This window comes from Pyrgilauda ruficollis, unplaced genomic scaffold (assembly GCF_017590135.1).
Source record: "Pyrgilauda ruficollis isolate IOZ18807 unplaced genomic scaffold, ASM1759013v1 scaffold188, whole genome shotgun sequence".
In the NCBI taxonomy this organism is placed as follows: domain Eukaryota; kingdom Metazoa; phylum Chordata; class Aves; order Passeriformes; family Passeridae; genus Pyrgilauda; species Pyrgilauda ruficollis.
In genome coordinates, this window is record NW_024517873.1 from 1 (window position 1) to 68407 (window position 68407).

The window sequence follows — 68407 nt, forward strand, 5'->3', positions numbered from 1 at the left end:
GACGGGCATGCCCGAGAACGTGGACCGGGCGCGCGAGGAGATCGAGGCGCACATCACCATGAGGACAGGCTCCTTCATCGACGTCAACGCCGACAACGACTTCCACTCCAACGGCACCGACGTCTGCCTCGACCTGCAGGGCGGCGCGGCCGCCCCGTGGGCCAAGGCCCCGCACCCCGCCCAGCGCCCCTCGGCCGCGCTGCGCAACGACAGCCTCAGCTCCCTGGGCAGCGGCTCCACCGAGTCCTTCTACAGCGGGCGCGTGGCGGCCGCCAGCCCCACCAGCCCCTACAGCACCTTCAGCGAGCCCCCGGCCCCGCTGGGCTCCGACGAGTGCGACTTCGGCTTCGACTTCCTGGCCCTTGACCTCACCACGCCCACCACCACCATCTGGTCGCCCTTCGAGCGCTCGGGCAACCCCCTGCAGGCCTTCAGCAGCTGCTCCTCCATCAACAGCTCGCAGAGACGCAACAGCGGCCCGGCCACGCCGCGCCACTCGCCCACGCTGCCCGAGAGCGGGGTGGCGGCGCTGGAGCACCCCTCGGCGCGGCGCATCCCCAGCGACCCCGCCGGCGCCCTGGCCTGGCTGCCCGCCCAGGGCTCGCTCTCCTCCTTCTCCAACAGCACCGGCTACTCCTCCTCCTCCTCGCTGCCCGGCAGCATCTCGGCCGCCTCGGGCTCGCCCACCGACTCCAGCAGCTCGGACGGGCACCGCAAGAGCTCCCGGGAGTGCATGGTGTGCCTGGAGAGCGAGGTGATGGCCGCGCTGGTGCCCTGCGGCCACAACCTGTTCTGCATGGAGTGCGCCCTGCGCATCTGCGGCCGGGCGCAGCCGCAGTGCCCCGCGTGCCACGTGCCCGCCACCCAAGCCATCCACATCTTCTCCTAGCGCGGGGGCTCGCCCGGCGGCCTCCCCTCCACCCCGACACCACGGCGTTTTAAGGACTTTCTACTGTTGAAATCGAGCTTTTTATTTAATACCAGATGCGATGGGCGCAGGGGCGGGAGGGGGGAGAGGCGGCGGCAGGAGCGGAGAGGCGCGGAGGGCACGGCGGGGGCGGGGGGACTGAAAAATAGAAAAGCTCTGCACCAAACTGCTCTGGGAAGCTGCAGGCTGGGGCTGTGTGGGTGCTGTGTCCTGCCAGGTGGAACAGCACTGTGATGGTTTCTGGAGGAGAACAGGGATGCTGTTCCCGAGGAGCTAGTGGGGCTGCTGTGAGCCAGGTGAGATCCCAGCCAGGTGAGCTCTCATCCAGGTGAGATCCCAGCCAGGTGAGACCCCCTGGGCCGGCAAAGCTGGCTGGGCTGTGGGAGTCTGGGAGGGACTGACGGGGCAGGAGGAAGATCCCTGTGTGCAGCCCCAGGCAGAGTTGGCCTTGGTCAGGGTACCCTGAGAGCAGAGTCCTTGAATGTCCTGGGTGGGAAGGGACCAATGGCATCGAGTCCAGCCCCTGTCCCTGCACAGCCACCCCAACAAGCCCACCCTGAGGGCTCCTGGAGAGAGCTCCCAGCCTTGGGGCCGGGACCATTCCCTGGGCAGCCTGGGCAGTGCCAGCACCCTCGGGGGCAAGAACCTTTCCCTGAGCTCCGTGCCAAGCCCTGGCACAGCTCCAGCCACCTGTGTGTGTGTCAGGAGCTGGGGGTGCTCCCCACTGCATTCCCCTTTCTTTGGCTTCCCCATTTCAGGATCCACCTTGGCCACGTCCCTGCTCAGAGCCCTGAAGGTTCTTGCTGTTTCCATGTCTGTAACAATGCTGTTTCTCCCTCCATGCACCTGGCAGATGGTAAGGAGCACCTGGGAAGGTTCTGGAGCTCAGCTGGGAAGGTGCACAGGGCTCTTCCTGGGGCAGGGAGCAGGTGGGGCACAGCTGGATGTAGCACACCTGGGCTGTGTCTCTGGGTGGGTGGGCTGTGGGGCTGTGGTCTTGGCGGTGGCTCTGCAGGGACTGCCTGGCTCCCACAGCTCTCTCTGGGCACTGTGCCCTCCTCACCGAGCTCTTCCTGCAGGACAGGGATGTCCCCATGTCCCTGCAGTCCTGCAGGCCCAGTGGGGTCAGGCTGCTCTGGCCACAAGTCCCTGCCCAGGAGAAGTGCTTCTCCACCAGGAGCTCTGTGTGCCCTGGGGACCTCCTTGAGCCCCTGGGGGGTCCTGCTGGCCCTCAGCCCCCCCTGCCTTGTCCCCTGCAGTTCAAAGCCTCCCTGGGCTGGCTGATGGAGGAGCTGGGCAGCACCACCCCCTACAGCCATGGCATCAGCCCCACAGTGGGGCAGAGCCCTTTGTGTGAGAGCCTGGCTGCAGGGATGGGGATGGGGAACTGCTGGGGCTCTGCAGTCCCTCCACTCCCTGTCTCTCTTGCCCTGCCCAGTTTGGGGTGTGCCAAGCTGGCCAGGACCTGCTCTGGATCAGCCCCTCTGTGCCCCAGGTTTGACTCCAGGCAAGTGGTGGAGCAGCTCCAAGGCTGCAGGGTCCTGGAGACCATCCAGACCAGCACCTCAGGACACCCTCCAGCTGTCCCCTACCCCAGAGCACCCTGGCTGCTTCCCCCTCTGCAGCTGTGACACCTCTGCCCCCACTCTGCCCCCACAGATGGGCGTACCAGGAGTTCTTGGAGAGTACAGGCCTGTGGTGAGCAGGGAGGAGCTGAAGGGCACCAGCAGGAATCTCCAGCACTGCCCGTGGGAGACTGCTTCAAGTGAAGGTCCTGCTTTGGGGATGCAGCTGTAGAACCAGAGCATCCCTTGCAGGTGCTTTCCCTGTGTGCTGCTGCCCAGTGAGGCACAGAACTGGGTGAGCTGGAGATAAACTCTACCTCTAGGGAGGCTGGATGGGAAGGATCCCTCCTGGAGGAGCCTGGGGGGCTCTGTCCTGGCACTGACTCTCCCTTGCTGCAGGACCCCAGCAAGTACAGGTGTGGGAAGCCCAAGGTGTTTTTGTGGGCTGGCCAGGTGTCCTAAGGTAGAAGATGTGGCTGGGGGTGAATGGGAAGGATCCCTCCTGGAGGAGCCTGGGGGGCTCTGTCCTGGCACTGACTCTCCCTTGCTGCAGGACCCCAGCAAGTACAGGTGTGGGAAGCCCAAGGTGTTTTTGTGGGCTGGCCAGGTGTCCTAAGGTAGAAGATGTGGCTGGGGGTGTGTGTTCTGTTCTCATCTGTCAGAGCTGGGGCAGTTCTCTTCTGTTCATGGGGCAGTTTTTTCTTTATCTCTCCCACAGCCAACCCTCCCTCCAGGAGATCTCTGCTGTCCATGGCCACTGAGTGTCCCTGCATGGCTGATCAAATTCCAGCATCCCATGGGGAGATGCTCTGCCCAGGGCAGGAGCCAAGCATTCCTACCTGGATACAATCTGAGCCTGGAACACCCCAGCAGCCTTTGCCACTGCATTCCCAGAGGAGCAGCTTTCTCCTGCCCTGCATTCCCAGAGGAAGAGCAGGCCCATCTCCAGCAGCCCTGGAGCTCCAGAGGAAAACTCCAGCCTTGTGCAGGATCCCTGCTCCAGCAGAACCACAGCTGGCACTGCAGGAGGGCTGAGCCACCGTGGGATGGGGCTGTGCCACCACCCTGACACACAGAGGGCAGGGCCTGTTCTGACTCTGGCAGGGTTGGTTTTGTACTATTACATATTTTTAATTTTCCTAATAGAGAACTGTTATTCCTATTCCCATATCTTTTCCTGAGAGCTCCTTAATTTCAAAATTATAATGATTCGGAGGGATGTGGTTTAAGGGGTTTACATTTTCTATTTCAAGAAAGGCTCCTGCGTTCCTTAGCAGACACCTGTCTTCTCAAACCAAAACAACTTACTGTAGACTAACAAAGAAACGAACATAATGTTCAAGACATGATGTGAAAATGACCACAAATACTTCTGGTGAGATCGTGGAAGTAGCAGAGGGTGTCTTGATTGTGGAGAGAAAAATCCAAGGAGTTTGTAAGGGTAACTCCTGCTTCCCTGCTAAACGATGAAAATCCAATACTAGTCTTGATTTTCTAGGGGCCTCTGCATATGTGTGTGGTTTAATTTCAAGAGCCTGGATTTTCACAAAATAGATACCAAAATTGATTCTGCCTCCTTCAGGTTGAACATGGGGAAATGCTGACTGACAGAATCACCTGAGGGTAATAAATCTGCCAAGTGTTTTGTTAAACAGCCATTCAGCCTGAAATGCACCCTGGCATTCTGGAATAACAATGGGCTACTGTAACGTGTGGTGCATTAATTATAGAGTTGACAAGAAAATTACCCTTCAAGCCAAGATTACTGAAAACTTTACTAGGCTTTTTTCCCCTCTGCTGTTAAATACAGTATTCAGTGTAGCCCTCCCAGAGGTTCTGCCCACCTCCCCCTGCAGAGTTAACCAACATGGCAATAAAGGTCCAAGAGATCTGCACTAATATGTCACTGAGAACATTGTTTGCTTCCCCAAATTTCATTGTAGCTGCTAAATTATAAATATCAGCATTAAAAATGGCCTTGGCTTTCCTCAGTGTTTTTCTGATAAAATAAAGCAGAATAAAATGTTGCTTCAATGTGTGACTGGATTTACATCCTTCAACAGGAATCCTTGTGGATCCCTGGCAATCTGTCTGTGAAAAAAACCCACCCTGGCTTTCAAACACTCAAGTACTGGTGAGAAAGAAGGAGCTCCAGTTTTGGAGGCAATGCAAAATTACCAATACATCAGTATAAGGACACAGCAGAAATTTAAATGGTATGAACAGAACACAGTTTGTGTCTTCTCCAGGCAAAATCTAATTCCAGCTCCAGCCCATGCAGTCCCATCCTTCTTGTTTTTCTCTCTTCAGCCCACATTGTTTGTGCTCTTGGGCCTGAGATTTGGATCCTTTGTCCTTGGTGCCCAGCTGGAGCAGGAATTGTTTTGTCTCCCTGCTCTGTGCAGAGAGCTCACCATGCCCTGATATGAACCCAGACCCACACACTAAAGCAGCACAGAATCTGAAAAATAGAAAAGCTCTGCACCAAACTGCTCTGGGAAGCTGCAGGCTGGGGCTGTGTGGGTGCTGTGTCCTGCCAGGTGGAACAGCACTGTGATGGTTTCTGGAGGAGAACAGGGATGCTGTTCCCGAGGAGCTAGTGGGGCTGCTGTGAGCCAGGTGAGATCCCAGCCAGGTGAGCTCTCATCCAGGTGAGATCCCAGCCAGGTGAGACCCCCTGGGCCGGCAAAGCTGGCTGGGCTGTGGGAGTCTGGGAGGGACTGACGGGGCAGGAGGAAGATCCCTGTGTGCAGCCCCAGGCAGAGTTGGCCTTGGTCAGGGTACCCTGAGAGCAGAGTCCTTGAATGTCCTGGGTGGGAAGGGACCAATGGCATCGAGTCCAGCCCCTGTCCCTGCACAGCCACCCCAACAAGCCCACCCTGAGGGCTCCTGGAGAGAGCTCCCAGCCTTGGGGCCGGGACCATTCCCTGGGCAGCCTGGGCAGTGCCAGCACCCTCGGGGGCAGGAACCTTTCCCTGAACTCCATGCCAAGCCCTGGCACAGCTCCAGCCACCTGTGTGTGTGTCAGGAGCTGGGGGTGCTCCCCACTGCATTCCCCTTTCTTTGGCTTCCCCATTTCAGGATCCACCTTGGCCACGTCCCTGCTCAGAGCCCTGAAGGTTCTTGCTGTTTCCATGTCTGTAACAGTGCTGTTTCTCCCTCCATGCACCTGGCAGATGGTAAGGAGCACCTGGGAAGGTTCTGGAGCTCAGCTGGGAAGGTGCACAGGGCTCTTCCTGGGGCAGGGAGCAGGTGGGGCACAGCTGGATGTAGCACACCTGGGCTGTGTCTCTGGGTGGGTGGGCTGTGGGGCTGTGGTCTTGGTGGTGGCTCTGCAGGGACTGCCTGGCTCCCACAGCTCTCTCTGGGCACTGTGCCCTCCTCACCGAGCTCTTCCTGCAGGACAGGGATGTCCCCATGTCCCTGCAGTCCTGCAGGCCCAGTGGGGTCAGGCTGCTCTGGCCACAAGTCCCTGCCCAGGAGAAGTGCTTCTCCACCAGGAGCTCTGTGTGCCCTGGGGACCTCCTTGAGCCCCTGGGGGGTCCTGCTGGCCCTCAGCCCCCCCTGCCTTGTCCCCTGCAGTTCAAAGCCTCCCTGGGCTGGCTGATGGAGGAGCTGGGCAGCACCACCTCCTACAGCCATGGCATCAGCCCCACAGTGGGGCAGAGCCCTTTGTGTGAGAGCCTGGCTGCAGGGATGGGGATGGGGAACTGCTGGGGCTCTGCAGTCCCTCCACTCCCTGTCTCTCTTGCCCTGCCCAGTTTGGGGTGTGCCAAGCTGGCCAGGACCTGCTCTGGATCAGCCCCTCTGTGCCCCAGGTTTGACTCCAGGCAAGTGGTGGAGCAGCTCCAAGGCTGCAGGGTCCTGGAGACCATCCAGACCAGCACCTCAGGACACCCTCCAGCTGTCCCCTACCCCAGAGCACCCTGGCTGCTTCCCCCTCTGCAGCTGTGACACCTCTGCCCCCACTCTGCCCCCACAGATGGGCGTACCAGGAGTTCTTGGAGAGTACAGGCCTGTGGTGAGCAGGGAGGAGCTGAAGGGCACCAGCAGGAATCTCCAGCACTGCCCGTGGGAGACTGCTTCAAGTGAAGGTCCTGCTTTGGGGATGCAGCTGTAGAACCAGAGCATCCCTTGCAGGTGCTTTCCCTGTGTGCTGCTGCCCAGTGAGGCACAGAACTGGGTGAGCTGGAGATAAACTCTACCTCTAGGGAGGCTGGATGGGAAGGATCCCTCCTGGAGGAGCCTGGGGGGCTCTGTCCTGGCACTGACTCTCCCTTGCTGCAGGACCCCAGCAAGTACAGGTGTGGGAAGCCCAAGGTGTTTTTGTGGGCTGGCCAGGTGTCCTAAGGTAGAAGATGTGGCTGGGGGTGTGTGTTCTGTTCTCATCTGTCAGAGCTGGGGCAGTTCTCTTCTGTTCATGGGGCAGTTTTTTCTTTATCTCTCCCACAGCCAACCCTCCCTCCAGGAGATCTCTGCTGTCCATGGCCACTGAGTGTCCCTGCATGGCTGATCAAATTCCAGCATCCCATGGGGAGATGCTCCGCCCAGGGCAGGAGCCAAGCATTCCTACCTGGATACAATCTGAGCCTGGAACAGCACAGCAGCCTTTGCCCACTGCATTCCCAGAGGAGCAGCTTTCTCCTGCCCTGCATTCCCAGAAGGAGAGCAGGCCCATCTCCAGCAGCCCTGGAGCTTCAGAGGAAAACTCCAGCCTTGTGCAGGATCCCTGCTCCAGCAGAACCACAGCTGGCACTGCAGGAGGGCTGAGCCCCCATGGGATGGGACTGTGCCACCACCCTGACCCACAGGGGGCAGGGCCTGTTCTGACTCTGGCAGGGTTGGTTTTGTACTATTACATATTTTTAATTTTCCTAATAGAGAACTGTTATTCCTATTCCCATATCTTTGCTTGAGAGCCCCTTAATTTCAAATTTATAATAATTCAGAGGGAGGGGTGTACATTCTCCATTCCAGGGGAGGCTCCTGCCCTCCTTAGCAGACACCAGCCTTTTCCAAGCCGGACAGCAGTGGCTGTGCTGGAGGAGCAGTGGCACCGCGGGGCTCCGGGCCGTGCTGTGCCTGCAGGGGAGCAGGGACAGGCCTGGGGACAGATGGCAGTGCTGCCAGCTCTGGGCACGGGTGGCCCGTGGGACGGGGAGCAGGCTGTGCCCAGGGCTTTGTGCTCCCTCTGCCCAGGGAGACACCCCTTGCCCTGCTCTCTGCCCTTTCTTCCAGCCCCTGCTGTCCCTTCCCTGGGCTCTGCCGCCCCTTGCTCGGTTCTGCTCCCCCTCCGGGCTCTGCCACTCCTGCCCAGCTCCCTGCTCCTCCTCTTGGCTCCGTGCAGCTTTCTGAGGGTGCTGCAGAAGACCCTGGGGATGGTCCTGGCCCGGAGCCTGTCCCTGCCCCGTGCCAGGCCAGCGCCACCATCCCGGCCTTTCCCGGGGCCGTCAGCCCGAGGTGGGAGCCCAGCAGGGCTGGGGGTGCCAGGGTCCCCTCTGGGGGTGCCAGAGGTGTCTCTGCCCCCGCAGATGGGGTGGCAGCACAAGGCTGTGGTGATCCAGGCCCCTCTCTTGGTCCAGCACTGCACAAGGGCACGGAGATGAAGGTGATCCAGGTGCAGGGGCTTCGTGCTGGCCGCCTCTCACCTGGGCTGTCCCAGCTCTCCTGGGCCTGGGGCAGGAGCTGCTTGCCTGGTGTGGGTGCCCAGGAGAAGCTGAGCCTCTGGGCTTTGCTCTGGATCTCTGTGCTCCTTTGTGGCATTGGGATGGGTGGGGCACCCTCCTGGGTGCAGCCTTGCAGCGCTGCCATGTGCCAGGGACAGGTTCCTGAGTGTCCCTGTGTGCCAGGGACAGCTCCTGTGTGTCCCTGTGTGCCAGGAACATGTTCCTGTGCGTCCCTGTGTGCCAGAGACAGCTCCTGTGCGTCCCTGTGTGCCAGGGACAGCTCTGCTGTGACACTGCCCCTCTGCTGCTGTGCTGGCAGTGTCCCTTTTCACCATCTGGGTTTCTCTGCGCTGTCACTGCCCCAGTTCTGGGGGTGTCTCTGGGGGTTGAGGGAGGTGGTGTGATCCTGTCTGGGACTTGCAGAAAACGGGGCAGGGTAATCCTGCTGTGGGGATCAGCCTGGAGGTGGGGAAGGGACCTTCACAGGAGCTTTAGAGCCCGTGGGGTGACAGGGCAGAGCTGCTCTCCCAGGCCTGAGCTCTCTGTGGGGCAATCCCAAGGCTCAGATCTCCGAAGAGATTTTGGGAAATGGGCTCTCATTACAGAGGGGCAGCCTCTGAGTGGCAGCTCTCAGTGATGTGACACATGGGGATGTGTCCCTGCCCCTGTTCCCAGCCCTGCCTGATGCTCTGTTGCCTTTTTCCCAACCTGGAAATGAAACTCAAGATCATTTTAGTAAGGAGGTAATATAAAAGCAGATCTTTATTTTCTCTATTCCATCATAAAGGCCTTTCAGAGTCAGTTCTGAAAAGTTGTCCACAAAAGCCCAACCCCACAGGAATGAGTACATATTTATAGGTTTTAGGAAATTAGCATAATTGATAAAAAGCACCAATTAGGAAGACAAGTGGTTATTCAATTTCCCCCCAGGTCAACCCCCTCCTCTGGAGCCCCCTGCCTTGGTACTAGCTGTGCTTTGTCCATGAAAATGTATCTCAAAGAGCTGTTCTCGGCCTTGCTTCCCAGGAAGAACCAAGATAGCACAGGGGGGCTTGGAACTCTGGAGTTTGTCTTTCTGCTTAGGGAAAGGCCATGGAAAAGTACTGGGAAAATGAGTTAGTAATACAATAGGCTACAGAGTTACAGATGTATGTGTGACAATACCGATAACAGAAAAGGGAAAAAGAGGCAAAACCAAAGGGCACCAGCTCTGCCCCTCTCCTCAGGCCCAGGAGAAGCAGCAGCTGCAGGAGCAGCTCTTGGGGCCGAGGAGCTGCAGGGCCCGTGGGATGAGATGCAGCAACTGCAGGAGGACACGGCCCGTGATGCCCAGGTCCAGCAGCTGGCACAGCTGGAGAGGCACAGCTGCCTGGGCCAGGAGGTCAAGGAGCTTGGGCAGGATGCTGGGGGATGCTCCTGCTCTTCTGGAGCTCCACAGAGCTCTCCTGGGCACATGTGGTGGTCCCTGGGGGGAGCCCACTGGGCAGGGCTCAGGCTGTGCCTCCCTTCTGCCTCCCCACAGCTCTTGGTGGGGATGGAGGCTGTGAGATGGATGCAGCTGGGGAAGGAGAGCCCTGATCCAGCACACCTTGGAGCAGTCCCGGGGTCTGGAAGGTAAAAGGGGTGCTCTGCCCCTGGGTGTGGGCAGGCTCGATGTGTCTCTGCCATCCCCTCTCCGAGGGGTCACGGCATGGCTGTCCCCACAGAGCTGTGGCTGTCCCCACGTGTGCTGTGGCTGTCCCTACGTGTGCTGTGGCTGTCCCCACAGAGCTGTGGCTGTCCCCACAGAGCTGCTCCTGCAGCAGAGACAGAGGATGCTTCTGGAGCCTGGTGCAGAAATATCCCCACCTGGAGCAAGACCAGGAGAACCTGCAGGGTGAGGTGGCCTTCCACAGGGTGAGGGTCTGGCAGGGAAACTGGAGCCTCCAGGCAGCCCCTTCCTTGGTGCCCTGGGCTGGCACGCTGTACCCAGACACGGCAGGATGTGCCAGCCCGTCCCTGTCCCTGTCCCTGTCCCACTCTCCCTCCAGGCTGTGGAGATGCCCCGGGCATACACCCCGGCCTTGGGGCTGGAGCAGCACATCCTCAGCAGTGAGTGGCACCGGGGGGTGCCCTGCACGGACGCCCCCAGCCTGGAGCAGTCCCCATCTGACCATTGCCCCTCAAGGCGGCTGCAGGACCCCACGGGGAGGGACCTGAGGAGCTCCTGGGGGACACCAGCCACATCTTCCCTGATGCCCCTCGCCGCCCCCACCCTGCACCTGGGCAGCTCCACATCCCTGAGAGCCTCAGCCTGGCCTTCCCTGGCTGCCTCTGAGCCTGCACTGCTGCCAGTGTCCCATTTCGAGGTGTCTGAACCCTCTGAAGTTTGGGAAGGCTGGGAGGGTGGGGGTTCAGCACCTTTTGAGTTTTCTCTGGATTGTTTGGCCACCTTTTAACTCTTTGAAGCTAATAGAAGTCTTTGCATGTAACTCTGGCCTTGAGGCTGTTTGCAGGGTGCTGGGAGGGAGTTCAAGGGGGGAGGGAGGTCTGAGTGAGCTCTTTAGCCCCTAGGGAAGGGGTGGTCAGCAGGCTTGCGACAGACTTACCTGCTTCCTGTCAAGACAGAATGACCTGGCTTAGCTGATGACATGCAGACTTCAACTCCTCAGCCTGTTAGGGTTGGGAGTGTTGGCAGGAGTAATGTCACCAGCTGGAACAGGAGCATCTCTAGAAAGGTTTGGTGCAGTTAATCACAGTTGGGCTTCTCTTGAGCAGGAGTAAAGAATTGTACACTCCTCCCTGAACCACATGTGCAGTTCCAGTTAGACACTGTGCCACAGCATCCTCTCTCAAGGCATTCCTCTGAGGAATTGCAGTATCTCCTGGAGCCAAGCCTCCCCCTTTCCTCATAAACAGGATTTATTTCAGGAGCAGATGAAATAATCCCATGAAAATGCTGTGTCCTGGTCTTGAGTTCTAATGGCTTTGGGAGCCTTAGGACCGAGAGCTACATGAAGATGGTAGGATGAAGTGTCATGAGAGTCAGGGCTCAGAGGGACTTGAATTTAAATTCAAGAACCCAGCTATTTTCCACTCTGTGACTGAGGTGAGATTTGATGGTGGGAAGATGGACCAGTAATAGCCAATCCTGCCCTCTGGGAAGCCATTTCACCTTGTCCTGTCCCGGCAGGCCCTGGTCCAAAGTCACTGTCCAGCTCTCCTGAGCCCCTATAGGCACTGAGAGGGGCTCTGAGCTCTCCCTGGAGCCTTTCTCCTCCAGGCCTAAAGGAGTTTGGTTACACCAGGTCCTGGTGGCTGGGAGAGATTCCATTTTCCCACTTGAGGTGGGTTTGGGTTTTCCAGTGCCCAGCATTGCATCCCAGAGCTCACAGACCAAGAGGCCACCAGGCTCACTCAGAGCTTCGCCGGGACTTACTGAGCAGGGTTTGAGGGCAGCTCTCTCATGGACTGTATTTATTGTCCTGCTTACAGTGGGCAGCTGGTGCATAAATTATGATACTGTTTAAATTGCTGTTAATCCACTCCTCTGAGTATCATGGGAAATAAATCATAAAACATCTTCCCCCCACCTCTCCCTTCTCCACAGGCTCAACTTCTGTCCCAAATTCTCCACCTCCTCCCCCACAGCTGTGCAGGGGGATGGGCAATGGGGGCTGTGCTCAGTCCATCACCCCTTGTCTCTGCTGCTCCTTCCTCCTTCTCCTCCTCCTCTTCCCCTGCTCTAGCCTGGGGTTCCTCCCATGGCCCAGCCTCCAGGCACCTCCAGCATGGATGGATCCCTGAGGTTCTGCCGGAGCTGCTGCACCCCAGGGCCTGCCCTAGCACAGCCTCTGCACAGGCTCAGAGCTCCCTCAGGGCACATCCCCTGCTCTGCTCAGGCTCCTCCAGGGGCTGCAGGTCCATCTCTGCTCCCCAGGCACCTCCCTGGCTACAGGGGCACAGCCTGTGTTACCATGGCCTCCCAGGGAGCCTCTGCTCTCTTTTCACGTAGGCACAGGAGCCTCATGGGGAACTGTGGTGATTAAAGGTAATTAATATAGAAAACCTTAAGAAAGGGTGTATCCATCAAGGATCACTGGAAAAAAAGACAAGAGCTCAAGAACAAGGATAGGGTTGGACTTGAGCTTTAAAGTCCTATTCGGCCTAAGCCATTCCATGATTCTAGCAAAGCCTGGTGCTGCCCCACAATTCTCAAGGGTGAAGCAGGACTCTGCCAGAGCCCAGGAACAGCCCCAGCTCTCTCTGTAGGTCATCGGGGCCCTGCATTCATCAGATCCACATCAATCCAATTTACTGGGGAAAGTGTTTTGATTGACTGTGTCAAAATCCTCACAGAAGTCCGGGCAGGTGCCATCCACAGCTCACCCTTCATCTGCTGATGGAGTCACCCCATCAGGGATGGCCACGAGACCAGCGAGGGATGGCCTTGCCCTCCATGAGGCTGTGCTGGCTCTCCCTGATCACTCCTATGCCTGGGAATTATCAGCATTGTACAACCTCCCAGGACACATCTGTCCCAGCTGTGCAGCTCCTCCCCAGGGGAGGCAGAGGGGCAGGGGCTGAGCTCTGCTCTGGGACAGGGACAGGAGGCCAGGAAGGGCTGGAGCTGTGCCAGGGCTTGGCATGGAGCTCAGGGAAAGGTTCTTGCCCCCGAGGGTGCTGGCACTGCCCAGGCTGCCCAGGGAATGGTCCCGGCCCCAAGGCTGCCAGAGCTCCAGGAGCTGCCAGGGATGCTCAGGGTGGGCTTGTTGGGGTGGCTGGGCAGGGACAGGCTGGGCTGAGGGTCTCTTCCAGCTCAGGATATTCCAGGATTCTGTGTTCCCGAGATTCCATTTAACACCTATCCTTGGTTTTGTAAAGGTGACCTCAGGGAGGCTGAGTGGCAACAGGGATCATCCCTGGGCTACTGGTCCTTGGAGCTGCTTATCCTTGGAGCTGGTTATCCTCAAGGCTGGATATCCCTGGTTTTCCCTTTAAAGGTGGAAGTGCTGCACTGAGGTGGGAATGCCCCCAGATGCCCATCCCCTCCCAACTCCCCACAGGAGCCACAGTGAAGGGTGTGCTTTTTAATGTCAGTTATAATAAAATATTTTTACAGAGCCCAAAAAATTCAAAATAGTGCAAAACATCTCACTGTCATGCATCCATGGGAGCCGCCACGGCGGGCGGGACAGACACACAGGCATCGGTGACACTGTGCTACAGGAGCAGAATTGGTCAGTTCAATCACATGCCAAACAGGACGCTCTGGGGAGGGGCACAGGGCCAGGGCACCACGGTCGGGCTGCAGGGCCGAGCCGCAGCCGGGCCGTGCGGGAGCAGCCGGTAGAAAAGGGTGTAAACATTGAACAGAAACGAGAGAGCAAAGTGAAACCCTCTGGTCCCAGGCAAACCCTCTAGACAAAGGAGCGTGGGGGCCATTTGGGGTACCCTGTTTTGGGATGGGAGGGGACTGAGAGAGCTGTATTGATTTGTGGGGTCATGAGGCCTCTGTCTGCCCCAGACTTGGGGCGAACTGGCCAGCTGGGGTGGCCACCCCAACACCACACACCCAGGCCTCCCAGGCACTCGCACGAGACATGCACACCACTTAGCACACAGAAATGGTGCTCACTGGGGAACTGGGGGGCACAGAACTGGTGCTTACTGGGGGACTGGAGAGAGGGCTTCTCTGGGCTGGGGTGGGAAGGGTTTTCTTGCGCCAAGGAGATCCCATGGGCTGCATTGCTCAGGGATGCTGGTCCCCACCGGCCAGAGCAAAGAGGAACAAGTCCCTCTATTCAGGCGCCCTCAGCCCTGGCACCTTGTGGGGGGCAGTGGGGTAGCCCACGGTGGCAGCAAGGCAGGGAAGACAGGATATGGGCCGGGGGCTGCTCCCTGCTGCTCCCGACCCTGGTGATGCTGCTGCCAACCAGGGAGGGGACCCTGTGCAGGGGGGCTGCACCCACCCACCCAACAGCCCCAATAGCCCTTCCGGGTACAGGACACAGCCTGTCCAGCTGCCCTGTATGTACAGGTATTTACATATGTACACATATGTGCTCAGGGCTGGCAGCTGCCCTGCCCTCAGGACACACCACCACGCTCAGGGATGGGGACAAGGGGCCATCACGCTGTGCCAGCCACTCACCAACACAGCACATGGCACCAGACACACACACACCCCGCAGCCCTTTCCTTGTGTCACTCGGTGAGGTGTGGGGCTGGGTGGGACAGTGGAGGCTCAGAGATGAACCACTGGGGTTCCTCCATCTCAGACAGGCTGGGGAAGGGCCGATTGCTCCCCTCAGCCAGGCTCAGCTCCAGCCCCTCCCTGCAACCCCCCCAACACCAGCACCTTCCTGCGGGGTGTGAGGGGGGCCTGGCTGTGCTCGGCACCGCTGTCAGCCAGCCATCGTGGCCGGGGAGGGAGGCGAGGGTCTGTCACTGCAGCCACAGCACCCCCTCCCCAGTGCCGGGGCAGCGACTCCTCTGTGGCCACTCCTATGGCTTATACACGGCTGGAGGATTCTGTCAGGGGCCGGGAGCGGGGGGCGAGGGCTGGGGGGCCAAAGGACTTTAACTGCTGCCCTCCTCGGCCGAGCGCGTGTCCGACTTGAGCTTGACGAACTCCTTGGCCACCTCGTCGTTGTTGCGCTGCGAGAGGATGCGGAGCACGGTGAGCCCGGTGTCGTCCATGTGGATGCGGCGGCCCAGGGGCAGCCAGCAGGCGCAGCCGGGGCGCTGCAGGATGTCCCGCAGCTGCAGCACGGCGATGCCCACGGTGCGGTCCTCCCGGGCGAAGCAGTAATCCTTCACACACACCTGCAGCTCGTAGCACTCCGGGCCTGTCTCCGTCCCCAGCGTGCTGAGGGGGGGCAAGGGACGGGCGGTGTTGGCAAAAGGGGTCACACTTCACCGCTAGCCCGGCCACTAACAGCCCCTACGTGGCTGCTGTCCCCGCCCCCACCCCTAGGAAAGCCTTTTCCTTTTTACTCCTGCTCCTCTCTCCCTGCTTTTACCAATGAGAAAATACCTAAAACACCCCATCGGGGATGAACAAACTCCCTGCAGACCCCTGGAGGTCCCCACGTGCTGGGGACACTTCCCCCAGCCTGTCCCTACATCCCCAGCCCGTGGTGCCACTCACAACTGGAAGCTCTCGTTGTACTTGGGGGCCCAGCTGTTGTTCTTGGATTTGGTGGCGAATTTCCTCTTCTTGTCACTGAGGTGGGGCCCGATGATGTTGACCTCGATGAAGGGCCGGAAGATACCCGAGGTTTGCCACTTGAGGTCATTGGCAGCCACCACTGCAAGGAGGGGACAGGTGAGGCTCACGGAGCACTGTCACCTGCAGCTGTGACCCCAGCACCCCGGGCAGCAGGACCCACCTTTGACGGTGACTTTGTGCTCACCACTGCTGGGATGGGTCAGCAGCTCCACATGGATGGACACCTCCCCAACGGGGTCATCCACACCAGACCCTGTGACAGACAGAGGGACGAGATGAAGTGCCTGTTTTGCCAATGTTCCTGACATGCCCTGCCCAATACTAACCCCACTGAGGAGGCAGGTCACCCACCATGGGGTGGAAAGGGGTGGGCATTAGGGTGTGTCCCAAAGGGTTGTAGGCACAGCAGCGTGGGTGCAGCAGCTGTGATGGACATGAAAGGACACCCCCAGCAGCACGCTGCCTCTGCCATCCCACCCCTGTGGACCCCCCCTTGCTAAAGCAGGGCTGAGAGGCCTGTCCAGGATGGGGCAGAGGACAGTGGCCCAGCTCCCCATGCTCTGGCCACAGAGGGGTGACAGTGTCATGGTCCCTCCCTGGGTAGGAGGGACACAGCCAGGGCAGCCACAGCCCTACCAGTGTCTCGAGGCAGACCCGCCCCCTCGTACCCCTCCATCCCAGGGATCACACCAAGCCCAGGGGTCCCCGAGCCTGGGGACCAACAGGTCAGCCCACCCCCCACCACCCCAGAGTTGTGCATGCACCCGTGGGTGAAGGACGGGGTGCAAGGCAGAGGGACAGGCTCTGTGGCTCTGATGGGGTGACAGAGATCCAACAGGGCTCAGTGGGCAGCTCTCAGGGTGGGAAGAGCAGTGGAAGGAGGGCATGTCCCCACGTGTCACTGAGGGTGCCAGGCCAGGCCAGGGCTGGCAATGGCACATCCCCCTCCACCCCCGGCCCCCGCCCCCGCATGCTGAGCCGGGATGGAGGCGATGGCGGGTGGGGAGGGGGTCTGGGCATGGAAGGCCAAGCGGGGGTGCAGCCCCCGCCCCAGCAGGGTGTGATGGAGGCCAAGCAGGGCCCGCGGGGGGCTCATTCCCTGCGCCCCAGGACAGGCAGACGGAGCGCGCCGGAGCAGGGCTAGTAATGGTCCTTAGGGCAGCAGGATGGGCAGGAAGGGCACAGGATGTGGCATGGCCTCCCCTAGAGCCAATGTCTCAGGGGGAGGTCACGGTGTGTGCAGCAGTGCTGGGGACAATGTGGGGTGCCCAGAGCGTGTGGGAAGACACCCCTATTCCCACAGGGACAGCCCCCGACCCGCTCTGGGGGTGGTCAATATGGCTGAGCACAGTTCCTTCAAACTCCCCCCAGAGCAGCCCTGGGAGTGGCAGTTTGCCCATCCTGGGGGTCCCCAAGGCCGGCGATGCTGGGGGTCCCCAGACCACCCCAGCCCGCGGTGCTGGGACTGTTACTAGCCCAGGCCGGCGGCAGGCAGGTGCAGGGGCGGGCGAGTAGCACACGTACCCTTCTCAGGATAAACCTCTTCACTAAGGGTAAACCTAATCCCTTTCCCACCATGAACTAGTGGGAAGGAGAGAGAAAGAGACAGAGACACGGCACAGAGTACACAAAGAGAGGAGGAAGGAGATGAAGGAGGAAGGAGATGACAACGAAGAGAGGAGGGAGGAGATGCAAAAGAAGGGAGGAGGAAAGAGATGAAGAAGAGAGAAGGAGATGAGAAAGAGAGAAGGAAGGAGATGACGTGCATGGGGAACGGGAACAGTGAGGGAGGGGGGGGAAACAAAGAGAAAGAGAAATCAGATCTCGCAGACAGACTGACGGCCAAGTACCCGGACAACACTGCAGTGACACAGGAGTGCCAGGCACCCCCAGCTCCGAGCGTGGGCTCCTGGGGACAGGGTACACCCAGGGGTGCTGGCACCCACCAGACCCAACCCCACGCCCCCGACATGGCTGGCACAGGAGGCACAGACAGGACAGACGTCCCTTGAAGGAGACTCACGGACAGCAAACGCACGTCCCACTCCCCGAGGACACAGACAAGCCTGGCTGGGGCACCCTGCGGTGGCCCGTGACCACCACCGAGCAGCTCAGGGCCCTCCTCCGGCAGCCAAGGGACAGAATAAAGGGCAGCATTTAGAGCTGAGGGCTGATCCTGCCCTGGAAGGTGCCCAGCATCCTGCACTTCACCTCAGCACACCAGAGCCCAGATCAGGGGCTTGGGCATCCAGCATGCCCAGGACATGCCCTGGCACAGCATCCGGATCCCATGGACCCTGTCAGTGCTGGGTGCCTGGGGCCATCCAGAGGGGACAAACACTGCGACACCTGGCCAGAGGGTGACCTTCCCCCCACCCACAGGCCCCATTTCCATGCCAGTCCAGCAATGCCCTGGCACTGTTCTTGTTGGTGGGGAACTGGGGAGTGCCAGGCTGCTGCTGCTGGGCACCACGGCCCCTCTTCACCAGCAAGGCATGGGAGGAAAAAGCCCTTTCCTTCCCCACCCTTCTCTTCCCCACCATGAGCCTGGCTGGGACCCCCAGCCCACTGGGACAGAGCCAAGGTGGGTCCTGGCCATGGGGCAGCGTGGGGAGGACGAGGGCACAGCGGGGCCCAGGGCAGCGTGTCCTACCCTGCGACGACTGGGTCTGCACGAAGGTTTTGATGAGGAGATCTGTGGCCTGGGTGTAGAGGGACAGGGCGTAGCGCAGCGACTGCAGGTCAGGGCTCTTCTCCAGGAACGTTTTCTTCAGCCCCACGCCGCCAGCATGGAAGTATTGCTGGAAGGGGAAAGGCCTCAGGATGCTCAGCAGTTCTGAGAGGGTCCCCCTAGTGCTTCCTGTGCCTGGGCCTCAGGGTCAGAGCCCTGGGGGCACCCCAAATGCCCCAAAGTGCCCTCACCTTGATGGTGTCCAGTGCCAGCTCCACCACGGCACACTGCTTCGGGGTCAGGCTCTTGGCTTCCTCACGCACCATGTGGTCCTGGGGGACACAGATCCTGCTCTCAGCACAGCACCAGGACCCTGCTGCCCCCAGCCCAGCCCAGCCAGCAAGGGGGCAGTGGTGGGGTCCTGGCAGCAGTGGCACTGGCACTCACCCTGGAACAGAGAGCAACGCAACCCCCCAGCCCTCACCTTCAGCTCGGTGACCCCCAGCCCAGACCCCCAGCCCTCACCTTCAGCTTGGAAAGCTGCCCCAGCTCCTTGGCCGCGTTGAAAATCATCTGTGTGCCCTGCAGAGAGCAAAGAAACAGGGACAGCCCTGGTGAGCAGCCAGGCTGGGGGTGGCATGGCCAGGCTGGGCACATCATGCCAGAAGCTTGCTGCAGTTCCAGGGGCTCCTCCAGGCTCCAGGGGACAGCAGCCAGGAAGGTGACACAGGTACAAGGCTGGCAGCCCCAAGTTCTCAGCACAGCTGTGAGGCTGCAGGCTTGGGGACCCCAGGGCAGGACGCCACCCTGGCGTCATCCTTGGCTCTGCTCAGCACAAGCAGCTCGGCCCAAGAGTCCCATCCTCCTTCCTGTGCTCCAAGCACCTGCTCCTGCATCCAGCAGGGCCTGGCACAGCAGGGCACAGACCACTCGGACATCGGACACGGCGGGAGCAGAGAGCGAGAGCGAGGGACAGCGGGCACGGGAGGATGGCCTGTACCCCACAGCCACCAAACAGCCCCCAGCCACACGGAGCCCTGCCCAGCCCCAGCAGTCCCAGGGAGGTTCCCAGCCCCTTCCCCCACGTGGGAGACCCGGGCTGCCTCGGCCTGACCCCACCATGGCAGGGGCCATGGGGCCATTCTGTAGGGCCCATGGGCATAGCAGCCCCCTGGATGGGCAGATCCTGCTCACTGCCCTGGGCTGGCACCTCTGACTGGGCTGAGCACAAGCTCTCCTCCTCAGCTCCTCCAGTGTGCAAGTGCAACTGGATAAACTGGGGCCCAGAGACTCCACTACCTTCCCTCTCCCAGCACCAGCAGTTCCAGTCCCTCCCAACACAGGAACCTCAGCATCTCTCCCATTAACCAGTACCTTCTACAGGGGTCTGTCCACCCCGTGCCCACATTTGGTATGGCCCCATTAACCCTTTGTGCCCACCCCTCTGCCCACCCAGTTCTGTCCCATTAATTCCACTCTCACTGTTCCCATCTCCCCCAGTCAGTGGACAGGCTGGGAGCTGGGGACACTGGTGTCCCCAAAACAGAGCACAGCAGGACACTGTACTGAGCTGGGAGTCCCCAACCCAGAGCACAAGGGACAAGGGACAGCGGGGAGGGAAGGGGAGAGAGCAGTGCCAAGTGGGGAGCAGAAGAGCCATGTCCTTACTTCAGTGTGACTGGGCAGCTTCACCCTGCTCTGGAAGAGAACAGCAAGGGACAGTTACTGGTGGCCCCAGCAGCATTCAGCCGCGGCTCCAGGCCCCCCACATCCCCTGGCCATGAGGGCTCTGGCCTGTACTCTCCTCTGGCTCTGCCCAGCTCTCTGCTGGTGCTGCTGGTTGGGCACCAGTTCACAGCTGCAAAGACTCAGCCCCATGGCCACGCTGGTGAAGCCGAGATGAGTGTGCCAGGTCTCTCCTGAGGACGGGCAGGTTTGCTCCCCACCCCATCTGGGGCTGGGAGACCAGAGGGAATCAGCTCACCCAGCACACTCAGCAAACTGGGCAGGAGCCAGTGTCCCCCAGGAGAGGAGGGGGAGCTGCAGGCATTGCCCAGATGGATGCTGGCATGGCTCTTCCCAAGAACCAGGATTTGGGGAGCAGGCTGGGGTCACTGCTGGGCCTCCACCCTGTGGCAGGAGCACCCAGACAGGGCAAGAGCATGTGCTGGAGAAAGCCCTTGGAGCAGGACTGGGGCTCAGCAAGGAAGGGGGAGCAGGCTCAGAGATCCACGGGATCCCAGCAGCCCCGGGGCCCTCACTGTGCCCAGCAAGGCCCAGGACAGGGGGTCCCCTCTTCCTGAGCCCCCCCACAGTGGGATGGGGTTGTATGGAGGGTCTCCCATGCAGAGGGTCTCACCCCCCTACTGTCCCAGCAGGCAGCTGGTGCTGAGGGCTGTGGGGCAGTGTTCCCCACGGGGATAGGTGACACCCCACATCTGCCCCAAGGGGACTGATCACCACAGAGACCCCTCTCCCTACCCCGGGGACACACAGAACTGGGGCTGTCCCCAGCACACAGCACAGCACACCTCACCACAACACCACGCAGGCAACAGCACATCCAGACAGCACGACAGAGGAAGCACGGACAAGCCTGGACCTCCACAGCAGGCGGGTGTGAGACCACAAGTGTGGCCCCGGGGCAGTGACACACATGGAGCCCACAGCTATTTACCTTCTCTGTCCCCTTGCCATGTTTTCTCAAGAGCGTGCCCTGTAGAAGCAATGTCAGAGGTTGAGTGTGGGGTGGGGGGACAGCATGGGACAGGACACAGGGGCACAGGTGGCAGAGACATCACGAGCTCCTGAAGGACAGCCAGTGGGGGACTGGTCCCCACCGGGATACTCAGTGAGGGCCTGGTATCATCAGGGTGCTGGATCCCCACTGGAAAGCAGGATGTTGCACTGCTGGAGAACTTGTCCTCACACTGGGAAACTGCTGGGATGCTGAATCCATGAGGGATGATCCTTGCTGGAATACAGGATCCAGCTGTGTGTGGGCAGGCTCTGGTGCCCCCACACATCCTGCTTCAGCTCTGGCAGGTGCTCCCAGCACTGGGGAGGGAGCAGGGAGGGAGTAGCTGGGATTTGGCTTTGGCACGCAGAGCTCTGGTTTGTGCACGGCTGGGCCCAGTGCCAGCCCCACACTGGCCCAGGCAAGAGGAACTGTGTGAAATGAGCCACAGTGCCATGGCGGGGATGAACTCGGCTCTGAGCACGGACTGTTGGAGTCAGGAGAGGGGAGCACGGAGTCAGCTGGCTGGGAAGCCTCAGAAGGAACAAGCAGCACAGGTATGGCCAAATAGGGCTGCCAGGAGGGGTTCTGGCCCTGGCACAGCGTGATGGGTGAACAAGAGGAGCTTGTACCACACAGAGCTGACACTGCTCTGTCCCCCAGAGCCTCAGCAAAGCTGGGACATGGGGCTCCCACGAGGTCCCCATGAGGTCCTCATGAGATCTGAGAGGACACTCAGCCCCGGGCTGCGCCCAAGGCTTCCCCAAATGCTACTGTTGGACAGAAAAAGTGTTGGGGGACAGCAGAGGGGTGTTTGTCCCTGCAGGGGCTGGCACCAGCACCCAGCAGCTGGCTCCCACTGCTCTTCCTGCATAGGTGCCTGGGTCACAACAAGGGGTGGGGACAGGAATGGGGGGGGCGGAATTGCTCTTCCCTTGCCCCCAGGGGCATAAACCCACAGCCACAGACTGGTCAGAAGAGGACAGAAGGAAACTGCTCAGTCAAAGCCATGCAAGGACCCAGCAGCAATGCCGAGAAGGAAACCAGCAGTCCAGGTTCCCAGGGCCATATCCCGACCCGGGAAGAGCCTCACAACTTGTGCCAGCAGCCTGCCCCAACACCGAGCACCTGGGCCAGGGACCGCCGCGTCCCCGAGAGACTCCTCCTCCTGGCAGGGAAAACCTCTGCCCCCATCACAGCCAGACCCCAGCCAGGGCCTCGAGGGGAAACTGAGGCACGAAGAAAGGACGAGCAGCCCTGATTGCAGGCAGGCACTGCTCCCTGCTCGTGCCTCCCGCGGTATTCCTCCCCTCAGAACGGAGCCCAGGTTTGGCAGTCCCTGATGACATGGCACTGCCATCACCGTCCCCTACCACCCCATCACTCCCCCTTGTCCCTCCCCATATCCCGGCACTGCCAATCTGTCCAAGACCTCTCCACCCACCACATCCCGGAGGGACTGGCATGTGCCGGCCAGGAGCCAGTGCCAGGCAGGGGCGGGGACCAGGAGCTGGACCAGGTCAGGAGCCGAAGGAGGGTGTGGGCAGGGCACGGGCAGCCACACAAGACAAGAACCGGCGAGGCCAGGACCGACACAGAGCGGACAGACAGACAGACAGACAGGGAGCTGCCGTACTTACAATCATCTGCCATTGTGAGGCGAGAGGAGCAATTGGAGAGAACAACCGTGACGTGAGTGTCGGCCCCCGCCTCCTCCATCCTCCCCAGCGCCAGCCCTGGCTGCCCCCCACCCCCAGCAGAGCCATGGCTGTCCCCCAGCCACAGCACTCAGTGTCACTGCCCTGCCACTGCGCCGCAGGCCTCCACAGCTCCCGAGGAGCCCCATCCTCACCTGCCCAGTCCCTCCTGACTGTGGGGGGGGGGAGGGTTTTGCCCCAGGGGGGCTCAGTTCCAGGGACCCCAGCCAACTCTTGGCTCTGACACGCACCCCCAAACCACCAGCCTGTCCGGCCACCCTGTGGGCTGGCACCCAGGGACACCTGGGCAGGACGTCCCCTGCCCGAGGGACCAGTCCCAGCACAGCTTTCTCCAGGGACTCTCTGCCCTCAGGAAAATCACCCAACAGAGCCACATGTCCATGCCCCGTCCTGTGCCCTAGCACAGACCCCACTGTCTCCACAGCCCGGCTGGAAAGAGACTGGGAAGGGGACTGGGATGGGGACTGGGACTCAGTGGCACCAGCATCCCTATGAGATTTGGCCACCCTTGGCCAAGCCCAGTCAGAAGCAATGTGGGGCTGACCTGAGCCAGACTCAGGGCTGTGACACACTGACAGTGAGGTGGCACCACTGAGGACTGACATGTCACCACTGTGCTGTCCCTCACAGACACAGCACAGGAGCTCCACAGTCCCAGAAAGGTGACATGAAGGCTGACAGCTCCAGGAACTCCAAGGAAGAGCCTGAGCCCAGCTTTGTAATGGTGACAAAAGCCACAAAAGAGTGATATGTGTGTAGCTGCTTGAGAGCACTCAGTGTCACCCTTTCCTGCGTGCCTTTGAAGGAACCACCTCAGGAAGCTTCAGGTGCAGGGGGGACAGACAAATAGCGATGTGATATGGAGCCTCAGAGGGACCATTCCCTGGGTTTGCTCTGCTTTCCTAAATCCCCCAGGAGCAAGGAACAGCTCAGCCCTCCTGGGGAACATGTTCCCCCATCCTCATGAAAACCCCAGCCCCTTAGCAAGGCAAACAGGCAGCATCTCCCCACACTCCAGGAGCCCCTGGATTCACCTCCTGCCACAGGGAGCATGCCCACAGCCAGTGTGGATCAGTGTGGCATGGGATGTTGTCTCAGCTCTGAGGGAAGGACAGATAAGAAAGGGCCAGTGTTCCCTCTTTGTGCCACAATGGAGGTGGCAGGAAGGTCCTTTGCCAAAGCCAACCAAGAAGGTTCTGGAGGAAGGATGACCTATCTCTTCCATCCTTTCCCTGGTCAGGAGCTGGACACGGGTTTGGAGATGTCAGTGAAGTCCCCACCCTCTCACATGTCACTGAGGGCACCTGGCCAGCCATGTCCCACACTGGCCCCAGTCAGCCACCTGTGTCTCAGGGTCCCTGGTCCCCCTGCCCATCACTCACCGTCTGGTCTGTGAGTGGGGGTAGGACAATGGTCTTCTCCATGGTGTTCATCACCAGCTTCCAGAGCTCCTTCAGCACCCGCTTCAGCACCGTCTTCTCGCAGATCTTGGCAAAGAGCGTCAGGCTGCGAAAGGAGATCCCACGTGTCACCCCTCCCGTGTCACCCTGACTCTGCAGGTCCCCCGCACTGTCTGACGAGGCCAGGAGAGGCAGGATGGGGGTTCCAGCTGCCCCCACACTCACTTGCTGTCCAGTAGGTCCATGATGGGCTGCAGGACGTTGTCAGCGTCCTGCGCGACGCTGCTGCAGGTGCTGGCGGGGACGTTGCCGGTGCCCTTCACCTGGCTCAGGATGTCACCCATCTGCTTCACACACTCCTCGATGTGTGGCTGGAAACTGAGGACCACAACACGCAGGCAGCTCAGCATATCCCCCCAGAGCCCCTGAACCCCCAGAGCTCTCCTTTGCCCACTGCCCCTGCCCTCTCACCCAGCTGTACCTGGTGGCAAAGACTCGGCTCAGATCATCCAGGACGTTGTTAAGTTTCACCTGCAGTTCCTTGAGGATATCACTGGCTTCTGTATCCAGCTGCAGGAGGAAGAGGTTTTTGAAGCTGACAGGGTTCCTAAACCAGCCCTCAGGGAAGTTTCTGCATCCCAAATGCATCCCTGGGCAGGGTGAAGCCCTTCCCAGTCCAATACAGTGGGAGAGCAGAGTGCCATGGGGCAGCACAGTGTGACCCCACACAGGAGTGAGGAAGGGGTCTGCTCCCAGCACTGGGGAACTGGGCATGGGGCTACCTCAGGGGGGAAGGGAATGATCCAACCCCTCACAGGACTCCCTCCTGGAACCCCCCCATACTCACATCCTTCCCACCCATGGCTTCAAACATCTTCTCAAGCTGGACACGGAGCTGCTGGATGTTGTTCATCAGGATGCAGGGCTGGAGGGGTGGGATGGAGAGGGGGGTCAGCACCAATAAATATGCCTGGGGTAGCTGCTCACAGTCCCAGGACCCTCCCACCTTGCACTAGGGGACATGAGGACAGGGATGGCAGGGAAGCCACCCTGGCAGTGTGTCAGGAACTGCCATCAGGAAGGGACTGACCCACCCTGGGGCTGAGGTGACATATGGAGACAGCAAAAGGGAGATACATCACCACTTTCTCCTTCTCCTTGGAGCAGTAGGAGGCAAAATCCTTGGAGATGATCTCAGCGTACTGGAGCAGCACATTGCTGATGGTCTGCAGCCAAACAGGGCACCAAGGAAGACACCCAGACAGCAGCAAGAAAGGGTAAGGAGGGAGAGAAGGAAACCATGAGTCCAACAGCAGTGAAACAACCTCATATCTGGATACATACGGGGAGCCCCAGACCCTCTGACCTCATGGATCACAGAATCATGGAATCATTAAGGTTGGAAAAGCCCTATAAATTCAAGTCCAACCATCACCTCAGCACCACCACCATGTTCACCACTAAACCATATCCTCAAGTGCCAGATCCATATGTTTTTTAACCACTTCCAGGGATGGTGACTTCACCGCTGCCTTGGGCAGCCTGTGCCAGGGCTGGACAAACCTTTCAGTGAATAAATTTTACCAACATCCAACCCAAATCTCCCCTGGCACAACTTAAGGCCATTTCCTCTCATCCTGTCCCTGTTCCCTGGGAGCAGAGCTCAGCTTCCTCCCCCAGCTGCCCCGTCCTGTCAGGGAGTTCTGCAGAGCCAGAAGGGCCCCCCTGAACCTCTTTTTCGGGCCCCCCTGAACCTCTTTTTCTCCAGGCTGGCCTCCCCAGGTCCTTCAGCTGCTCCTGGTGCTCCAGACCCTTCCCCAGCTCTGTTCCCTTCTCTGGACACGCTCTTGCCCTTCAATGTCCTTCTTGTAATGAGGGACCCCAAACTGACCCCAGGATTTCAGGTGAGACCTCAGCAGTGCCCAGCACAGGGGGGCAGTCACTGCCCTGGTCCTACTGGCCACACCATTGCTAGTACAGACTAGGTGCCATTGGCCTCCTTGCCCACTTGGGCACAGCTGGCTCAAGTTCATGCACCAGGAGCCACATGGGCTCAGCCACTGGAAGCCAGATCCAGCACAACTGGTCTCCATGGGCTGCTCCAGCACAGCTGTGAAGGCAACAGCCACCAAGCCAGCATTTAACTTCCTCCTATATTGCAGCAAGCCAGTTTGAATTAATCTATATTAATTAAGCAAATAACTCATCAATTATCTCATAATTAATTAATTAATATCCTGTGCTAGCAGAGCTGGGAGTGTCCCAGGGTGTGTCAGTAGCACACTGGCTGCCCACAGCTGGATGGAGGGGCACAGGGAGCCCAGGAGCCCAGCCAGGGCTGGCACTGTGGTCCCAGGGGTGGTGCTGACCCCTGCCCTGGCAGGTGCCCACCTTGGCAAACCGTCGCATGTAGTGCCCCACGATCTGGGGGTCGGGGCACTCCAGCTTCTTGATGATCTCAAAGCTCTGGTTGAGCTGGGAGAAGACATCCACCACGGAGCAGGAGAAGAGCGCGTGCTCTGAGGTCTGCTGGAACTGTAGGAGTGAGATGAGGTGTCAGCAGGATATGTGGGGGAGATTTTGGCCCATCAGGACATATTTGGACATCACAGTCAGGGCATCAAGGGACAAGCCCCTCTCCTCCGAGACTGCATCCCTAGTCCTGTTCATACCCCATCCTTCTTGTCCCGCTCCAGTGCTCCGTGCAGGAAATCCCGTGACACCTCTTCATTCTCATCCAGCCACTGGATGACAAAGGGCTCGAACCAGCTGGAAGAGAGACCCACCGTGGTGAGGCCAGCAGCCCTCGTGGTGGCAGTCCCCTGCCCGGCCCCAGGGCTGCACTCACGCGGGGTACTCAGGCACGCGGCTCTTGAAGGAGGGCAGCTCGGTGACGTACTCGTTGTACAGCCACTTCACCTTGAAGTGCAGGTTCATGTAGTCTGCGCTCTTGCACAGGCGGTGCTTCTCGTGCTCTGCATGAGCAAAGGGCCTGGGGCTCACTCTGAGTCCCAAATCTGGGGCGTGGCTCCCCAGGGGCAGCTCCAGGGAAAAAAGATGGAAGTGCTTCTGGAGGGAGTGTTGATGAGGAGATGAAATGGGTTTGCCCATGGAACAGGGAAGGTGTGAGCTGAGGACAGCTCCTGCCTGGTTCACCCCTCTCTGGCTCAGGGTGGCAGGTGGGACTCACCCTCCATCGCGTACTTCATGTCCTGAGCAAAGAGATTCCACATCACCTCAGCACTGATCTTCCCCACGTTCAGTTCCTGGGGGAACCTGGGGTGAGGGGAGAGTGTGAATTGCAGAATCATTTAGGGTGAAAAAGACCTCCAAGGTCATTGAGTCCAGCCTGTGAATGATCGCCCCCTTGCCACCCAGCCCAAAGCACTGAGTGCCAGATCCAGGCCTTCTTTGGACACTTCCAGGGGTAGGGACTCCAAACTTCCCTGGGCAGCCCCATCCAATGCCTGGCCACCCCTTCCATGAATTCTTCCTGATGTTCAACCTGAACCTCCCCTGGCACAGCTCAAGGCTATGAACACAGGGTGAATCCCTCCATGTGGACAGACATCCCTCACACACCTCCCAGCAACCTCAGCTTTCCCATCTGTAGAATGGATGTTAAAACCACTTCCAAAGGCCTCAAGATCCTACTGCCTCCACGTGGGCACCCTCTGTGGGCACAGCAGTGTCCCCTTCCCTACTCCACCTACTCACTGGTTCAGGCAGGGCGTGTAGGAGTTCTTGTCTTCCTCAATAATGGAGACAATCAGGGTGATGAGCTTCGACCAGAAATCCAGGTTTTTGATGCTGGGGCCCTGCTCCTCCGGGGGCACCTCACCTTTCTTTGTCTGGAGGGGCAGGGACACAGTGGAAAATTTGGTCACGCCAGTGCAGGGCTCAACTTTGTGTCAGGGCTAACAAGGGAGCAGGAGGGAATACCCTGGGGGTCCCATGCAATCCCCTCTTGTCTGTCCTGATCTCAACCCCACAGCTCAAACTCCAAGGCCTGGGGATCATTCTGCACAGGACTAAGCACTCTGGAGAGGGAGCAAGAGCATGAGGAAAAGGAGGAGAGAATGGGATGGGGAGGTCAGTGCCCAGCACCCCCCCTGCCACACACCGGGTCTGTCTGGTACTCGCGGCTGTAGAGCTCATGGCAGTTGTTGAAGATGTACTCGTAGGTGGAGTTGAGACAGGCCTTCACACAGTCCTTCACCACCTGGCTGGCTCGTGGGGGGCTCTGCAGCTCCTGGACCTAGTGTGCAGGGAGGGCATGGTGTTTGGAGCACCCCCAGACACCCACCCAGGAGCACCACAGGCCAGCACAACCCCAACCCACAGAGAACCAAGGCCAAAGGGAGTCAGATCCCCTGATCTGATCCCTGAGGGACAGGGTGAGTGGGGCCCCAGCAGTACCTTCATCCGAAAGAAGGTGATGCTGGTCAGCAAATCCACTGTGGACTTCAGGTCCTGCAGCCGTTCGGGGCTGCTAGCAGGGAAGTTGTTCTGGAAAGGAAAGAGGGGAGTAGCCCGCAAAATTCACAAGGGCAAGTGAGAGTGAGGGAGCAGCCACGTGCTGCTTCAGGTGGGGACACTGAGGCAGGGCAGGCACCTTACCCGGTACATGGAGAGGTCGATGCGCAGGGAGTTGTGCAGCTGGTCCAGGAGCTTGACAAAGCGATCTTTCTGTGGAGAAACGCCCCGGGGGCAGGTGAACAGGGCAAAGGCGGCAGGACCGACCCCCCCGCCCCTGTCTCACTTTGCTCTCAGCCCATCCCTTTCCTTCCTTCCTTCCTTCCTTCCTTCCTTCCTTCCTTCCTTCCTTCCTTCCTTCCTGCATGCCTGCCTGCCTTTTTTTCTGAGCCCTGAATGGGCAGGACATGCCTGCAGAGAAGCGCATCTCCTTGTTGGTGGCTGGGGCTCACTCGAAGCCCTCAGCAGCTCCTGGGGCACATGTGGCCATGCCAGCTGCTGTTCAGGATGGAGAGGTGACACCACGTGTCCCTTGTGTGTCAGCTGGGAGGGTGACAAGCTGCTCTGTCTGCCCTGCCCACTGGAACACCTCTGAGCCTGGGCTCAGGACAAGAGTTGGGAGAGGGGCTGCAGGATTAGTAGCCCCACCACTGGGGCTTTCCAAGAGCTCAAGAAAAAGGGCAGGGAAAGGATGTGCAGTGGTTGCTCATCTTGAGGTTGGCCCCAGGAGTTGGACATTTCCATGACTCCTCACTCACCCCACTGGACTGCATCAAGGGACATGGGCAGAGAACACCCCATGTGGGGGGTCTCCAGTGGGGCTGAGGGGCTGTAGTTCAGCTCAGCCCAGCTCCCACCCAGGGAGCACAGGGCAGAAGGATGCAAATCCTATCTTGGGTTGTGGATTGGATCAGGCATCAGAGCTGATGGAAAAGCAACTCATCATAGAATTCCAGACTGGTTTGGGTTGGAAGGTACCTTAAGGACCACGTTATTCCACTCCCTGCCATGGGCAAGGACACCTTCCACTATCCCAGGTTGCTCCAAGCCCTGTCCAATCTAGTCTTGAACACTTCCAGGGATGAGACAGCCACAGCTGTTCTCAGGTCAACCTAAGTCCTCACTCCCTCACAGGGAAGAATTTCTTCCCAATATTGACCCCAAAATGTTGCTGGGGAGCATTTCCCTGTGTTCCTGCTGATGGAGAGGCTTTGGACAGCCATGTGGGCCTGCCATGAGAGGCCTGGTTCCCCCCTCAGCACTGGCTGTACGGGTCAGGGCTGACCCGCAGGGCTCTGGAGAGTCCGGAGCAGCGTCCGAGTCCTGGGATAAGAGCACAGGGGTGGGAGGGGCAGCGAGTCCATGGCTCGGCCGTGGCCACAGCCTGTGCTGGCCACCGCAAACCTTCGGCGCTGGCAGGGATGGCCCAGCCGGGCCCTGGGCCGGGCCGTGCGTCCCCAACACCCAAGGAGCGGCTGCAGCACTCTAACACTGGACACGACGGGTACTCAGGGTTAAAGCGACACGGCCGGGCACTTTAGCACCCAACCTTAGGCTCTCTAAAAAAGAGAAAGAGACAAGTTTTTAAAATCCTCCATGTTAGAGAAAAGGCGGGTTTTTGGTTTTCTCCTCCTGCGTGATCCGGAGGCACAGCTCGCTCGGCTCTAGCTACCCCCTGCAACAGGAACGTGGAGGTGAGCCAAAGCTGCCCGGAGCTGTGCTCGGCCCTGGCTGTGTCCCTGGCTACCCAGCACCTTGCTGCACCCGGGGCTGGGCACTGACCCTGGCTCGACCCATGCACACCCAGAGCAACCATTTCCTGCTTCTGGGATGGCACGGGTCGGGGAGCCAAGGTGAGGGCTCAGCCCCTCCTTGCCCACATCCCCAAGGGGCACCCAGCCCTGCCACAAACTCGCCCCACTTGGCAGTCAGTGGTGCTGGCACAACCGGCTGAGTTTGCAGCAGGCTGGGGTCCCCCAAAGCACACGAGGCTGTGCAAGACCCCCCAGGAAGTGCAGGGGTGAGTAATGGCCACATGCTTCTGATTTTGCCACCAAGGTGGCTGGCACACTGTCCTGGCACACTGCCACCCAGTTTGCTCAGGCTCCCACAATAAATAGGGGAGCAAATTTAGCCCTTCTCCTGGGAAGGTGGTGGCTCTTTTCCTTCCTGAAATACAGGAGCAGGATGACTTTTGGGGCAAGCAGGGGGTGACCCCACTGCTGCCTGGCTGCAGTTTGGGGTTGGGGTGTTTTGCACAGCTCGTTTTGCTTCCTGAGCCCCCCACCCCCTCCCAAAGAAAGGAGAGAAAAAGAAAAGAGCGTTTACGTACCATGGGACTTACCCCGAAATTGGAGGCGGCGAAGCGGTCGGAGGCGTTGGCATTGCTGGAGGCGGTGGTGTGGGCGTAGTAGGCGTTGATGTTGGCCAGCAGGGTGCTCATCACTGCCGGCACCCCGGGGCACATGTACTTGGAGGAGAGGCAGGCAAAATGCCTACGGATAGAAGTGGCAGCTGAGGGTTTAGAGTCACGGGAGGGGATGCAGGGTTTGGGGTGCAAAAGTCATTGAATCCCAGAGCATCCCAAATTGGAAGGGACCTACAGGGATCATCAGCCCAGCCCCTGTCCCTGCCCAGCCACCCCAACAAGCCCACCCTGAGCATCCCTGGCAGCTCCTGGAGCTCTGGCAGCCTTGGGGCCGGGACCATTCCCTGGGCAGCCTGGGCAGTGCCAGCACCCTCGGGGGCAAGAACCTTTCCCTGAGCTCCATGCCAAGCCCTGGCACAGCTCCAGCCCTTCCTGGCCTCCTGTCCCTGTCCCAGAGCAGAGCTCAGCCCCTGCCCCTCTGCCTCCCCTGGGGAGGAGCTGCAGCCCCCGAGGAGCTTCCCCTCAGTCTCCTGTGCTCCAGCTGAACGAGCCAAGTGCCCTCAGCCACTCCTCAGAGCCTTCCCCAGCTCCATATCCCTCCTTTGGACACTCTCCAACAGTTTTAGATCCTTTTAATTTTGTGGTGTCCAAACTTGACACCGGACTTGAGATGAGGCTGTGCCAGAGTATGTTGGGAAAGGGAAGGATGGGTGCACAGGTTTGGGGCCAGTCTGCACCCATGGCAGGGAGATGAGTGCCAATGGCAGCAGAAGAGGAAGATGGGGACAGTAACCCTCCACCTGGGGGGTGGGTGCAGCCCCTCTGAGCCAAATGGGGACAGGGGACTCACGTCATGGCCTGGTAGATGGACTCCACTCCATAGCGCATGGCAAACTCATCCACAATCTCCTGTGCTGTCTCATCAAAGTACACCTTCCACGCATCATCCCCCTTGGCATCGGGGATCTTCACCACCCCGTTGTTTTGCAAATCCGTCACAAAGTGGAACAGGTTCTGGAGGTAGAAATGAGTCCCGTCAGCTCCCCAGGGCAGGTGGTGGCAGGGTGTCACTGCTGGGGAGGGGGCCGTGCCCCCTGTGCCTTTCTGGGCTGCTCACCTCATGCAGGCAGGTGTACTGAACGTGGTAGGGAGCCACCTTCTCCTCACCCTTGATCTCCACGCTGATGTGCAGCCGGATGGCTCCTGACACTGCAGACTTGTCTGTGCGCTTGTCTGTGGGTGCAGGGAGAGGAACAAGGTGTGAGGCATTCCTGGGGCAACCCTGCTCACTGCCAGCCCCAAAGAGGGGCACAGTGCTCTGGCACAATGCTCTGGCGCAGGGCCAGGGTTGAGGGGACACCCAGCACCTGGCTGGTGTGCAGCCAGGCTGGGGTGGGATTTGGCCACATTTCCAGCTGCTAGAGACATGGCCTTTCTGTGCCTCAGTTTCCCTTCTGCAGGAGGCTGGTGTTCTAGAACCTCATGGGTAGGGGATTCTCAAAATGACCCTGGGAAAACACTTTATTCTGAAAGCTTTTGATATTAAATGTTTCTAAGAGCAGACCCTGCTGCAATAGCCTTCAGCCTATGGCTGGCAGCACTTCCCCTTGGACTCCAGGGCCGGGGGTCCCAGGCTGAGCAGGATGTGGCACCCCCTGAGCCCAGGGCAGGGGTCCCAGGCTGTGCTGCTCACCGAGGTTGTACCAGACATCCATCTCCCCGCTCAGGGTCCGGACCTCGATGATGGTCTGGCCCAGGAAGTCGTCGGATTCTCTCTTGAAGCGCTGCTTGACGCGGGACTTGATGTCATCATCCTCGTCCCACACACGGACCTTGATGCGGTCAGAGGAGTTATGGCACTCGCTGGGGAGGTGACAAAGGGCAAGCCCCAGCATGAGCAGTGAAACCTTTCCAGCTACTCCCCATCACTGCTGCCGTAAACAAAAGGGACTAGCACAAAGCAGGAACTGGGGAAGAGAGCAGATGAGGGGGCACCAATCCCCTCCCAGTGGGCTCTGTGCCACACCCAGGCAGTCCCAGAACAGCCTGGATCAGCCCCTAGAGCCACACCCTCATGGCAGAAAACAGAACCCAAGCTGCCTCCCCCCACCCTACTGGGACATGGCAAGAGCCAGCACAGCCTGGCACAACCATGAGGGCCAGGGAGGGGAATGGGGAGACAGGGGGTGAACTTACAAATGGAAATTCTCTTCCCAGATTGGGTTGAGATTGCCGTAGATAGTCTTAGTCCTTTTTTTCGTCTTTCCAACCTGGACAGTGACATAAGGGTCACTGGAACCTGTCTTATCCTTTGCTTGCAGGCCCTGGGCACAGACCACTGCAGCACAGCACAGCATGGCAGAGAGAACAGACAGAGAAAAGTCAGTGCCGCAGCCACACTAAGATCCCCGAAACGGGCACCTGTGTCCCCCCAGGGGCTGAAGCTGCCTGGCAGAATGAGGGGTTGGGCAATGGGGACATTCCCATGGTCCCCAAGGCTGAAGGTGACAAGCTGCCTACCAGTGATGCTGATCTTGGCTGACCATTTGGAGGTGCCATCCAGGACACTCTGTTTGACTGCCTTCATCTGCTGCGTGTGTGTGGTCTTGTTGACCCCAAACACCTCCTGGATCAGCTCAAATATCTCTGGTTTGTTGCGCTCCCGGATCTTCATGCGGTCCTTGAGCACCATGATGATGTTCTGGGTCCGGTCCTCTGCTCCATGCTTGGAGCTCTTCTCCGCCGCTCCTGGGAGAGGACAGGCATGGGTGAGATGGGCTGGGGGGCTGGTGGTACCCAGGAGAGAGACATGAGCTCTCACAGGTTGGCATGGTGGACTTGGGGACAGGGACAGGAGGAAATGGCCTCAAGTTGCACCAGGGAAGGTTTATGTTGGGTATCAGGGGAAACTTCTTCCCCAGAAGTGTCGTCCAGCCCTGGGACAGGCTGCCCAGGCAGTGGTGGAGTGATCCCTGGAAGTGTGCAAAAAACACGTGGCTGTGGCATTTGAGTTTACTCTTTAGCCGTGACCACAAAGGTGCTGAGTTGATGGTTGGACCTGATATCTTAAAGGTCTTTTCCAGCCTTAACAATTCCACGATACAGTGATTCCATGCATGAATTAATCCAAACCTGCAGAGATCTATCCCCTGCCCAGGATGAGTCTGCTCTGCACACCACTTCTCCCATGCCCAGGTCAGGAGTGGAGCTCTCTGGGCTGCTCCCTCCTCCCTCTGCAAGGTGAGAAGGGACAAGGCTGTGGGCCCCAGGTCCTTACTCTGCAGGCAGTCAGCGTTGAGCAGGTCCTGGCACTTCTCGTGGCACTTGACGCCGCACTCGGCACAGCGCATGCCCTGGCGGGCAATGCCCCACAGCAGCCCCTCGCACTCGTAGCAGTACGTGGGGGTGGTGGCCGTCCACACCTCGAAGTTGTGGGGCGTTGTGCAGGAGATGGGGTACACTAAGGCTTGCAGGGTCTTCTTGTAAACATGGTTTTTCTGTGCAGGGAGAGGGGAGAGAGGGGGAGAAACGCTGAAGCAGGGCAGACGATGCACTTGGGGACATTGATTTAATGGTGGTGGTTGACAGTTGGACTTGATGATCTTATAGGTCCTTTCCAACCCTAATGGTCCCATGATTCTATCCCCAGGTGCTGCCATGAGCATCCTGAATGCTCAGGCATCACCAGAGGATGCTGGTGGGGCACTGACTCTGCACCTCCACTGCTGGCCTGGCCCCCAGGCTGTTTCCCCCTCCCACCCATCCTGCACCCAGCCCACCCCAGCACCTACCAGCTCCTCATTGTTCAAGGTGCTCGAGGCCAGCGCGGATGTGATTCCCGCTTTCCTGGACTGGACCAGGGACTGTGGGAAAGAAAGCGAGTTCACAGATCCAGCAGACCATGAGAGCTCCCTCCTACACCCCAGTGGCTGTGAAACACCCAGGACAGACCCCGATTCCAGACAGGGAAGGATCCTGGCTGCATGAGGGCAGTGGGGACAGCCCAGCCCCCATTGCTGCCAGCACTGCTGTGCAGTGGGACTGGAACCAGTGCAGCAGCCCATGACATTCCCAGTTCAGCTCCAGTGGGGCAGAGCCTCTCACATGTCTGAGACCCCTGGGGAGATAGGGTGGGGGGCACTTACCATGGCCTGTGGGCAGCCCGGGCCAGCAAGGGGGGAATAAAAAGCCATTAGTGCAAACACTTCCCAGGAGAGCCCCTTCCCTGCCAGAACCAGTGGGAACTGGGGAAACACCCCCTCATCCAGCACTGAGCAGTCTGTGGTGGGGGGCACTGTGTCCCCAAGCCACAGCACTGGTTGCAGCCTGCAAATCCCAGCAGGGAAAGGCAGCAGACCCCCAAACCCCACACACTGCCCACCCCATCACCCCCCCACCCCCAAAACACCAACACAGCACAGTGCAGAAGCATCAGCAGCTGCCCAAGAGGGCTGGGGTGGGGGCACCAAGTTGGGGACAGCAAGGGGATAGGGGGATGTGGGGAGGCAGATTGGGAACAGGAGGGTGGCACCCCAGGGAGGGCACACAGTGGAGATGACAAGGTGTAAAGAGAGGGGGAAGGATGGGAAGGACACCTAATTCTGGAGGACAAGGGTGTCTTGTTTCCAAAATTGCTGTCTCTTGTCATCAGAAGCAGGAGGGGACCAGCAAAGTGACCCTGTGCAATGGAGCCCAGGGACTGGAGGGGACCCCATAATGGGGGGCCTGTACATTGGGGGTCTCCAGCCCCACACACTGGGACAGTGGGGACAGGAGCACAGGGTCTGGGCAACTTGGAAAAGCCATTGCCAGCCCTCCCCTGGTATCTGGGGTCTGTCTGTCCAGCACCAGTGTGTTCCAAGCTGCAGGGACAGCTTGGCACGGCAGCTGGGACAGGAAGGGACCAGGGACACAGCACCAGTAAAAAAATGGGAAACCAGATACAGCCCTGGGAAACCTTAGGCTGATGCTTGGGGTAGGGACCAGAGCTCCGTTAAAGAGAAGCACCCTCGGGTAGGGAGAGCCCAGCTCCCCACTGCAAGGAGGGCCAGGAGCCCCCCAGGCAGTGTGGGACACCCCCGCCCCCCTTTGGCAGGGCTGGGGGCACTGAGGGCTGGCTGGCATCCCCAAGGGCGCTGTCTCTTTAACCCCTCGCACCGCGCTCACCAGATCGCTGACTAGAGGGAGAGATTTGCGTCCAGGCTTAATGTCGGGCATGCTGTTAATGCAGCGCAGAAACCTTACAGCCGCCCCCCTGCCGCAGGGAAGGCCCAGCCAGGCCACAGGAAAGAAAACAGAGAACACAAGCCATGTTAGAGGCAGCTGGGGAGTGGGGCACGGGCGGCGCAGTCCGGTGGGGCGCAGCAGGAGCAAAGCTGGCAGCTGTGGGGGGGTGCCTTGGGAGGAACCTCACCAAATCGCTAACTAGGGGGATGGGTTTTCGCTTGCGAATGTCCGGCATGCTGTCTATAATGATCAGCCCACCACCAGGCCTGCAAGAGAGAGGAGAGTCAGCGGGCAAGGGGAAACTGAGGCAGGAAGGGGCCCCCTGCTGTTGCCCCATAGTCACTCAGCACTTCAGAGAACCACGGAATGGTTTGGGTTGGAAGGGACCTTGAAGCCCATCTTGTTCCATGCCCTGGTAAGGGCAGGGACACCTTCCACTAGATCAGGTTGCCAACCTGGCCTTGGATACTTCCAGGGATGGGGCAGCCACAGCTGCACTGAACAACCTGAGCCAGGGCTTCACCACCCTCACAGGAAAGGATTTCTGCTCAATATCTAGGACTTGGTGAATAGGATTGCAAAGCAACCCCCGTGTGGCCAGGGACCCACCCATGGGATCCCCATCCCCACCACCACTCCAACCAGGGTAGGGATCACTGGACTAAAAACTAAGGGAAAAGGGATTTTGGCAAAAACTGTGATTTTTCCCCACGTGAAGCTTAACAGTGAAACCCAGGAGAAAAACTGCCTATTTGGCTTAGTCAGTTTTGGCTTTGCACTGTGAGGCTGGAGAGCTGGGGCTCCCTCTGGGACCCCAAAGAGGAGCACTGAGCAGGTGAGCCTCAAGTTTTGCTGCCAGGGAACCCAAGGCAGGAATGGAACTTCACAGCCCTGCTAGAAAGAAATCCCTGGAGTGATCTGAGGGTTCTCAGGCAACCTACCAGGTTCTGCCCAGGTCCATGTGGTCCTTGCTGTCTGTGAGGGCAAGACAGGACTGAGACCTCCAGGCCATCCAGGTGAGAGGTTCAGGATTCCCCATGACACCACTCCATGAGGGAAGCAGGAGTTGCCACCCCTCCTCATCCCCATCTCAACTCACCTCCTCGCTCTCCCCCTCAGCAGCAGCTCTTGGGGTCACAGAGCAATGTCATGTCTGCTGGCTCTTCCAGAAGCACTGACCAGCCCCAAAATTCAGCTCCAAAAGACTGGCTTCCCTGAATGCCCACAGCTTGGCAACCCTTCCCCACACAAGCCCATTAATGCTGAGCTCATTAATCACATCCTATTGAGGAGGGGGACTGACATCCCAGGTGGCAGAATGTACCCAGCTTCCCCTTGTACTCACCCGCCTTTGAACCACAGGGATTTTTCTCCATCACCTTCCCCGCGGGCCTGGAAAACAAGGGACAGTGTCAGGGCCCAGCAAGAGCCACCAGCGTGGGGACAGCCCCCCCAGGGCAGTGAATGCTCACAGCACTGGGGGAGCAGGGAAGGATGAGCAGGGTGGGCAGAGAAAAGTGTGCTCCAAAACCAAGGGGGCTCTTCCCAGCAAAGAGCCAGCACTGGGAATAAATCTCTTCAGGAGGCTGACCTGGGTGAGCAAGTGGGTGGGCTTCAGCAAAGGGGATGAGGCTGGCAAAGTAGGGGGCATGGCTACACTGTGTGAAAATTCAGGGCTTGGGGGAGTCAAGAAGCATCACAAAAGCTCAGCAGGTCCTCAGGGACCCACAGCAGTTGGAAAGAAGAGCAGGGAAAAGCCAGAGCACATGGAAGAGGGTGTGTGTGCAGGGATCATCCAGCAGTGCCACCTACCCCTGCAGGCAGGGGATTATTTTTGGAGAAGAAGGGCAGAGAGAGACCATTACCCTTCCTTCATGGGCAATCCCTGAGCATACACACACACACAGGGAAGGCACACACAGGGCTGGGAGGTTCCAGGGGGACATGCTTACCTGCAGGCAGGCTACACCCCTTCCCTGCAGGAAGGGGAGACGCGGGTGCAAGGGCCATGGTGGTGGACAACTGAAAAGAGAAGCGGTGGGGAGGGGGATCGAGACCCCGGGGAGCGAATCCAGAGCCAAAACAAAAAGAAAAGATGGAGGATGGAGTCTAAAAACAAAACAAAATATTGTCAACTCAACAGAGGGGAGAGGGCGGGGGGTCTCGCACCAGCACATGCATGCAGCACACACAGGGGATCCTCAGCACTCCCAGCACCTCTGGGGCATCCCACTTGGTGGGAATGGGGTTGTGGGCACCACTGTTGGCACCACCAAGTCCGTGGATGTCCCTGGAAGCTGCCCAGGTGTGGAAAGGGGCTGTGCCCCCAGCCCCAAGCCGTGGCAGTGGCCAGGGGGTCCTCACCTCCTGCAGCTGCATGCAGACCTTGTTGAAGGCTCTCAGCCAGTTGGCTTTGGCTCGTGCTTTGGGGTCCTGCACCTCCTCTTCTGCTGGCTCCCTGCAAGCACACACATCCCCTGTCACCTCCCAGCACAGCACCATGGAGGGGGAGCAGCCCCCACACCCCCAGCACGTCTGAGGCTGCGATTTGGAGATCCTGATGTTCCTTGAGACAGTGTGGCCATGGCAAAACTGCCTCTTGGTACCAGGAAGGACTGAAAAGGCAGCAGGTCCCACTGCAAAGGGCAACCACAATCAGGGCAGAACACTGAGGAGAAGCCAGAAGCTTCCCCACCCTCAGGAGACCCTGCCCTGGGCACCCAAGTGACACAGAGGGGACAGTTGGTGACACAAGCATGTGAATTAAACATCCTTTGCCCCCATCTCCCCAGCACAATATCCTCCGGCCACTTCCCACCACAGCTTCCTGGGTAAAGAGCACCCAACACCCCACTGGTTCCAAGCCCAGGGAAAAGTGTCTGCCTGGACATGCTGGGTGTTGTGGGGTTCTTTCTCCTCTCCTACAAAATCAAGACACAGAGGAAAAGCAAAGAAATCTTCCAAACATACCAGTCTCCTGGAGAGCCTGGTGTGATGTGACACTGGAGAGAGGAACCCAGAACTGCTCTGGGAAGAGGCCATGGGGCGCTCAGAAGATGAACCTGCTCAGACCTGGGGGCTCTGTCTGTGCTCACCTGGGATCCTCAGCATTAACCTGTGATTCCCAGCAGTAATCCACAATCTCCAGTGCTACTCTAGGGTCCCAAAAGCTAATTTGGGGTCATCAGTACTAATTTGAGGCCCTCAGAACTAATCTGGGGTCCCAACACAGTCTGGGATTCTCAGCACAATGCATGGTCCCCAGCACTAATCCACAGTCCCCAAATCCTAGCACAGGACCTCTAAGTCCCCTGCCCAGTGGATACTGCAGGCAGACATGACCTGAGGCCCTCAGGTGCCTGCTAGGTCTTGGGACTAAATATCCAGAATTTTTAAAAACAGCTCATTATACATTGGTTTAAATTTGAGATTCTCCATTCCTGGTGTGTACTTTAAACTAAATAAAAGGCTGAAAAAGCCCATCACAGCAGTTCACCTCTGCACAGAGGAGTGACACTCTCTGAAAATGGAAATGATCAATAATGATATTTGAACAATCTGTCTCCAAGACATGAATTATTCACATGCTGCACCAGGAACCTGACCACCAATTAATTCACTTGTACACCACAGGAGGCCATGGATGAGCTTCTACCAGGCCTAGGGAGAGGACTGACTTCTGCAAAGGAAATCTCTTCCTCTGACCAAGCTCCACCCAGGGTGCTAAGAGCCTGCACCAGAGGAGAGGAATCACAGCCCTGAGATCCCATTCCCCCAGCCCCATGTTTGTCCCAGGTTATAAACCTGCAGCCCTGTAGCCCCAGCAGGTTCTTGAACACCTTGAGCCATGCTTAGCACAGGGGGAGGCTGGGCTCAGGCAGCATGCCCAGGGTGCTGGCTCTTGCCTGGGTGGCACAAGGTGGGCTTCCCCCACCTCGATGGCTCAGGCACCTGGAAAAGCTCCAGATACAGCAGAAGGTCCCTGGTCCTGCGCCAAGCACCAGAGGTGGCTCCATCCTGAGCCACCTGGAGGTGGCTCCACCCCTAAGCCACCTCCAGAGCATCCTCAGTGCCTCCAGGCACAATGCCATCCCAGGGACACCACAGGTCAGCTTCCCCTCCTACCTCTCAGCTGGTTTTGAGGGCTCAGTCTCCAGGGCTGCCTCTTGCAGGGGAACTTCCTCCTCTGCCCGCTGGGCCTGGAGGGCCTCAGGGGCTTCCTGGGGAGCAGAGGTGTCCTTCTCCTCCTTCCTTTCCTCTTTCCTCTCCTCTTTCCTCTCCTCCTTCCTTTCCTGCTGCTGAGGTTTCTGCTGTGGGACCAGCTGGGGTTGCTGCTGCTGCTGCTGCTGTTGCTGCTGCTGCTGCTGCTGCTGTGGGACCTGTTGCTGCTGCTGCTGCTGTGGCAGGGGTTTCTGTGGTGGTGGGTATGTTTCATGCTCAGGGGGTTCATAGGTGTCCTGCTCCCGCAGTTCCTCCTCCTCCTCCTCTTCCAACTCCTCTTCCTTGGGGTAGCCTTCCTCAGTCTCACTGTAGTCCTCAATGAACTCTTCCTCCTCCTCCTCCAGGTAGAGATCATCATCATCCTCCTCCTCCCAGCGCGGCGAGTCCTTGCGGTAGCTGACGGAGCTGTGGCAGGAGTGGTAGGAGTCCCCGTCCCTCTCGTCCAGCTCCGAGTCCCTCAGGCTCTCGTTCTCGAAGTCCTCGCTCAGCTGGGAGCTGCCCTGGCTCAGCTCGGCCGACGAGGCGTAGCGGCTGCTCCCTGTGGGGCTGAGGGGCGAGGGGACACAAGGACAGGGCTCCCATGGGTCCGTGTCACCCCAGGCAGAGCCCCGGGGCCCTGCACCAGGGGCGGGAGGATGTGCAGCTCCCATCGGGAGCATTGGGCTCCTCATCCTGGGAGCTGAAGGCACAGAACCAGGAAACTCCATCGGCTGGAACCAGCCCCCCAAGCAGGGGCACTCTGAGCTCCCTGCCTGTGCCTGGGCTGACAGTGGGGATGGGGCTGACAGTGTCTGTCTCCTAGGCTCACCCCAGCCAGGGGTGGGGGCAGCAGCACCCCCAGCCAGATCCTGCCTCCCGCTGCTGCCAGACACCCTGTCCTGCCCCTGACACACAGATCTGTCACCCGTGCTCCGCGCAGCCCTCCCAGGTACCCCCACCCCAAGACACCCCCTCAACCCCCTCACTCCTCTTGACACCATCCCTACCCAGGGGGCTCCTCTCTGCTCTTGCTGCCAGGCCAGACTCCTTACCCCACCCCATCTGCCCCCCCAGCCCTTCTAGCCCTCTCCTTTCACAGCTGCCTGCACTGGGAGGCCCACAGGGGCCCTGTGCCCACGGAGGCTGCCAGGGACAGGGCAGCCCCGTGGCTCCGTGGGGACAGGCTGACAGAAGCAGACATGCAGACAGGACAGGGACATGCCGAGGAAGAGGCCGACACCACATCTCCAGCACTGGCAGCCAGGGCTCAGGGGGTGCATGGGGGGACAAAGGCGAGGGGCTGGGCTGGGCAGAGCCCAGAGTGGTTGAACCAGGCTGTGGGAAGCCAGGGGACACCGCAGGGAAGAGAGTGCTGGGGGATGGCTCAGGCTGGTCCCAGCTGGGACGGGTACTGGCATCATCCAGGTACCTTGGGAAGGAGCACTTGGGGTACAGGGATGCAGGAGACACAGCTCACACTTGAAACCCCACACCTCCCCATCTTGATCCTGGCCAGAGCTGGGAGAGGTGCTCGTGGCACATCGTAGGATCCCAAATCACTGCATGAAGCTTTTGCCCAGACAGGCATACCCTGGCAGATGACCAGGAACAGGGGATGGCATTTGAGTCCCCAAGGGCCCAGTCCCACACCCACTGACATGACAAGGAACAGGCAGCAGTGCTGCCAGACAGTCGCAGTGGCAGCAAGTGGGACCAGGATGCCGGGATGTCACCCCATGAACTGGGTGCAGCAGCAAGAGGGGCTGGGGGGACACCTGGAGCATCCCAAAGCTGTCCCTGTACCAGGCTGATTCAGGGTGGGGAGGGTGGCACAAGGCCGCCCTTGCCAGGACTGGTGTTGGCCTCACCATGGCTGCAAGGACCGACCACAGCACTCTGCGACGGCACACGGCACACGGCACAGGTAGCGACCCACCTATCCGATAGGTCTAGGGACCGCCTGCTCTCAAGGGAAGGCTGGCGGCTGGTCCGCCTGCTCGACTCAGAACCGGACTCAGCGTCGCTGCGTCCGTTTGCGGCAGAGTCTACGCTACCATAGCGTCTGCCAGGGGAGGAGAGGAACATGGTCAGCGAGGTCCCACCGCCACCCGCCACCCCCTGCTGCCGTGGGGACGCTGGCAGGGAGGCTCTGTCCACCTGGATGGGGCTGACACTCAGGGCTGGGCTCTGCCACGTCTGTGTCCCCAGCCACCCCACGCTCCACTGCCCAGCTCCCAGCAGGGACAGCCAGGGGTGGGGGGCCCCAAACCCAGTGAGGACAGAGGAGGGCAGTGACCCAAAAGAATTTGAAAACTTCACAGTGAGAAGGAAAGGCTTGGATGGGGCCAGAACCACCCTGCTCTTCCTCACCTCATCCTTCCCTCTGTCACCCACCGCACTGGGAGTGCCATCCCTGGCATCACCCTGGGGACCTGCTGGCCTCTGTCACCTGCAGGGGAGGTTGAGAGAGCCAGGCCCAGGGTGACTTGGCTGTGGCCACTCTACCTGATGGGAGCCTGGTCCGAGTAGTCCATCTCGTAGCTCTGCATGGAGTCAGTGTAGGAGTCGCGGGAGCTCTGCTGCTGGTGCCTCATGGGGTACTGGTGCACAGAGGCGTTGGGCTGGGACGTGGTGTAGTAGGGTGGGGGGATGCTGTTGCTGGTCTCACTGCGGTAGTCACTGTCCCGGTCATCCACGGTACTGTCAGGGTCATCGTCTGCAAGAGGCCACAGTGAGCGGGGCAGGGGATGGCTCAAATCTGCCCCCACCCTGCACAGACCCTTTAGTGCCACCACTGTGTCCCCACCACTGTGGGCCCGTGCTGGGGAGGTGGGCCCAGGGCAGGATGAGGGACGAGCTGACATGTTATCAGCACAGGAACGGTTTGGGGGGATGACGGGAAGATGGAGAGGGAATTTGGAACATACAGAAGGGGGAAGAGGATGGGGGCAGGGGGGCAGGGACCCTCCCTCTGCCCCACCAATGTTCCATCACAGAGGCAAAGCCCGAGCTGCTCATTGTCACTGGGACACCCCAAGAGCACAGAGCTCCGTGGTGCCATGTCCCCACCAGCCCACGGGGACAGCCCTGCCCAGGACAGGGTACTTGGTGACACTGTCCTCACCCAGTACAGAGTCATGGCACAAGGCCACAGGCTAGACCCAAGTCTACACAGAGTCATGGCACAAGGCCACAGGCTAGACCCAAGCTCCAGGTCCTCTGAGCCCTGGGCCAGGCAAAGAAGGATGTGCTGGGGACGCCCAGGCTGGGAAGAGAGGAGTGGGCAGGATACTTACTCTGCTGTTCTCCCCAGCCAAAATAATTCCAGTTGCCTACAAAGAAAGGGGCAGAAACAATAAATATGGAGGCAGCTGGTTGGGAGGAACCAGCATCTCCCCAGAGGGCACACTGGGTAGGGGACACTGCCCTGGGGACAGCAGCCAGGATGGGGCACACTGGCACTGGGACACTGCCTGAGCCTGAACATGTCGACACCAAGCTGGACTGGAGACAGTGCTGGTGTGGGCATGGTGTCACTGACCCAGGCTGGGGACAGTGCTATGGCCAGGGATGGTGGCACTGACAGGGGACAGGGCCTGAGGGTGGGTACAGGGGCATGCCCCTGGGGTGGTTACAGAAGGGGGAACTGAGGCATGCGTTGGGACAAACTGAGCTGCTATCCCAAATGCCTCTGCAGGGCCCTCATCCAGCAGCCCCCAACATCAGCCTGCTGCCCCTTGCCCCAGAAGAACTGTCCTCATCAGCACCATTGCTCCTATTGCTCCCCTCCACCCATAGGAAGGCTCAGCCACTGTGAAGCTGGGAAACAGCAGAGAAACACTGGCAAACACAGGAAGGACAACAGGAACGGGGATGGGGACCAGGTATGGGTTGAAGTTGAATCCCACTTGGTTTGGGGTCCAATGCCTCAAAGCAGATGTGGAGCCCACCCCTTCAAATTCCTCGGTGTGGGAAAGGAGGGTGTGGGGGTCCCACAGCGGGGCAGGGACAGGGCAGCACTTACAGCACTGTGAGCCATGCACAGGCAGAGGTTTTTCCTGCTCCTCCTGGAAGGCATACTGAGGAGAAAGGGACTGGTGAGAGCTTCTGCTGGCAGCACTGCCCCTGCCCCCTCACCCCAGGCCTGGCAGCACTCACATCATCCTGGTCCCGCATCGCGTTAAGCTGCTCCAGCTTCTTGGCCCAGTACCTGGCCTCCTCTTCAGGGATATCTGTGAGGGCAAAGACCCCAGCTGGTGCACAGACCTCCCAAAACAGCCCTCAAGCTTTTGGGGCCACAGGATCAGACCCTCAGCCTCAGCTTCTAAGCTCAAGAGCATCCCTGGGGCTGAGGGCAAGGAAGGACACCGGCTGAGCCCGAGGGCCGGGGCCACCCACCCAGCGGCAGCTCAAAGCGCGTGTCGAGGAGGATGCGGTGGAAAGTCGGATCCTTGGTGCCTGAAATCTCGTTGTCGGTCATGATGACCTGGGAGTCGAGTGTGAGCCATTCCCCAGGGCCCTCCTGTCAGGTAGAAATGGGGTGAGGAGAGCTCCCAGACCCCCCTTTCACTTCCCCACAACCCCAGTACACAGGGTGTGGCCCCAGGCAGGACGGGGAAGGCTCTGCCTGGCCCAAAGGACAGCTGGGGGTGGCACATGTCCCTTGGGGGACAGCAGGGAGGTGCCTGTGCCTGCCTCCCTACCTCATTGGACTGCCTGATGGTCCGGAGGGGGATCCACACCGTGCCCACCATGGTGTCCCAGATGAGCCCTTTGTTCCACACCTCCACAGTCAGGCCCAAGTCCAGCCGATTGATCTCACTGGGGACAGGAAAGGTATCAGGTTACCCCCATGAAGTTAACCCCCCTCAGGTCTCAGCAGCCTCCTGGGACAACCCCAGCTTCTACCTGTCCCCTCAGGCTCAGGCGAGACCCTCAGATCTGGGGTCAGGGCAGTGGGAGACTCCCTGTGTTATTTATGGGGGCAAGGGGGAGCAGCAGGGATGGGGGAGCTCAGGGGACCCCTGGACACTCACAACATGAAGTCCTGCTCCCAGGAGGGCAGGTTGCCCCGTACTGCAATGGTCGTGCTCTTGACATTTTGCACCTTCAGGGTCACGTAGGTGTTAAACTTCTCTGTGGGAACAAGCAGAGGGTGAAGTGACACCCAGTGTGTCCCCACTCCCTGACACTGCCCCTGCCACCCCTATACACACTTCCCTCAGCACCCCAGTCCCAGGAGGGATCCTACATCTGTCAGGACTGGTAGATGTACCAGTCCAGGGCACCCCCATTTGCGTGTGTGTCCCCAGCTTGCCAAATGATGCCTCCAGTGCTAAGGGTCCCCTCGCCCCCCTTCCCCAGCCCCTCCTCTGATCCTGCCACACCCAACCAGCCCAAGATCCCCCCACCCTCTCCCCTCAGGTGAGGTCTCACTTACCTTGGGGCCCATCATACTTGGCCTTTTTAACTGTGGGGACAAAAGGAGGGAAGAAAATCAGGCTGAGACTGGGGAAAGGCTGGGCACTCCCACCAGGGTGTCAAGGGGGTAGGAGGACCTCAGTCCTGATTGACCCCCAAGCCCCCCAGCTGCCAGGTGGGAAAAGTGCTGGGATCCCCCAAGCCAAGTGAGGGTGGATCATAGATGAGTTGGAGGTGGGTATCAGAGGGGAGAAAATGCTCCCTCAAAAAACCTGCTCCTCTGGGACAGCTTACAACCCCAGATGACAAGCCTGCCTCTGTTGAGGGCATGTTACCTCCCCCTCAGCCCACACTTTTGATTTGGGATTTATTTGGAGAAACAGATGATGTTACCATCCATATCCAGAGGAAAACCTGTGGTCTGGGGGATGCTGTTCCCTACTCGAGTCCCACCTGGGTGGCACCAGCCCAGCAGGACCAGGGTTAAGGCTCTCCCATCCACTGACCCACATTTCCCGCAGGAAACCGTGTGGGTCGGTAGCCTGTAACCCTCCCTGACCTGTAACCCTCCCGCCCCGTGGTGGGTTGCTCCCCCAAAATCCTATACAGCCCCAAAACACCCCCACTGCATCCCAGCCCTGTCTCCCCCATGGGGGCGTGTGGGGCTGGTTCCCATCCTGCCATTGGGGGGTGCAGGGAGCCTTCCGATCCTGCTCAGCTCCATGGGAAAAGCCCCCCGATTCTGGCTGACACCCCCCAGCTTTACCCCGTTGGGTGGGGGTCGGTCCCCAGCTTCTGGCTGCAGTGGGGAGGGCAAAGGGAGCCGAGCACAGCCAGGTACCGATGCCGGGGGGGCGGCGGGGCCCAGAGGTGTCCTCGGGGCTGTCGGGAGGGGACCAAGCGGGGAGGGAATGACACAGCACCCGGAGAACGCTTAAATGACGCGGGTGCCAGCGGGTGCAGGACCAACGTGACCGAGCAGGGATGAAAATAGCCCTGGCGACATCAAAGGTAATTTGATTTCGGAGACGTGCCACTCGCCAGCCGCTTATCACCCGCCACCAGCGCTGGAGGGGACGTGGGGCTGCCGCCAGCGCCACGTGCCTGGCAGGGCTGGGAGGAGGCCACGTGGCACCAGAAACCTCGGGGAAACTGAGGCAAGGGAACTCATCACCTCGGAAAACAACTGGGGACCCTCTAACTCGGCTGCCTGCTCCGTGCCACCGAAAGGGTGACACGCTTGGTGGCTTTTTGCCCAAAGGAAGGTCACCAGCTACGTCACTGGCAGCCATGTTCCCAGGGAATCACAGGGCTCCAGAGATGGGGAATTCACACTTGGGGGGTTGGCACAAAGCTCTGGGATCCCAAAGATCCTCGAGTGACATCAAGCTGGGAGCCTGGAGGCTGTCTGGGGATGGCTGGCATCACTGTGTGTAATGATTATGTAAATTAAATAGAATGTATTTATACATTATATTATACATATTATAAATTGATATTCTATTGCAGTAGAGCATTTGTAGCCAGAACCTGCCTGTAGCTGACAGGGATCCCCCTTCCCCCGGGCCCAGGAGCACCCACTACTCTTCACCAGCTGCTGCTTCCAAAAAGGAACGGGAGAGCAGAGGAAGGAAAAGCTCCAAAAATACCCAAGCTGACAGGAACAAACAATTACCCAGGGAACACGTGGCTTTCCTGGCTGTCATCTCCTGCCAGGGAGAAGTCCTGCTGTCACCATCTGCAGGATGTGCTGCCTTCCCACCCATCAAAGGGTCCCCAAAGCTGGCACAGGAGTGGCGAGTCCTGGGGTGCCACTCTGGGGTTAAATTCAACCTGAGTCCCCAGACAAGGAGCTGAGGACAGTGTGACATTCATGTAACATCAACAAGCTGGGGACTTCCCAGGCTGAGGTGATCTGGCTTCTCTCAGGGGGTGTTGACCAGTTGGGGAAATTGAGGCAGGAGGCAGCTGGCAGAGATTGGACTGGGAATGGCATGAAAACTGGGCTGGGCTGTTGGCATGCCCCAACAGGCCTGACTGTCTGTCCACCCCTCTGCCTGTCCAGACATCCCTCTGAACATCCATCCTGCTGCCTGTCCATTTACCAGTCTCTCCACCCACCCATCCCTCCAGCCATCCACCCATCCATCTGCCATCCATCTTGCTGTCCATCCATCCTTCCACCCCTCCAGCCATCCACCCACCCCTCTGTCCATTTTCCTGGCTCTCCATTCACCCACCCTTCTGTCCATCCACCCACCCCTCTGTCCATTTTCCTGTCTCTCCACTCACCCATCCTTCTGTCTATCCATTCATTCACCTGTCTGTCCACCCACTCCCACCACCCACCATTTCTCCATCTCCTGTGTGTGCATCCCTCTGTCCATCCATTTACCAGTCTCTCTGTCCACTCCCCTCTCTGTTCACCCACCAATGTCTCTGCCTGTCCACCCCACTCTCTGTCCACTCACCCATCCGTATGTCTATCCCCCTGTCCATCCTATGTCCTTCATCCAACCCTCTGTCCAACCCTCCATGCACCCTCCATCCATCCATCCATCCATCCATCCATCCATCCATCCATCCATCCATCCATCCACCCACCCGTCTGTCCTTCCACCCACCCTCTGTCCTTCCTCTCCCTCTGTCCCTCCACCCCTCTGTCAGTCCACCCACCCACCCCTCAGCCTCTGTGATCACGTCTCCCACCCCCTTCATCCATCTGTCCCTCCGTCTCTCCATCTGTCTCTCCAGATGCCCGTCCGCCCGCCTGTCCATCTGTCCGTCTGCCTCCCGCCACTCCAGACACCCCCTCCTGTCCCCACTCACCCCACACTCCCAGGTCACTCCAGTGCCTGTCATGCAGGGACACCCCCTGGCACGAAGCCCCCCAGGAGGGGCTGGGAGAGCCGGGGGGAGGCTTTGGGGTGGCACCCCCGCCCCCGCGACCCCCAAAAATAGCATGAGAAGCGTGACCAGCGAGTGGTGACGGGGCACTGGGGGAAGCCCCAACCCACTCGAAGCTGTTTCTCAGCAGCCACCTCCAGCGTCACCGAGGGTGTCACCACATGTGACAGTCCTTTAAGTGGCAGTAAAGAGGCACCCCCCCTGCCAGAGGAGAGTACCCGAAATCTGGGGCTGGCTGGGGGGCACACAGGGGCACGCCATCTGTGGCACTGCCACCAGAGAGGGGGCTGTGACAGCACCTCAAGGACAAGGACATGTCAGGGGGTGGAAGGGGGCACAGCCCCCATCCTGATGAACTCAGGCAGCACCGGGAGAGCCCCATTTCCTCCAGATTTCACCTGGGGTGGGGGAATCCCAGACACTCCATGCCCCACCTTGTCCCAGCTGTCACTCTGCCACCTCCATCCCATGACCTCACGACACACGAGCACTACCCCATCCCCATCAGGATGTCATAGGGCCTTGAGAAGGGGGTAAAGGGACCCCCACCCGAATTCTGTCCCCCCATTACTGAGCATTCAATCCAGACTGACCAGCGAGGCTGAGGCCAAACTTGCAGGGCTCATTTGTGCACTGAGTTGGGCAGGGCTCAGTGTGCTGGGTGCAGGGATCCCCTACCTGTGCAGTCCCCCAGTTCATCCCAGTATGGGGTGACCAGCACCAGATCCCCTAACTGGGCACACACCACCAGACCCCCAGGCTCTTACCCTGACCCCCCCAGATGCCCTGACTCCCACCAGCATCCCCATGCCCAGGTCGGGCAACACCTTCAGGGGCATAGGGGGCTGCAGGAGGTGGGGCTGGGGCTCGGGCTGTAATCTGAGGGGGTATTTAGGGGTTCACAGAGGGAACTGGGGAGAATGTGGGATTTGGGGTGCATGGGGTCTGTTCAGGGGAGTGAGAATGTAGAGATACATAGATGGGGATGGATGATGTTTGCGAGTGGAGGGATTTTAGGGGTTGGGGGTGCTTCAGGGTGTAATTGGGGGGGGTGGGGATAGATGTGGGGTGTTGGGGGCACAGATGGCGTGTTTTTGATGAGGGGATGGTTGGGAATGCAGAGGCTGCATCTGCAGGATGGGGGTGCCTGAGGATAGGAGTGAGGGGTGGGGCCCTGGGAGGGATGAGTAGGGGGGTATATGGGGATTGTGGGGGGGGTGTACGGGCAGGGGTGTCTTGGGGGTGAGCACATGGAGGTCGGAGCTTGAGGGGGGTGTGGGAAGAGGTGTGAAGGGGGCAGGATGGGAAGAACAGGGCTCCGAGGGGGCGGCAAGCTGGAGAGGCTGGGCTGGGCGGCGAGGGGCGAGCCCCCTCCCCAAGGCGGGAGGGGGCCACGGAGGGAGCCCGGGGGGGTTTTATAGTGGAGCCCCCTCCCTCCCCGGCTATGGGAAGTTATGGGGGCAGCTCCGCCCCACGGCGCTAGGAGGTTATGAGGAAAGGCCGGGAGTTGTTCCGGGAAGAGCCCCCTTCCCACAGCGAGAGGGGAGCCAGGGAGGGTTCGGGGGGAGTCCCGTCCCTCCCCTGCCGTCCCCATGGGGCGACGGGAGGCGCGGAGGGAGTCCCGTCCCTCCCGGTGGAGTTTTGGGGTCAGGACCAGCGTTCGGGGTGTTCCGGGGGGATCCCGGGGGGTTCCGGGGGTTCCGGGGGATCCCTGTGCGGGCAGGGCGCGCCCACACCCCCACGGCACGGCACGGCACGGCACGGCCGCACCACCCGGCACAGCCGCACCGCCCCGCGGAACGGGCGGGGGGTCCTGCCCGAAGGGGCGGTCGGTGCTGTCCGGGGTGGGCCCGGGGCTGCGGTGCCCTCCTTTCCCTGGCAGGGTGGGGTCGTCTGGCTGGGGCGGGGGAGCTGTGTCCTGCCTGCACAGCTCAAAGCGGGGGTGGCTTTGGGGTGCAGAATTTACCTCACACCCCCCCCAGAGGCATTCCCCCCCGGGATGTTCAGAGGCGCGTCTGAGCAGGTGGGGCACACTGTCCTTGTCACCCCCCATCGTTGTCCCCTCCCTCCTCAGCCACCAAATATGACATCCCAAAAAATGCTCAGATCTGGGCAGTGATCCCAGCTCAGGGGCTGCAGAAGCTGCCACGGTCCCAGACAGGGACCAGCACCCTCTCCAGATGCTGGCCCTCATGGAAGGGGTCCCACATGAGCATAAAGCAGAGACCTCCACCTCCATCACTGGGGACATGAGCTCAGACAGGCCTTCATCCTGTCCCCGTCTGCCTCCTCTTGCCGTGGAGCCAGGTGATGGGCTCACACTGCCATCCTGCTGGTCCTGGTGGCCCTGTGGCACAAGGAGAGGTGTCACCATGTTACTGCCATGGGATTACTGCATTTTGCAGGGAGCAGCAGAAAGTGGCGTCAGGAACAGAGATGCCAAGGGAAACTGAGGCAGAGAACAGCAAGGGAAGATGTGCGCACAAGGGTACCTGTGGGACTGAGTGCCCTGGCCTGACCCTCACGCTGATCCCTCATCACTAATGAGTGGTGCCAAACGAGCAGCAGGGCCTGACCCTCCCAGAGCAGCCCCAGGCCTGGGGTGGGTCAGCCCCTTGACAGCGCAGTGCTGGAGCCCCTGGTGGCAGGAGGTGTGGCAGCTGGACACCCACGTGTGCCCTCACACACCTGCACACCCCCGCTACCCCCACACGTGCACACAGAGCCCCGTGAGGTGACAGCCCAGGCAGGGTGACCCAGTTTGGGCAGCAGGCAGGCCCAGCTGTGAACAGCCCCACTGCCATCTCCCTCCCTCCTCCAGGGATAAGGCCCTGGGGGTACTGCAGGGATGGGCCAGGAACTGGTACGGTGGGCAGCAGTGGGCACAGCCCTTCCTGCCAGGGAAACTGAGGCACAGAGAGCTGGGCCTTGCACCAATGACGAGCCAGAGGAGGCAGGATCACCCTGGGCAGTGCTGAGATGCCAAGGCAAGCCCCCAGGTGCTCAGGCTGGAGCAGCTGGCTCAGCCCCAGCCCCTTCCCCAGCACATCCACTCTCCTGGCTCTCTGCTTCCCAACAGCCCTGCCCCAGGAATGGCGGAGTGGGCCCAACCCAGGGTGGGGGTCAGCACTGAGACCACCTCCCTCCCTCCCTCCCTCCCTCCCTCCCCTCACCCTGGGGGCCTCTCACTCCCTTCTGCCCCTCAGTGCCTGTCACAGCACTTCCAGACCCCCATCAAGTCCTGGTGATGGACCAGGAGGGTGTGGCACCCCCAGCTCTGGCACATGGCATTTCCACAGTGCTCCCCCCCACAAACACCATCCTGCCAGGAGCTTCGGGGCCCCCAGACACCCCAGAGCCCTGCCCCACAGGCAGTGATGTGCCAGAGGCTCTTCCCACCCCACCAAGGCCTCTCAGTGTATTTTTGGTGCTGTCTCATGGCATCTCCTCCCTGCTTCTGGCAGCCCTGGGGCAGCAGAGCTGCTTCTAGCAGGACGTGTCTGCTCCACTCAGCGTCAGCACATCGCCGTGTGCTGGCACACGTGGGGCACACACTCATCACACACACACACATCACACACACATCACACACACACTCCTGTCACAGACACATCACACACACACACACATCACACACACACACACACACACACACACATCACACACACACACATCACACACACACACATCACACACACACACACACACATCACACACACACACATCACACACACACATACTCATCACACACACACTTGTCACACACACATGCTTGTGTCACACACACACTCCAGTCACTCACACATGCTCTTGTCACACAGACTCATGTCACAGACCCGCTCCAGTCACACACACACTTGCCCACTTGTGCACACACACACACACACACACACACTCATATTATCACACACCACTTTAAAGCCATCTTTTCCAAGCCAAACAGCAATTCTGGAAGATTCCAAACGGGAAGATTTTCATAATTCAGCTCAATCTGTCTGATCCACCCCACCCCAGCACCCACTGCTGCACAATGCCACCCTCCTGCCTTGGTACCAGCTCTGAGCTGCAACCATGGCTCAGCCTTGGGTTTATTTTCTACCCCAAGCCTTCGTTTGGATGAAAAAAAGTCTCATTGGAAAAGAAAGTGTTCATGAGAAGCTCCAGAGTTCGTTTCCCAAGAAAAGGCCTGGCTTTGGATCAAAGTTAAGGATTTTAAAAAATAGTGTTTAGGGAAAAAAAGTAAATCGGGAAGTAATCTCCATGCCTTGAAATTAATTATTTCCAGGAGCTGAATTCCTGCAACCTGCCCCCCGTGATGCTTCCCTTCCCACACAGCCATCTCTCCCACCCTGAGATCCTTTGGCACTGTGTTTGCCCAAGCCCCCTGGGCCCCAGGCAGCAGCATGGCTCCATCCCCAAAGCTTCTTTCTGGATATCCCCAAATGTCATCAAATCTCCAGCTCAGCATAAACTCAGCTTCTGCCATGACTCCTGGGCCTTAAAAGCCAAAAAAAAAAAAAAAAAAAAAACCAAAAAAAAAACCCAAACCTCCTCAAAAACATTATCAACCCCTGCAGCAAAACCCTGGGGTTAGAAAGTCTGCAAGCAGCAGGCAGGAGGGCAGGGGGCACAGGGGGCATAGGGGGAAGGCTGGGCACCCAGCAGGGACCAGTTTGTCCCAGTAGACAGCACTGGGAAGGATCTGATTGTCCCTGAGAACAACAAAGCCAGAGCTGGCTGTCCAGCCATGCATGGGGAGGGGTCAGCCACGACCCCCAAACTCCAAATCAAATCACAACTCCCGGGAGAAGGGATGCTAAATGGACATGGTGACATGAACAATTGAGAGCACTGAGCATGCACTGGGGTCAGGATTCCCTGTGGCAAAGCCCAAAATCCAGGATGGCTCATCCCTGGGTGCGGAGCAGGGAGGGAAGGGACAGATGTGAACCCCACTGGGATCCTTTGGGGAACCCCACAGGGCGTGCGGGAACAGTGGGGCCAGAAGGATGTCACCCTGAGGCACCTCTGACCTCCTCGGGGCAGGTCATGCTGGGGGCAGGGTGACAGGGCCAGGAATCCCCAGTGACCAGATCCTGCCCCCCCAATGGGAGCAGATCTCAGCCCCCACAGCTCTGCTGGTGTCCGACCCCCCCCAGATCCTCAGGAGAGACTCCCACACATCCCCTTTTCATCCCTGAGTTTCTACAGAACTAGAGGGGAAGAGGAGAAAAGAAGGAGAAGGAGAAGGAGAAGGAGAAGGAGAAGGAGAAGGAGAAGGAGAAGGAGAAGGAGAAGGAGAAGGAGAAGGAGAAGGAGAAGGAGAAGGAGAAGGAGGGGAAGGAGAGGAGGAGGAGGAGGGTACCCCCCTCTGAGCACATGTGTGTTGGGGGACAGAGGACAGCTCTGGAACGGGTGACATGGGAGCCCATCACACACATATGGGACATGTCGGGGTCCCTGGAGCAGAGGCTGGCAGGCTGTAGGTGGCACCTGCAGCAGCCCCTTCCCTGGGCAGACAAAGCCAAAGCAACTCCCAAATCCTCCAAGATCCAGCACATCCCTTTGCTGTCCCACCCACCAGAGTCCCTCTGTCCCGCTGACGTGGGCGCTGTCCCTCTGGCTGTCCAGCCGCTGGCACAGCCTCTGCCCGGCAGTGACCACCCACCAGCCCAGCCAGAGCAGCCGACCCGCCTCCCCGGGGGCAGCCCAGGAACTCCCGGACTGGGATTATTCCTCGCCTCCATCCAGCTGCTTTTCCCCAGGGCTGGGAGCTGCCCTGGGTGCTTTTTGAGAGGAAAAACTATCTGTGATGGCACTGGGAGCAGGGCACCATGCCAGCCGCCTCCCGGAGTAGCCGGTGGGGATGGAGGCAGCCGGGGCGGCAGCGGCACCCGCGGCCGGGGGCTCGGTGAGGTGGCAGCTCTGCTACGACGTGAGGGCCAGGACCTGGTGGATGGTGAGTGAGGGCGGCCGGGTCAGGGGTGCAGGGACCCCTTGGCTGTTTGATTTTGGAGGGGGAAGCTGATCATGGGCAAAAGAGGGACTTGGGGCCAAGGACAGGAAGGTTGTGCCACGGCCCTGGCTGGGACCAAGGCAGGGAGGGAGGGTTGGGGTGGAACCCCTGACCCACGCGAGCTCAGTGGTCATCTCGCTGCTCCAGGGGTTTGGATTTCTATTGTTTCCCACTGATCCCAGCCTCACCCTGGGTCCCAACCTGGCTGTCCTTGGCCCAGCTCACTCCGGGTGCTTTACTCACATGGTTTTGGAGAAAGCTTTGCTGCTGGCAAGAAACAGCATCTCCCTGCTTGGCAGTGAAGGTCTCTGCTGGCATGAGCCCCATCCCACCTCTGCCAGTCCTGTCCAATCCCTTCAGCTCCTGTCCTTGAGAGAGTGCCAGCAAGGGGGCCTGAGTGTCTGTCTGTCTGTCCGTCCCCCAGCACCTGTGCTGGCCCAAGGCAGGGGCTGTGAATTGCCTTAAACTGGATTTAAAACTGCTTTGGGCACAAGCCTGGGCTGGTTTTGGAAGCAGAGGAGCTTCTCTCCAGCTTCACAGCAAAATCTTCAGCTGGGGGATGCAGTCCCCAGGTTCCCAAGAACCCATCACCCTTTGCAAGGGACCCCACAGATCTCCCAGGACAGGAGAACTGGGAAGCAGAACAGGCTGAGCAGATTCCTGCCAGGAAGCGAAAGCCACTGACACTCAGGCTTGCAGGAACCCCAAAAACCCAGTCAGGGCCAAGCCCTGGGGACACTGGGGTGTCCCTCTCTTCATGCAGGGATGGTGCCTGGCATCCTGCCAGCTCTGCTGTGGCTCAGGCACAGAGCACAGGGAGAGGAGATCAGATCCTGCCCCGCACGACCCTGCCGTGGGCAGCTGCAGTTCCCAGGGCAAGAGGCTGGGCCAGAATCAAAGGGCTGGAGGTGGGGGGCACTGGCAGCGCCCGTGCCCAGCGGGAGCACGGTGCCCCTTCCCTCGGGAGCACCCACGCTGCCCCAGCACCCCACTGCCCTGCCTGACGCCAAACAGAGCCGGGGCTTCAGAGCAAGAAAATCGTTCCTTTGAGGCGGCCCCCGCAGCCCCGCGCTGGCGCAGGGACGCTGGGCCGCGCCAGGACACGGGGGCGGTGGGTGACGCTCGGCCGGCCGGAAGAGGGACTGGCAGGAGCCCAGGGCCTCTGTGGGGTGTCAGGGTGACCCCACTGCTGCGTGCCCTGCAGTGCACCCACAAATGCTGGGTCCCACCCGGGCAGCTGGTGCCATGGCACTCACAGAGTTTGTGAGGGTGCACAAGGGGGGTGGGCACAAGCACAAATGGGAGCCTGAAGCCCAAATCAGAGTGGTCCTTTGAGCTCCCTAAGTTCACATTTCCCAACGGCAGGACAATCACATCAGCTGCCTGATCCACCTTCTGTGCCTGCACCCCTGGGAGAGGCCGGCAGCCCACAGGACTGTGTGTCCTCATCCTGGGTGCAGCAGCAATTGGGAAAACACAGTTTTGCTGAATCAGGCCTCAGTGGAAATGCTTTCACCAGGGACAACAGATGTGGGATGCTGCAGCCTCTCCCTGGCTCCCATTTTGGCATCTATATCTGGGAAAATGTCCTGGGAAAGGCTGGAGCACCCCAGGAGCTGGTCCAGGTCAGCACACAGTCCCAGAACCAATTTCACCTCACAGGTGTCCACTGGCCTGCTGGGGGGCACCTGAGGCAGGGGTTTTCTCAGCATTTGGGGTCCCTCATACAGGTATTTTGTTTTACTCCATTGCAAACAGAATCAAATGAAGCTTTCTGAAATGGACCCCGTGTCCAGGTTTTGCCTCAGCCCCTCCCAGCACACCCAGCTCCCGGCACGCATCCATCCGCCGGGGCACAGTGTGTGATGGATTGACCAAGGGAGAAAAAAACTAATCAGGCTGGAGGTAGCTATGAATTACACAGCTAAAAATACCTCTGCGGCATCTCCTGTCTGAGCAAAGCCCCAAGGAGCCTGAATCTCTGCTGACACCCCATCGATCACCCCCTCCTCGCTGGGCAGGGCCAGCAGCCGCACACCAGCGCTGCGATTCACTGCCGAGCCCCGGCAGCCGCGCAGAGCTGGATCCGCCAGCCCTGAGTCAGCAGGTATCGAGCGTCCATCCATCTCAGGGAGCTGGGGAGAGAGGCAGGGGAGAGGCAGCAGAGCTGCTCTCCATCATCCTGCATTGGATGGCTCCGTCGGGGACGGCTGTGGTGGCGTCCGCGGGTCGGGCACTCACGGCTGCAGTGGCAGCGAGGTAGCTGGTGCTGCCTGGGCTCGGTGCCACCCGTGGCCCCTCCGTGGCACGGTCCCTTCCAGGGACAAATAGCACCAGGATGGTCAGTGGTGGGTAAAACCAGGATCCTGCACCCCTCCAGCACAGCCTGTGCCCGGTGAGATGGAGGTGGCTGCGGGGAAGGGCGTGGCAGGACATCCAAGTGCCATTGCAGCAACCCGTGCCACCGAGCTCTTCCCGGGCATCGTGCTTCTGCTGGCTTTGTCCCGGTTTCCAGGGGAATGCTGCTCCCCATCCCCCAGAGCCAAGGGCCTACCACCACCTCTGGGTCCAAAGCCATGGGGCCCAGCCCGCCGGCACCCCCCAGAGAGGGCACCAAGGTGTCCCCAAGGTACAGGTGGCTTCTCCAGGGCCGACCGAGCCGAGGCAGTGCCCGGGCGGGGAAGGCCACGGGCGAAAGGCGCCCTGCGGGAACTCGCCGTGCGTGGGCACTAGATGGCAGCAGAAGAGCGCGCACGGCAAAGGGAAACGGGCACGGGAACGGGCACGGGAACGGGGAACAGGGAACGGGCACGGGCATGGGCAAGGCAACGGGAACGGGCAGCGGCACCGGCACGGGCAGGGGGACGGGCACGGGAATGGGCACCAGCACGGGAACGGGGACGGGCACCAGAACGGGAACGGGAACGGGAACGAGCACCGGAACGGGAACGGGCACCGGAACGGGAACGGGCATGGGAACGGGCACTGGCACGGGAATGGGCACGGACAGTGGAACGGACACCGGCAGCGGCACAGACCCGGGCACAGACAAGTCACGGATAATACTCAGCCCCGGCACCGGGCGGCAGCGCGGGGCTCGGGGTGCGCCGCGGGGCACTGCGGGGACAGTTCGGGATGAGCCCGGGGACATCGGAGGTTCCTGCTGGCCATCCCCGCCGTGGGACGCTCTGCCATGTCCACGCGGAGAATTTGGGGCAGCTGAGGAGGGGAGTCGAGGTTTGTGGGCAACCCTGGGCCGGGGGCGGGGGGGCAGGGGGCTACACTGATGCCTCCTGCCCTGGGTGCGACACTTTTTGAGGGGGCTCCCCACACTCCAACAAACGCACCTCCCAGGTGCTGCTCCAAAAGGCAGGGAAAAACCAAAAGGTTTTGCAGGAATACCCCAGCACCCAGGAAGAAACTGGAGCTGAGGGAGATAGGTGCTTTCCTGAGCAGAGGGGTGAAAACCGCACGTGCTTGTACACAGAGGTGTGAGGTGCCCACACACACGTCTGCACATGCACACCACGTGCAGAAGCACATGTGTGTGCTGGCCCCCTTGCACACAAACTTGAAAACACACGTGCATGCACACACTCCTGTGCACACCCCCGCACACACGCACACAGAGTGGACACGGGCACGCACACACAGAGCTCCTTGCACACACACCGACCTGCTCTGGCACACCTGGGCACAGGCAGGTGCCCGCACACAGCCGTGTGCCCTTCTGTGCACGTTTGCAGAGCTCCCACATGCACACACATGCACGGCCCTTCCCAAGGTTTCTCGTTAAAAAGTACCCGGATAGGTAAATAGGGGGCAAGGCTGGGGGCCGCGGGCGGGGCTGGGGCCAGGGCAGTCGCGCTGGGGGGGCTCAGCCCAGCTGCTAATGACCCACGGCCGGTGCCAGCTCTCTAATCCGTGCAGAGGTTCAGGACAAACTGTACCAGCGATTATATAAACCGACTCGCCTCTATTTATTTAATTCCCTTTTATTTATTTATCGCTCAGCCAATTGAAGGCAGGGGAGTGTTGCATCCCCCGGCCCTCTCCCGCCCGGGCCACCCGCCAGCCGGCACCGAGGGCGGCTGTGTCCCCTGGAACCCCACGTGTCCCCCCTGCCACAGAGCCCTGGGGTTCTGACACGCCGCGTGGCCTCTGCCACAGGGCTGCCGTGTCCCCTGGCACTCAGTGCTGCCACGGGGCTGCTGGGGGTCCCGCAGCCCGCGTGTGCCCTGTCCCCGCCGCGTGTGCACGCGTGTTCCTCAGCGTGTGCCTGGTGGTGTGTGCTGAGAGGACGGCAGAGCACGTGTGCGCGCACACACCTGAACAGGCATGCTAAAGCTACGTGTGCACACACATCTGCACACGCACAGGCGTGTGCATGTGCCCACGTGCTCACACATGCACCTCCATCCACACGTGCGAGTGCACAAACCCCCCTGTGTTTGCACGCTAGCACCACGCAGGCGGCAGCTGCTCTGCCAGCTCCTGTCCCCCAACCCGGGAGGTGACATGAGGACACGAGGCCCCAGCCATGTCAACAGCCTGCTGAGGGCCAGCCTGAGAACTGGGGGGCAGGGAGGAGGAAGTCCCATGGGGAAGGCAGGGGACTCTCTCGGGGTCCCCCATGTTCCCCTGGCACACAGTGGCACACTGAGCCGGTGGGCTCCCACCCTTTCACATGGGGGGGCTCAGGAAGCAGCAGAAGGGAGCACTGGGGGGGTGCTGAACTGCACCCCACCTCATCCACCCCCTCCCCACAGCATTGCCCACCCTTGTCCTGCCGTTACATAAAGGCCTGATGACAGTAAATCAAGGGGCAAAACGTCTCCCTCAAATTAATAACTGACTTCCTGCGGTTGCAGATTCACCCTCAGTGCCTGTTTGTACCCCCCCTTCCCACCCCCCCGCCTGGGTTAATGCTCCCAGGCGCCGTTTGCCATTAACCAGCTCCAGCACCACGCAGAGTGAGAGGCTGGGGCCCAGTTATCCCAGTCCAACGCAGGCAGGGATGTGGTGGGAGCTCTGTCTCCACCCGTTCTGGTCCCAGTCTGGCAGGAGTGGAGGACCTGGGGTTCTGCCACCACTTGCCTGGTGCCCTTGGCCATGGCACTCTATCAGCTCCTGTGCAGGGCCAGGGCTGGGGACACAGGGAATAATGGTGCATGGCCTAGGCTCCCTCCTGTCCTCAAACCGGGTACAGGGTCACTTCACACCTTCCCCCCGTTCCTGCAGGCTGCCCAGAGGGGGTCTGGCAGAGCCTGGTGATCTCCCCATCACCAGCATTGCCATCCCTAGGTCTGTGTCCTTCCCCCATCAGACTCCCAGTGCTCCCTGCACTCCCATTCTGTAACTGGGAGCGGGCCCTGCTCGCCGGGAGCTGGGACTGGAGCTGTGGCCAAGCCATTGTGCTGTGCCGCTGACTCGTGCGGGAAGAGCGGGTGCTCCCGGATGAACCCGGCTGGCGCAGCCATTTCCTGGTGAATTTCTTCTATATTCAAGAAAAAAAAAACAAAAACCACCAAACAAAATTCTTCTTAAACTAGTTAAGGTTGCTAAGAGACAACAATGTGCTTTATATGGTGCCTTATTGACAAAGCCCAGCTCTTAATAAGCTCTGAAATGAACGGCGAGCAGCTTGGGAAGCCCACACGGCAGGGCCGGACGCCGCACGTAGCCGCCTCCTTCCTCCAGCAGAACCCCGCTATCCCTGCCTGGCACAACCAGGGGAGGGCTGGGGCTGGTCCCCATTTTCATTTTCCCCCATCAGCTCCCCCGGGCCACCGCTGGGGTCCAGCCATGCCCCCTGGCACCAGCAGCATTTCGGAACCGCCCGCTTGGCACAGGTACAGTGCCGAGAGCCGCCTCCACGCCCGTCTGCCAAACACCCACCAGCCTGGGCGCAGCCGGAGATGCTGCGGCTCCTCGGGAGGGGGAGCGGAGCCGGCTGGATCCACGCTGCCCATGCCAGGCACAGCGGGTGCCGGGTGCCACGAGCCCGCTGCGGGGAGCGAGCCCGTCGTGGTGCGAGAGCAAAGCGTGACGTGCGGGGCAGACGCGGTGCCGGCAGGGTCAGGCCGCGCTCCTTGGCACAGGTGCTGAGCACGGGGCTGGGCCCGGCTCTGCCGCTGGCATGTGCGGGCAGGAGCGGGCAGGCCCCGGTGCCAGGCAGGGCTGGCAGCCAGCTGGCATGGCGGGGAGGCTGCGGGCTCTGCGAGCAGCGGGCACCACCCTGGAGCTGGTGAGGGGCGATGCAGGGGGGACAGGCCAAGGTCAGCCCTCCTGCCATTCACCTGCTGGGATGAGCCACCCACAGCATGTCACCGTGCTGGTGTCCCCAAGGGAATGGCCCTAGGGGAATGATGCCAGCATGGGGGACAAGGAATGGGAAGGAGGTGATGAAGGTGACAAGGAGCTGGTTAGGGGACAAAGCGAGAGGTTTTGGGCTGAGGCCAAGGGCACTCTCAGCACTCCAGTGTCTTGTGTTGCCATCCCTCCTTTGCCACAGCTCCCAGAGCAGCTCAGCACCCTAATTTTCCCCTGCACAGGTGATGTGGGTGCTGCACAGTATCCCCACAGTGGGATGAACTGGGCCCCAAGCATCTCCATGGCTCCAGCTCCAGGTGCTGGCTCCGTGCCCAAAGCAGTGCCAAACCCAACCTTGGCCCCGCCACAGCCTCAGCCTCTGAGGAAAGGGGATGCTGCAGGCTCCTGGCTGCTCCCAAAACAGTCCCAGAGGAAAAACACGTGCAGGAGCACACGTGTGAGGAAGAGGAGGATTTGGGGGGTGGATAGCACCCCGTTTGCCCTGGCCCCGGGCACTGGGGCGTCCGTCAGCACATGGATCCTGGGAATGTCGGTGGCTGAGTTGACTTTGGCTGGGGCCTGCTCCCGCCTCGCCCAGCCCACGGCAGCATTTCCCAGCACCAGCCCCTACGGCCTGGAGGGGATCCAAAACCCCATTCCCCCCGTGTCACTGCCCCTGGCACCCCTGGGCATCGGGGGTGACAGGCATGGCAGCAGGATGGGGGTGCCAGCCCACAGCTCCTCGGGTTCGCCCATCGCCCCCTCCCCACAGGGCTCGGCTCCCCTTTCCCCTGCACCAGGGGCAGGTGGGGGCCGGGGCCGGATCCGTGCCCGCCTTGGCCACGTCCCCAGCTTTTCAGCTTAGTGCTCAAATCAGCTTGTGAGGTGCCGGCTGCTTAGCACCCAAATCCCCAGCCAGGGCTAAAAATAACCCCCCAGGCCCGGCGGGTGGCAGCTGGCACCGCTCAGCACTGCCTTGGCACCACCAGGGAGGGGCCCTGGAAATGCCACTGCTGGATGGGGCAGGGACAGGCACCAGGAGGCAGGAGCTGGCCCCATCCCTCAGCTGGGTGCCTTTGCCCACCACGGGCTCAAGGCTCCTGTCCCCAGGGACATAAGAGGTGTCAGAGGGGAAGATGACCCAGTATGGCACCAGTTCCTCCCACTGGCACAGCTGGGAGCGGTGCCGGGCATAGTGGCCTTGCAAGTGGGGCTTCTCCCCGCTGGCAGAGTCTCTGCAGTAATCCAGGAGGGAGTTTGGGGGGACGCTTTAGTGTCCTCATGCTCCATCTGTGACATGGGCACTGTCCTCACACCCCCAGCCACCCCTGTCCCTGGCACCGCCGCGGTGCCCAGGCAGCCTGTGATGGGCTTGTGCAGCCTCAGCCCCCAGCCAGGGGAGGAATGTGGAAGTGCTGCTGCTGGGACCCCTCGGCTGGAGGGAGCAGGAGGTTGTGGCTGTCTGTCCCCTCTGCCACAGTGGCCACCGCCGCTGGAGGAGGAAAGCTGAGCTCAGGGAGCCTCAAGCCGTGTCCTTGCAGCCAGAGTTGTCACCTGCCCTTGCGCTGGCCAGGGGGCACCGCCGGCACACCGCGGGGGACAGCGAGGGGAACAAAAGCCCCCGAGCTCCCTGGGCATCCCCCGGCGGCCCGGGCCGTGCCGTGCCTGTCTGCAGCACGCTCGGAACATCGCTGGAGTCGTCACCGGTTTAAAAATAGCGTCTCAGCAGAGTGCAACCGCGTTCCCTAAAAGCCATGTGGTTCAAGTTAGAGGATTAATTGGAAATGCTTATTTTGATTTGCAAAGTGATTGGATTTTTCCAGGGCATTTTGAAAGGAAAAAAGTCTGAATTTAATTATCACTATTCCAAAAAGCACCATGGGACTGAGTGTTTGAGGTCGTCTCATGTTTGCTTCACACCCCGCTCCAAAATGCAGGCGGGCTGTGGGGACGTGGTGGGACGTGGTGGGGGTGTCCTGCTGTGTCCCACTCCCGCTGTCAGGCCAGTCCTGGCTCCTGGCCATTCCCAGCTCCCGGCCATTCCGGACACCAGGGAGGCAGAGTGACCAGCGGCCGGCCCCGGCGTGCGGCACCCGGCAGGATGAGAGCTCAGGGGGAACTGTGTCAGCACAGGCCAGGCCTGCTTTGGGGAGGGTTTTCTTTCACCAAGTTGCTTTGTTTTTACCAAAATGGATTTTTAACAGTAATTGCCTTTTTCTTCTTTCTCAGGGAAAACATCATTTTCAATTACATTTCTCTGGGTTTCCATTGAAAAATGAAAAGCAAATGCTCTTTCTTGCTGGCAAAATGTGGAAAAATGTCTAGGAATATTTTTGTCCAAATGAAAACAGTTTCAGTTCTTTTTCGAGATCTCTTTTTTCCTGAAAAGAAACCACAGTTGCCTTCCCAGTTATTCTAGTCGGACTGGTTTCGAGACAGACTTCCCAATTCCAAGGCTGGAGCTGGGTTTATGGTGCTGTGGGGCTGCTCTGGGGTGCCACTGCTGCTGTGGCCCCTCCACGGCTGCTGGAAGGATGGGGCAGGAGCAGGGTGACACCTGCACCAGCACCTTGGCAGGTCTGGGATGTACCAGCCTGGAGAGACCCGTGCTCTGTGCAGGAGGCTGGGGCTGCAGGGATCTGGGAATGTGACCTGAAACCCACATTTCTGAGACACTTTGGAGCCCAGGGACTGCACTGCATTCCCCACAGCCCTGCTCCCATCCCAGTGTCAGACACAGGCGCAGCATGGGGGTGTCTGGGGGGTGTTGGGGGTGTTTGGGGTGTCAGGGGTATCCAGAGCCCAGGGCAGGGCTGGGATTCAGGATGAGGTTGGCACATGCTGGACACAGCGGAGCACCCAGAAGGGCCTGCTGGCAGCCAAAACCCCCCTGGACTCAGAAACGGTGCCTCCGTTCCTCCAAAATACCCTTTATCTGGAGCCTCTTTCTGCCTTGAAGTTCCCCCTGCAGCTCTGGGCCTCAGAGCTGGCTGGGATGCAGGGCACACACGGATGCAGGATGCCCCACGATGGAGGCTCCGGCTGCAGGAGCTGTTGGCTCCACACATCCCACAGTCCTGCCAGGCCGGAGGAAGGGGAATACAGAAATCAATGTTCAACATTATCACTGGGCTGAGATTTGGCTTGGCTTCCTGGCCCGTGGCACTGCCTTCCCCCTCCTCCCGCTCTGGGAGCACGGCCAGGATGGCTGGGCAGGTGGGGAGTGCCAGCGTGGGTCCTGCTGCCTCCGTGCTGCCAAGTGCCCTCCTGCACACCTGGGCTGGGCACATTCCCCACCACCCCCTGCTCAGCCAGGGATGCTCCTCGCACAGAGCTCACCCAGGTCCAAAGTGCCACGGGGGCAGGAGCAGTGTGTGAGACCCCCTATCTCTGCCACGGCAACAGCCTTCACCCCAAAAGGCCCCAGAATGTTGATTTAAAAATATTCAGGATCCAGCAGGAAAATCCTCCCCCACGGGTCTGATTTGCCCCTGCAAATAAGGAGCTGTGCCTCAGTTTCCCCACTTGGAACACAGAGGGACGTGGTGCTTCTCCTGCACCCATGGGAATGGGACAGCAGGGACAGATCCACGAGGCAGCCTGGGCTGGGGAGCACAGATCCCCTTCTTCACCCCAAAACAGCTGAAGGGCTGGGCTGAGCCCCAAGGCAGCGTTTGGGTGCAGCAGCTGCGAGGCTCCAGCCCCAATCCTGCGGGAGAGGAGCAGCCCCGGCGCTGGCAGCCAGCGGAGGATGTTTGCTCCCGCTGTCACGTGCCTCCACCACATATTTAGACACCGGAGCAAGCCAGCCCCGGTGACAAACATGGTGCCACTTGGGTAAACACAGCCCCTCGGAGGCGATGCACCCGGGGCCGCCGTAGGGAGAGACCCAAGAAACCAGGAAAAAAGCAGTAAATAAGGAAGAAAAAAAAAAAAAAAAAAGAAAAAAAAAAGGCACAAAAGCTGGGGCAATAAATGGGGGGAAAGGTGAAAAGAAAAAGAGGGGGAAAGTTTAAAAAAAAAAAAGGCAAAAAAAGGAAAATGAAATGCAAAAAAGCAAAATGAAAAGCCAAAAAAAGGAAAAATAAAGGGGGGAAAAAAACCAAAATAAAAGGCAAAAAGAGCCAAGCAATTGTCTTTAAAAAAATATTTTCCTCCCGGCTCGCTGCAGAGCGGCTGGGCGAAACGCCGGGAGCCGAACGCCCTGTTTTCCTCGCTTCCTATTAAAAAAAAAAAAAAAAAAAAAAAAAAAGCAAGCAGCAAAGCACCACCCAGCAGCCCCAAGCAGGGATACAAAGTCCACTTGTGGCCCTGCGCTGCACCCTCGGCCCGGGCGGCAGCTGGGTGCTGGCGCGGGGCGCCTGGCACACAATGGGGGCTGTTGTTGCCGGAGCGGGAGCTGGCGGCGGTTCAGGGCCGGGCAGAGCATGTGCCGGCGGCCAAGAGCTGGCGTGGCTGGTGTTAACTCTCCAGGCCCTGCTCTGAGAGCCCCGAGTGCGAAACAGGCGGGGAACAAATCCAAACTCACCGAATTCCCTCGCCCTGGCACGGGGCGGGCAAGGTGAGGCGTTTGTCCCCACGCAGCTCGTTAATGCCCCAGCCCCTGGCCCTGCCATCATCTGGGGTCTGTGAGCCAAGGCTGGAGCAGGACCATGAAACAGCCCCTGTACCCTCTTCCCAGGGCTATCCAAGGCCCCCCACCCTGCAGAGGGTTCCTGGCCCTGGCACTGACCCCACAGGGTCTCACAGCGCCCACCGCCTGCTGGGCACCTGTCTGGGGACAATGCCTGGCCTTGGGGCACTGTCACAGCCAGCAGCACCCACATCCCCCAGGGAGCCCCTGGCAGCTTACAGCATCCCTTGGCTCCTACTCCCTGTGCCCAGGCTGGTGCATGCCAGGACACCACAGGACACCAGCCTGGGGGTCCCCTGCCACCAGCCTGGGGTGCTGCAGGGGGGGTGACCCTGCAAACCCCATGTTCAGACAGAACATCCCACTCCTGGTGCAGCTCAATGCCCTGTGCTAAACACTTGGGCCACGTGCCCCCCGAGGCTGAGGTCCTTGAGCTGCAGGTGGGGGCTGCTGTCCCCCCACCAGTGCCTCACGCAGCCCCCCCAGTCACAAACTCCCTGCTCTGCCGAGCTGCCTGGTCCCGCTAATAAAAAAAATAATAAGGACATGGAAAATTCTATAATATCCCTTTCCAGCTTCTTGGATTTGGCTTTCGTTAATTCGAAGCAGACCCCGGGGGGGGCAGAAGGGGGGAATCAAATCAAACCAGAATCACGGCATGGAAAGCCAGTTTTCACAAAAAAAGACCCAAGCCAGCAACCCCAACATTTGAATGCAGCAGGAAAGGGAAGAAAGTTTAATATGTGCTTAAAAACAAACGAGCAGTGGTATCATTTTTAATTAGGAGCCTATTTTCAAAGCCCTTATTACTTACAGTACGCTCAGCATCCGAGTAATTTTCCTCTCTTGTAAAATCGTGTCAGGGAAGGGGGAAATGGAGGGAAAATGAGGGAGAGCAAGGAGGGAGAGCAAGGAGGGAAGGCAAGGAGGGACAGCAAGGAGAGAAGGCGAGGAGAGAAAGCAAGGAGAGAAGGCGAGGAGGGAAAGCAAGGAGGGAAGGCGAGCCCTTTGTGCGGCCGAGAGCTCAGTGAGGCGAACGTCCATGCCAATTTGTCTGCAGTAATTGGTTTAGCTGCAGACAGAGGCTGGCAACAGAGTCTCGAGTTGCCAAACTTTTCCTGGGAAAGGGACCCTTCACCTGATATCACTTTTGGGTATTGCCCCCGTTTGTGTCGCTCCGGAACACGTCGCTGTGTGCCGGCACAATTGGAAGCTCCTTCTGGAAAACTAATATAATAATTCTTTGCCATTCCCCTCAAACTTTCTTCTTGCAAATTCCAGCCCAGTTTTCTCCTCTGGCAAACAAAATCCTCAGAGAAACCATTTCCTACCACAGCAAAGGCCTCATCTAAGAGCTGCTGGAGGGTCGAGGCCAGCTCTGGGCTCCAGGGCTGTGCTGGGAGTGTGAGCCCCACACCTGGCCCCGCTGTGGACCTGCTGCAATGGGCCATGGTGGTTTTCCATCGTGGCTGCCGGGTGCTTGCCCTGGCATCGCCCTGCAGCGCGGGGCCGGGCACACACCGTGGGAAGGGGCTGGGAGGGGCTGCGCCGGAGGTGCTGATCCGGCGCGGGAGCAGGTACCTCGTTACCTCCCCGCGCTTCTGTTTGCTTTGGCAACTGATTAAAATTCCCCCAGGATTCCTTCCCACTTCTGTTGGGGCTCCAAAGCACCACCAGCAGCTGCTTTTGCACTCGCCAGGGCCAGCTCTGGGGACTGAATCCCCCAGGGCACAGGGTGCCAGCTGGGTCCCCAAAACACTCACGGTGCTCGCCGCACCCACTGCCCGCCACTTTCACTTTCAGCTCCCCAAAGCTTCCCTGCTCCTCTGCCCTCCCCTCCAGCAAAGCCATATTTGGGGGGATTTTTGTCCCCTCCCTCACCCCTGCGTGCTGCTCCCCCTGGCACACAAACATTTTGGGGAGCCCCCCTGGCACTGGGGCGCTGCTGGGCTCGGTGTGGTGGAGCAGAGCCACATCCCTGTGCCGAGGATGTAACCGGGGTGACACTGGCACTGGGGTGCTCCTGCTCCCTAAACTGAGCTGCAAGGGCCGAGGGGCTGCCATGGCAGTGTGACCGTGACATGGGGACAGTGGCAGGACCCCCCTCTGCCAGCTATGTCTGCGGGAGGAGACAAAAACCAAACTGGGATTCACTCACTCCAAACAAAGAGTCAGGGCCATATTTCTCCCCATTCCTCCCACTCCAGAAATTTCCCCAAATTCCCCAACACCAACACGACAAATCAGCCCTGGGAGAGTGGCCAGATTTGATTTATGTCTTTTTATGGACAAAAAAAACCAAAAAAAACAAAACCAAAAAAAAAAAAAAAAAAAATAGAGTGAGGAAACGTTTCCTGGTTGCATTTGGGGTTTGGTTGTTGTTGGGAATTTTTTTTTAACAAGTGAAATTTCGGTGTTTGCAAGAATTCCTGGTGCCTCTATCCACATGTGGCTGCAAAAGTCCTGGCCCATGCCCCCAGCACAGGGAGGGCAGCAGCACCATGGGCCCGTGGTGGTGTTTGAAGCTATTTAGCAACCCCCCCCAAAGCTCCTTTTTTATGTAAAACCAAGTTTTAGGGTCATTTTGGGGAAGCTTTGCTCCGGTGAGGTCACAGTTCCCTGTGCCACACTGTGTGAGAGCAGGGAAAGGGCTACACGAGCTCTTGGAGGGCTGGTTCCAACAAATCCAGGAGGAAAAGGTGATGTTTAAGCCAATGGAAAAAATACAGAGTGGGGGGGAAAATTGGGGATTCATATTATTTTTTTTTTTACATCTAACTTGCGGCCAAAAAAACAATAAAAAGCCACAGAAAAAAATCCTAAAACCCCTTGAAATTCCTGTAGAATAATTCCCCGAAATCTGCTAGCAATTTTTAAACTGAAATCCCCCCCTTGTCAGCAACAATTTCACTAGTTAAAAACCTGCTTTAGAAAGAAAGAGAAAAGGGGG

The 68407-nt window shown here is 59.5% G+C and overlaps 3 protein-coding genes across 10 annotated transcripts; 1 reads left to right on the forward strand and 2 right to left on the reverse strand.

Moving 5' to 3' along the window:
• Positions 1–4: 4 nt before the first annotated feature.
• Positions 5–1048, forward strand: LOC121352374 (RNA-binding protein MEX3D-like; the record flags this gene model as incomplete). The annotated part of the gene is made up of 1 exon (XM_041465256.1): positions 5–1048. A coding segment is annotated over one exon (885 nt), but the record flags the coding sequence as incomplete, so codon positions are not given.
• A 12165-nt stretch (positions 1049–13213) lies between these two features.
• LOC121352375 (protein unc-13 homolog A) lies at positions 13214–38057 on the reverse strand. Of its 8 annotated transcripts, none has more exons than XM_041465259.1 (34): positions 37921–38057; positions 37314–37360; positions 36910–36943; positions 36156–36234; positions 34888–34893; positions 34534–34605; positions 34020–34239; positions 33263–33490; positions 32939–33080; positions 32436–32605; positions 31860–31975; positions 31593–31756; positions 30719–30869; positions 28519–28587; positions 28318–28407; positions 28022–28156; positions 27616–27749; positions 27089–27174; positions 26747–26873; positions 26571–26667; positions 26290–26433; positions 25041–25124; positions 24746–24823; positions 24380–24468; positions 24124–24276; positions 23881–24004; positions 20721–20759; positions 19712–19741; positions 18569–18625; positions 18295–18375; positions 18026–18173; positions 15533–15625; positions 15292–15451; positions 13214–15009 (listed from the first exon to the last, which is right to left on the reverse strand). In XM_041465259.1, the coding sequence occupies exons 2-34, from the start codon at positions 37342–37344 to the stop codon at positions 14721–14723; spliced, it is 3720 nt and encodes a 1239-aa protein (XP_041321193.1). In that variant the 5' UTR covers positions 37345–37360; positions 37921–38057; the 3' UTR covers positions 13214–14720. The 8 variants fall into 8 exon arrangements, with proteins under 8 accessions (XP_041321193.1, XP_041321191.1, XP_041321195.1 ...); XM_041465257.1 differs by having other exon boundaries at positions 30707–30869; XM_041465261.1 differs by lacking the exon at positions 34888–34893.
• A 2654-nt stretch (positions 38058–40711) lies between these two features.
• Positions 40712–45632, reverse strand: LOC121352376 (protein unc-13 homolog A-like). The gene is made up of 9 exons (XM_041465266.1): positions 45609–45632; positions 45205–45304; positions 44872–44989; positions 44567–44690; positions 44327–44400; positions 44193–44247; positions 43465–43500; positions 42674–42884; positions 40712–42230 (listed from the first exon to the last, which is right to left on the reverse strand). Exons 2-9 carry the CDS (start codon positions 45207–45209, stop codon positions 41981–41983), a joined length of 873 nt encoding a protein of 290 aa, XP_041321200.1. The 5' UTR covers positions 45210–45304; positions 45609–45632; the 3' UTR covers positions 40712–41980.
• Between the last annotated feature and the right edge of the window lie 22775 nt (positions 45633–68407).

Bases quoted from the DNA above. Each gene is read 5' to 3' on its own strand.
- LOC121352375 (XM_041465257.1), bottom strand. From the start codon at position 37,344: ATGGAGAAAAATCCCTGTGGTTCAAAGGCGG. The intron at 36,944-37,313 runs GTGAGTACAAGG...TTGCCCTCACAG, and splicing joins TCCCTGTGGTTCAAAGGCGG to ACAGCAAGGACCACATGGAC. The intron at 18,376-18,568 runs GTGAGGGCTGGG...TGTGTCCCCCAG, and splicing joins GGCAGCTTTCCAAGCTGAAG to GACCACATGGTGCGTGAGGA.
- LOC121352376 (XM_041465266.1), bottom strand. The intron at 44,691-44,871 runs GTAGGGAGGCAG...TCTACCTGACAG, and splicing joins CCATCAGGCAGTCCAATGAG to GAGGGCCCTGGGGAATGGCT. The intron at 42,885-43,464 runs GTAAGTATCCTG...GGCCTCTTGCAG, and splicing joins TGGCTGGGGAGAACAGCAGA to ACGATGACCCTGACAGTACC.